We start from the raw sequence: 72,089 nt of genomic DNA, 5'->3' as shown, positions 1-72,089 counted from the left end.
ATAAATGGGGAAAATTCAGAGGCTCCGTTCTCCTCCATTTTTAAAGCTATTGGGATGAAATTTGCCAGAATCGCAGAAAATATTAACCACTCTTTGCCTATCAAGTTTGATAATGTTTGACCCATCCACTGATATTTTTGGAATTTTCAATGTTTTTTAAAACAACATTCTTTAAAAGGCTACAAGAACGATGGCCCCACCTCTCCCTCCCTCTTCTGTCAGCCCTGATTGGCTGAGAGGCATGCCAATATGTTTGGCTTCACTTCTCAGTGGGGCTTGGTCACAACTACATTCAAAGACATTTGAGACAGATGGAAAAAAAAGTGCCTTTTGATTCAAATTCTTAATATTAGGATGGCAGTGAGCAGGTGTGTCAAAACACGCTTCAAAAGTGCTTTAGATCCTTTTTTTGATACAAAATTAAAGAGGAAACGAAAAATTCGCCCAAGCCTAATATTTACATTAAATTTTAAAAGGAGAAGGTGAAGGAGAACCTACAAAGAACAATCTAGGAGGGAGAAGTGGAAATGTAGTGAGGGGTGGGGGGCTGCTGGTATTTATAACCTGCATTTGTCCCAACCTTGAGATTCTAAGTGGCTTAGATTTTTTTTAAAAAATCTAAAATATATCAAGAAGTGAGCATTAAAATGGAATCAAACTATTGAGACTATTAAACAAATCTAAAACTACACTTAAAAGGATAAAATAACATTAGACATGTTAAAAAAAACCATTAAAAGAGTTTAGTTTGAAATAGTACAGAGGTTCTGTTTCTGTGCCTACTTATGAGTATTGAATATGGATCGTGAGGGAGCTGCTCTAACCACCTGCAACAGCTGTGGTATGTTTGTGTTCTTGTCAAAGGACAAAGGAAGTTGATGGCCCTGTTGGAAGAGACTTTCCAGCAAATTGAAGTTTATGTGTCTATTCTTCAGCATATAAGGAATCATGAGGTTTTCTTGGATAGTGTGGAGAGGACCAGATGAGGAACACACACTTACATGACAAATTCTAGTCAGTAATAGCTGATGCACTCTATATTACTGTATCAGTCAATATATTCTATGTTTTACACGTTTTAAAGGAACTATCCAAATTGTTTACACATATTATAAAAATAGGTTCAACATCTTGGATAGTTCTTTTAAATAATAGATTAAAACCAAGTGTGTATCTATTGCCCCACTGACACGGGAGGGCACCAAAACCAAACAATATAAGCTTCATGGCTAAAAGGGGGTGGGGATTTTAAACTAGGTCTGCCCAGTCGTAGCTGGATGATTGAACTACTACATTATTATTTTGGTGAAATAAGATTTTTTTTTTTAACTTTTGCCTTTTCACCGAAGTTGAATTCAATCCATGCATTACTTTCAAATAAATATGGGGATATAAATACTTCCAATATTATTTTTTTTAAAATTATGTAGAAATATACTGGAACTTTTTAAAATGTAAGGGCAGTCCCTTATGATGAACTAGTCCCATGATTAAAATTAAACTGAAAGTTTTTCAATGGATTGAGTTTAGAAGGAGCATGTGCATCACATCAGATTCACATTGAGTTTGTAATTAAGCCTCCTGCCACCTGTTATTCTTTCAAGAGCAATCTAATAAGGTAACCATACAATGAAATACACTTGTGGTTTGCAAAGCAATATGAAAATCATGCATATGCATATTCAATGTATTCCCCAAACTGAAAAATACATTTGTTCATATGCATGGAGAGTAGTCAAAGAAATAAACAATTTGATATTCTTAATGTGTAACAAAGATTGAAAACACAATATGATTCTCGGGTTGAATCTAGAGTAATTCTAATTTGTAGTGATAAAATGTCCAACATTATTTAAGTATAAAAAATAAAATTACATGATAAATTGTGCATTTCCTGTATTTACATTAGGGATGTAAATCTTTCTTAATTTTCTTCTCACAAGGATGAATGAATACATTTGCAATATTTATTCTCACAACAAGAAGGTTACAAAAAATGGTCCAGTAACATTACGTATTTACAGTTCAAGACTTATTCTGAGGGGAAAAATTGCATTGGGGTTTTTACAAACCAAATGGTGTTTTGGACACAGAAAGCAAGTTTCCTGTGCAGGAAAAAGAAAAGCATTTCATACATACTTATGCACAGAACACAAATTTCTTGGAATGATGTGCTATTTTCTGCATAGAAAATGCTCTTTTCTCTGCCAGTGACCTGTTTTCTCTGAAATAATGTTATTTTCTGTGCAAAAAATGCTGTTTTCAGTGCGCACACACGAAATCCCATGTATTGTTTACAAACAGGAAAAATGCAAAGTTTCTCATGTATTGTTATGGTTGAGCCTTATGGCTCCGCTACTGGGAGACGTGGTCGTAAGACTCCTCGGGAGTCAGATACTCTCGAGGAGCGAGAAAGGAAGCGGCTGCGGGATATCTTTGCCGAACCATCTGACGAGGATTCCTTTGAGGGTTTTACTGAGAGAATGGAGGAAGAGATGGTTAGCTCAGAGGAGGATGACATGGAATGGACTCGTGTGAGGGAGGATTTGGGTGCCACTGGCAATGATAGTATGGAAGGCGATTGGGGACCTTCAGGATTAGACCCGTGGACAAGCTGGAGGGATGGGACGGGATCCACAGCTGGGGATGCTGTGGGGCGTAGTCAAAGGTGTTTCAGTTCTGATGAGGAAAGTGATGAGGAAATGCCTGGAATTAGGGTAACAGCTGATAGTGATGAGGAGTTGTAAACTGGCATAAAATGGGGTTTGGACGCAATGGCTAATTGCGTTGGGCAAGGTAATCTGGACGAACGCTTGGGCTCTGTGTGGGAAATTCCTGAAGACGGGTGTGATTCGTTTGCTGACTACGTAAGTTACCAAGGACACTGGGCATAGACGGCGGGAGGAACTGTGTGGGCTTTTGTTGTGCAACCTGTGCTTAATCTTATTAGCTTGGACCTCCGTCGTCTTCTTGACGGACGCCATCTGTTTACTCTGGACTTACGGACTGACTGACTACGGCCTCGGACTCTCCTTCCTGTGATTATCGTTGGACCTGGTGAACTACAAACGTCTGTACCTGCCTTACGACCTTCGGACCGGATTGGAACTTCGCTGACCGCTTCTGCCCTTGAATGCTGTGTTTGTATCGGGAAATTGCTTGCTGTGCGGAGGAGTAACCTCTTAGTTACTCAAACATAGCTTTTGGCAGCAGAGAAGCATCTGCTGCCAGTTTTTTGCATTCCTTTGAATCTTTTGTTCACCAGCTTTTGTTTGTTTAAGTCCCAGGCTGAAGTAAGCTATTTTGGTTTAACCCGGATTAAACTCCGGTTTAATCCGGTTTATCTTTTGAGCGTTTTTCTTGTGTCTTTTTACTTTTAAGGCCAGTGTTTGCCTAGCCCTTGTCTTTTACGGGCATTTTTGGTTCTGTAACTCCAATAAACTTTGTTATATCTTATCTTGTGGCGTTCTGTCCTTGACATGTATTGAGGATTCTTCTCATTAGAGTTCCTTGGCACCTAAGAATTATTTTTTACCATTTTGAAATATTATAAAATATTCTATCCATTCATAGTCTGGGCTGGCACTACAACATCTTTGGTCTTTGAAACAAGGAGCAGAACCATTTAGAAACATACCATCTTATTTGAGCTGTCCAAAGTCAGTCTTTTGGACTAAATTCACAGAATCCACCAGATATGGCCATACTAAGCAAAGAATTCTTGTACTTCTGGTACAAAAAGTAAATTTGAAAAATTCTGCTTTCCATCTTTCAGCATGAATCTTGGCTTCAACAACCAACCAACCCAGACATCTTCAGTGATGAGAAAATGAAGGGTTTAACCCACAAAGGAGTTAGAATTGGCATGTTCCTCCTTCAATGATTCTTTCCAGCAATCTGGAAAAGTTACATTTTGGAGTACATTCTGTCAGGACCCAGACTGCAGAGCACCAATAACCATACGCAGAGGCCAGAATCTATCTAATATCTTTATTAAAGAAATATATAAAGTCAATAAAAACAAGTGTAGGATATAGTTCAGAAGTAGACCTTTCAGGAAAGGTCAAATATAGTCCAGGAAAACAATGTCCAATATGAGATATTAAAGTCCAAAGTTATAATCCAATAACCGAAACACACACTTTGCCAAGCAAAGTGAGGGGAAATAACAAGGTTCTTTAGTCCATGGAACTTGATGCAAGACTGGAGAGCAAACTAGGTTCTTGGCAAATAAGGCTTGATTCAAGGCAGCAAGAAACGAGGAACAAGAACAGGGTCCGTGGCGAATCCGTGGCAAGGTCCGGGGAACAAGGCAGGGCTGGGACGAGAGCAAGGTCCTGGAAACTTGAGTAGCGTAGTCCACACACAATCTACTCCCGTAGTTGACGAATTGACTCCGCAAGGAATCCTTGTGGCCAAACACCTATATAGGATCTTGTTTTCCCGCCAGAGAACACTTTCTCTGGGGAACAAGAAACGAAACCTATTCTGTGTCCAGATGCAGGACTCCTTAAACTTTCTCAAGGGAAACAGACTTAATCATCTAATTGTCTGGCAGCGATCCGGGCACTCCTGCGAGTCGCCTCCCGAGAGCTTCTATCTTGATTATAATAAAGGCGGCGAGAAAAAGGGGGAGATTTCGGCTCAAGGCTTGTTTGACTGTCTTCTTGTGGGCAAACATCCTGCAGCTGCAAGGGCTCTAAATCTGGCAGAAACTGTGGGAAACCCAAATTCTCCTCTTCATCTGCCACAACAGTACTAGGAACGGGACTACATGGCCCATGAGACATCACACATTCAGACTTTCCCCTTTGATACCTTTCTAGTGGCAACTGGTAGCTTCCATTTCAGTGGGGTGCTGAATCTGCTCTGGGCATTACTCTGAACTTTAAAACAGTCATCCAACTTCCTGTACCCTATTCCCATAATACCTTCAGTGATATAGATGGCTATTTTAAAGTTTAGATTGAAACATGGAGGAGATTCACTATTCAGCTGACCTGGAAGTTCTCATACATGTTGTCCACTTTTGTTTTCATCTGTCTGCCTGCCTTGATATTACACTCTCCTTCAAAATTCTTGAAGACAAAAGAAAGGTTTAAAAGACTTTATAACAAATTTTGGATCCTATCATTTTGTTCCCAGCCAAGCCTCTTGTCCAATGAACTCAGAAACAAGAATTCAGGATACATTCTGAGACAGTATAAAGGACACAGCTTTATTACTCTAGATAAGGACATCTAGCATACATAAGCAAACATTAAGGACTTCATCACATGAAGGTCCCAAATGTGGGCAACAGTGGAGGAATTCACCAGGCAGCACGGCAAATCCATGCAGCATTGCCTGTATCACTGCTTTTCCCATTACATAGGGGAAAGTCTCACTGCCCTGCTTCCCCCCCCCACGCTGGCCCCATTCTAACTAATGAGAACACTGGAAGCCTCCCATGTTCTCTGGGCTCCATCCTAGGATGCTTCCAGAATGGAGACCTGCAGGAAGTAGCTCTGCATCATGTGATGGGCTCAGGTGGGCTCCGTCCCTGCAGCGTCATGGCAGTGTCCTAGGACACTGCAAAAAGTAAATGTGACGAGGTCCTAAATCAGCTAGCTAACTCTGCAGCACTGCCAAGTGGACCACTGCAGGATAACCTACCACCATGTATAGTGCTCCTGCTCCTCCCATCAGAAACTGGTGGAAGGAGACTGGCTACAGTTGTCTGGCAGCACCCTGCCCACCCGCACCACAGAACAGAGTCAGTTAATACAGTTGCTGGCTTTCAAGAAGCACTAAGTAGGCCATAGTAGACATAGACAACAGTGAATGTAAATGGGAAACAATTACATGGTTGTAAGTCAAGTTAGACAGTGTTGTAGCTAACTAATACAACACCAGCTATCCACCTCTAATTATTCTTCAACCAATAAGGATACAAAATGTGGAGCAAAAGATTCCTACACAGATGTGTTTATCTAGTTTCTTACTAGGAATGGATCACATCCTTAGTCTGACCTATAGAATCTCTTTCTATTAGTTGTCTAGTTTTATAATGATTTACACAGCCTGTTTGGCAATATTTGTACTCATCCCCTTGCAGAGAGATATTAATCTTGACTTGTTTGGCTTTACTTGCAAGAATGATTCATTTCAGAAGTATTCTCCCAGCTTGCTGAAATTTTATGTGTTTCAAGTATTCTTCATGAATATTTCTAGCCTGTGGGGAAGGGGCATGTTTGTGAAAAAGATACTGATATATAGGGGAGAAACCGTATAATTTTATGCACATAAAACAGTGAATTTTCAACAGAAAGCTGTTTCTGTGTAATTTTTGTATTTGCCACTCTTGTTTTGCAAAAGAAAAAGTTCTGAAAATGCAAAAAGGATTTTTTCCCCCAGAAATTGCATGTTTTGTCAGTTTGAGAATCTTGATGCATTGAAACATCATTTGTCATTGAGGAATAGAGATTGTAAGTATTTTTTTACAGTTTTCTCCTGGCAACAGGTAATCCTACAACATCACTGTTAAATGCCTTTTTATGTTTTTTTCCTTGATTGCTTACAATGTTATATATTTATACGTTTGACTGTTGTTTGATTTTGGAGCGCATGTTTAACATGTTGAAAGCCACTTTGGGTCCCCACTGTGGGAGAAAAGTGGCATATAAATAAAGATTTATTATTATTATTATTATATCACTACAGCTTGTAAAAGAAAGCAGAGAGTGTGCTTTTTGTTCCATCTAATCATGTGTCAGCTTTTCAGTCTGCTCAAGATTGCATCACAGCTGTTCCTATGCCAGAAAAATTCTCTGAGACTCTTTTCATAGAGCTATAACACACATTCATGACATTTTAGCTGATCTATATGTTTTGCAATGGATTTTTTAAACAGTGTTTAGACATTGAAGTATTTCGATTATTGTTTCAAAATGAAAGAAAGATTTTGTCATTATTGTTGCATTGTGAATGTTGCCCAAGGTTTATAGCTTTGTTTTATAGACTTGCTAACTTACATAGAATTTATAGTTAGGCATGGGAAAAGTTTATATAAGGAAAATATATATCATATCCTAAGAGGTGCATAATGAAACATCAGTAATTGCACTGAGGAAATTTTATTGTAGCTCTGTAGCCACAACCTCTTCAGATGTGTGACATCTAGAATACTTAAAGACAGACAACTGGGAAAGGCTGTTCCTTAAAAAATGTAGAACTAACTTTAATTAAATTTGATCTGGCTTTGGCCATGATAACAATGAGAAAATAGCTATCATTTTGGCACCTTGCCAACATTTGTGATACCCATTAACATGTTGTCATCCAAGGTATCAGGTTTCCTACTCAGAGTTTGAGAAAGTAACTTTTGGACTACAGCTTTAAGACACCCCCCCCCCCCCCCAACCAGAGAGTCAGCGGTTATGCTCTCTTGTGGATTTTTGAGCTATTCTACCTCAGGCTTTGTCTCTGCTGCCACTGAAAACCTTGGAAAGAAAAGTGGATTAATTTAACTTTCCAAACCAGGTCTCAATCACACCAGCTAAATTGTATGCCCAAACAGAATCAAGTCTTGTATAATAAAAGCCTTCTCATTTGTTCACATAGTGTTTATTCTGCAATTCGTGGTTTATTTTTGACCTCTGAATTTTTTAATAGGGATGCAGATATTTGTTTTTCTTGTTCTTGTGTGCAAAAATGAGAAACAGCAAAATATTTCTTGTTCCTTTGACCTAAACTCCCCACGTTTGCAAAAATGTTTGGGGGTAAATTGTGCAAATGCACCAAACTACAATAGCTGTGATAGTTAATTGCACAAGATTACAATATTTTTCATCAGTCTTTCCTATCAATCAGCCTTTTCCAAGTCTTTTTCATCAATCAAGTCTTTTTTTTTATTAATCAGCCAGTCCTCCTCTAATGTGTGTGTGTTCCCTCACAAAAGAAAAAGACAGTAGTTTTATACTGATACTGATGTTTGTTTATTTGTTTTTTGAATAAATTATGGAAACCTCATCAAAAAGCAAAGTGCTCCTTGTCTTCTTCTGCTAGAGGCAAGAACTCTTGCAGAGGCTGGCAATTTCTCAGGAGGCTGCATCAGCACGTAGAGATGGCCTCTTTCACCAAGAATAAGAATTTATGTGAATGTCCTTTGCATTCCTAGTTTTTAATGGCTTAACTTATTAGAATCCTGAATGCTTCTCTGTGCTCTTTCTCTGGCATAGAAGAGTTAATCAATGTCATACTATTAGTTTAGATTGGATGGGGGGAGTGGATCAAACTCACTTTCATAGATATTCCCATTCAGAGATCCCCTTATGAAGCAATGATCTGTATGCATGAATTTCCCATCCCCTTCTGCTGAACTCTGATCACTCTTAACATTTACTGCACAAGTGACCATGCAGTAAGATCCGATGTCTGTGCCACACCCTTTTGGACTCTTACATTGTCCCATAGGTTTGCATTACAATATTGCAGCTATTGTACATGAGGTTACTTTTTTGAGGCAGACTTTCTTAAAACTTTATTTAAGTTGGGGAATGTGTGAAATAATAGTGTATCTCACAAACAAGGTAATTACTGTCTGCATGCAGAGGTTGAGTAACCAATCTCATGCCACCACTACACAGATAAAGGCTAGCACATAAATAAAGTAGGTTTTCTCTTCTTTATATGGTCTAGGTTTACTTACAAATGCCAAAAGTTTCATAACATGTTGTCCTCAGAGGTTCCACAACATATGTTGTGCAAAAATGGAGGGAAGAAAAAGAACTATAGTGCAGGATGTTCAAACTGAAAATAACTCCAACCTTCTTGATGCAAAAAGAAGAAAGAGCTTAAGACCAACAAACAGGAAAAGACATGAATACATGCTATGCTTAAATCCTTAAATGGCTATGCAAACAACTGAGTATGAGGAGGTTACTATTTCTAGCAACTTGGAAGTATTATGGCCTAATAGAATGAGTTTTATTCCAAGTAAGATGGGGGGAGGGGTTGACCCCAAAATGGAAGGGGCTCCCTGAAGGTTATGTGAATGAGTTTTCCAGAGGCTACATTGGATCTTGCAATGGTCTGCATTTGGCCTGCTGGTTACATGTTTCCCACTTCGATTTAATGGAAACAAACCAGGTGTATCAGTTCTTCTCACTTCTCTTGATGTTATAATGTTTGGACCTGAAAGGCTCAATCATCTGGTTAATATGCTATGGAATTTATTTAAATTTCTCCCCATGTAACTAACTGTACGGACAAGAGTAATCCATATATAGTCAACTCTTTCTGCTTCTGAATCGGCACAACAATACTGATGGCAGCACTGTAAGGAGAGTTACAACACTTCCTTAGCTGCTCAGCTGATTGGAAAGGTTGGGAGTGTATTCTACATTGCATTCAGCTCCATCTTTCCCATTTTTAAGGTTAATGAAATTTCAAAGAATGCACTGAGGACAGAATCCTGACTCACAATAGGAGCCTCAGTATATAATGAACATTCTACAGCTGTATGGCAAACAGAGCTCATTAGTATTGAAATTGTCTCATGCATAGTTCACTTGCAATTTAGGGTCCAATAAGCTTTCTATTTAGAGCCAGCAATGCTATGAATTTATGTCTTGACTGAAAGCCGGTGTAATACTATTGCATAGACATGCAATTTCGTACAGAGATAAGATACTGATCTGCTGTACTCTGATGATTCAGAACATAATTTGATATGCTTTTACCATCTCTCTAGGATAAAGAAAACACCCTTTAATTCAAAGGAGAAAAACACATTTTCATCCCCCTCCCCTGTAATGGTGCAAATAGGGAAATGGACAGATTATACTAAAGTATAAGAGAAGGAAGGGTGCTCAAAATTTCATTTCTAGAGATATTACATGTCATCCTGGGAGCTGGGCCATCCTAAACTTATTTTCTCTTCTAAAGTTTATGTTCATAAGTTTAAGAAATATGTATAACACTTGTATGAAATCACATTTATCTTAGGGATGGGCAAATTCTTAGGGATGGGCAAATTCCTTAACTTTAGGGCCATAACCACAAGAACCCATGTGATGGGCTACTTTGAACTACCATTAACCTTTGGCGGTGTATTAGTGGCAGCAACAAATTTGCTTTTTCCACACTACTGATTTAAAGCAAGAAGCAGAAAGACCATTGTTTGGGCTTTTGGCTATGCTTTGAAGCAGATTGGTACTTCAGGAATCACTGTTCTTCATACAAATAAGGTTTTAAACCAACAATCCAGAAAAATGGGAATTACTGTACTATGCTACCAAACTGTGGCAGCAACAAAGAAGGTTTTGAGGGTTGCAGGTGAGCACATTGAACTGAAAGCCATATATTTTTCATTTCTGATCAATACTGGCTGGTAAAATCTTTCCAAACTGGGTTGCTTACACACCACATGATCATAGCACACTGACTCCATTTAATATCCATGGTTTCATCCTATGGAACCCTGGGATTTGTAGTTTAAGAAGAAGTACTCAAAATGCTCTCAGAAGGAAGAGGGACCAGACTTGTTATCTGTTGTCCTGGAGACTAAGGGCACTTCCAGACAGGCCCAAAAAGTGGGACCTGTCATGGTTTTACCTGGGGCATCCAAATGATGGCTAAAACCAATTTAATATGGAGAAAACTGGGATTTCCCAGTTTGTTCTGGATTACTTTGCCACCTGGAAAGATCTGACCTTAAACTAAGGTCCGAATCTTTGCAGGTGACAGCCCTGTGGTGATTGACTCCCAGGACCACTTCCACAGCCCCAGGGGACAATCCCCACAGCATTCTTAGTTTTTCTGTCTCTCAGAGCCCAAAGGAGCAGGATGGCACACCCGCCCTCCCCTCCCAGCCCCCCATTTCCCCCCAAAACTTACTGCAGGGATTTGCCGACAGCTGCAGCCCCCTCCAGAGAGTGCTCCTGGCATGCTAGGAGCTCTCTCCAGAGGGGACTGCATCTACTGGCAACTCCTTCAGCTAAGTTTGGGGGACTGGGGGGTGGCTGGATGCCCCCAGAGGTTGACCCGAGAGTTAATGTAGCTGCCACCACCACAGGGAAACCTCAGGGTTGGGTTGGAGATAGGGGCTAAATCCCAGGAGTAAATGAGATTTAATATCCAGTTCCTCCCAAATTTAGTCATGTGTAGAAGGGCCCTAAGGACCTCATTGAGAAGCATGGAAGTCCATATGTCCAGTGAAGGCAATCATCCCTTTTGAGCACCAAACATCCCGTTTCAAGTTCTGTTTTCCTATCACATGTGTTTGCCTCTTCAGTCCTTGTCCCCCATTCCGTCACATCCCCTGTTGTTTCCTGGGTTCAGAATCATCACACAGACTTTTCTCCACCCTCTCCATCTTACTTTTTTTAAAGGGAAAATCTTTTCTTTAAAGAAGATGGAGAACTTACTTACCCCTATCACATAGGAATGTCTCTCAAAACACCACAGTGCAATGTCAAAACAGCAAGGCAAGTTAGACACTTCCCATCCTACATATTTTCCTGCTGGAACTATGGATTTGATTGCTTTTACTGCATGGCAGGCGGTTGGACTGGATGACCAATATGGTCTCTTCCAGCTCTATGATGCTGTGATTCTATTCCAGGAAGCATTTATGCCTTGAAAAATTATAAATTCCAGGGTTTCATATCATGCAATTATGGCAGTTACGCTGAAATTATAGTGCCATGAATACAGAAAGCAAGAGTCCTCGTTAGAGTTGCCAATGATTGAAACTGAGACTTTTGGCATGCAAATCTAGTGAACTATAGCTTTTTTCCAATCCCTTTTTCCCTTTCCCCTCACAGCAGAAATAGACAGCTTCTATGTCTTCTCTCTGTATCTCCTACATCCCCACATAGGGAATAGCCATAGCAGCACACACACACCCAGGACTTGACAGCTGTGAAAGGGTAAGAGAAAGTGCAGAACTGTCTCGGAAAGAGGAGTATACTGTGGACATGCAATCTTGGTGATCATGAGAAAGCTACTGTTGCAGTCATATTTGGTCTTTCTGCTATATTTGAAAGATTATTTTGGCAGAAAATTCAATAGCACTTCTACTTGTTCCAGGCAGGAAGAAATACAATAAACTGAATTAATTAATTGAAAATATGTTGTCCTTTCATGCCACCTAAAATCAGTTGCCTGAAGTGGTCATTCCGATCTGCATAGTGGAAGGATACTTCTTGTGTTTTTGATTCAGTGTATACATTCTGCCACCACAGCTGAGGTGAGAGGGAAACAAAATCTATAGCATTTGGGTGGCAAAAAAACAGTACAGTACAAATTAAATGTTGCCTTGGTAGACTACAGAGTTGCTATAACACCTGACATTGAGGCCCCTTCCACACAGCTGTATAAAATCCACATTGAACTGGATTATATGGCAGTGTGGACTCAGATAATCAAATTCAAAGCAGATATTGTGGATTATCTGCCTTGATATTCTGGACACTCCAGTGGTTTGTTATCCACACTCCAAAGGACTACTGCATGTGGCCATATCTAAAGAAGGCACTGACAATTTCTATTGCCTCGTGGGGTGTTAGTTCCACCCATGAATCCAAACTTTGCTTCAAAACTTCCCAATTTTAGGCCATTAAGCAGATGAGACACATGCATCATGGGATTAATAGATCACCAGCTATTTTTTGAGTTCTTGAACAATTCGCTCCATCCGCTGTGACAACGAGCCCTTGATCATAAACTTTCCTCCTTTTTTGATCGCTGGCATTTCTGGTAGTTCCTTTTATGGTGCCGTAAAATACCTCCCCGCTTAAGCAATGCCTAATTTCACAGCTCACAGCTATTTTTGGACTGCTTTGGTGGACAATGAGCTAGGCTGAAGGTCAGGTGCTTACCCCGATCCAGGCCTCAAACTGCCAACCTTTCAGTCGGTAGAAATCTATTGCTGATGGTGATTAGCCAGCTGTGCTAAAGCCGGCCCTATTTGCTTAAATTGAAACTACACACATGAAAACCATACATAGAATCATAGAATCATAGAGATGGAGGCTCCTTCTTTGGAGGCTTTTAAGCAGAGGCTGGATGGCCGTCTGTCTGTCAGGGGTGCTTTGAATGCGATTTCCTGCTTCTTAGCAGGGGGTTGGACTGGATGGGCCATGAGGTCTCTTCCAACTCTACTATTCTATGATTCTATGATTCTATGATCCCTACAGATAGTAAATAAGGGGTTTGCTGTCTTTGGCTCCTTCCACACAGCCATTTAACCCAGAATATCAAGGCAGATAATCTGAATGTCCCTTGTCATGTCTTCCAACTCTATAATTCTCAATATATGTGGCCCTACTAGTCTTGCCAAACTACATCTTCCAGCATTCATCACCAATAGCTATGCTGCGGGTTAGGATTGGCATACTGAATTTTTGTCTATTTATTGTAAGCCACTTTGAGTCCCCTCAGGGAGAAAGGCGGGGTAAAAGTGATGTAAATAAATAAATAAATATTCCAGTTCCTCAAATCAAGGTGTGTAATTTTCACATTGTATAAATCTGTATAATATGGACATTCTGCACACCCCATCTCTGAAGATATGTTGATTATACTGAAACCCTTCAGAAACAGTAATTCAGTTTCAACAACAACAACAACAACAACAAAACTTTATATACCGCTCTATCTCCCATGGGGACTCAGTGTGGTTTACACATGGTAAACTTTCAATACCAACATACAGCATACAACAGTCAATAATAAAACAACAGCTTAAGTTTAATAAAAAATGTAAACAATATATAAGGGTATAAAAACAGTTTCAGATTACTCCCTTGGGTGATTTAACAACAATGGTCTTAATTTACGAATAGAACAAGATAGCTGTAAAAGCTAAGGGTAAGGGCCAAAGAGTAAAAATAACATAAAGCCAGGAGTGAAGTGTGAGTGGATAGCAGGGAGCATAGGCCAGGATTACACCACTTCAGACCTGCTGAGTAGTTTAACAGGGATTAAACTTATTATTATTATTATTATTATTATTATTATTATTATTATTATTATTATTAAACTTATATACCGCTACTCCCGGTTTGGCTCGGAGCGGTTTACAAAAATAGATTAAAACAATACACTTGGCTTTAAAATAGCAATAAATTAAATAATAATTTAATAATTAAACTAGCACCCATAAACAAAATTGAAGGAAGTGGGTAAAGCGCAGAACAGGGACTGTATGGTGGCCATGCAGCATCTAGGGTTTCAGGTTAGTCATTTCCAAAAGCCTGCTGAAACCACCAGGTTTTCAGGTCCCTACGGAAGGATGCTACTGATGGGGCTTGCCTTAGCTCTTTGGGGAGGATGTTCCAGGGGTGGGGACCACCACCGAGAAGGCCCTCTCCCTCGTCCCCACCAACCGTACCTGGGACAGTGGTGGGAGTGAGAGGAGGGTCTCCGCGGAAGATCTAAGGGTATATAGAGGGCATATAGAGCTAAGGGTAGATAGAGGGAGATGCGATCGCAAAGATAGGTGGGGCCCGAACCGTTTAGGGCTTTATAGGTCATGACCTGCACCTTGAATTGGGCTTGGCAGCTGATTGGCAGCCAGTGGAGCTATTTTCTAAATATGTTGCAGGGTTGCACCTGCATTGCTACACACACACACACAAATACACAATTTTATGAAATATCCCTATATGGGCTCCAACCATTTTTGAGGATTTTTTCCTATTTGTGGCATTTTTGCAAATACCTGCAGCCTTCGGAGGATTCTAGGAATAGAAATGTGGCTCCCAGACCCAACAGAGTTGCCTACCTCTAAAACAAATTAACAAATACACAGATCTTAACCCCCATCTCTCATTATTAGTATATAGAAGAAATTATATGTTTGAAAAATAGAGGAATAACCTACAGACCAAGAATAAAATAAAATAAAATTTAGAATTAGAAAAGCATGATATTTGCCAAGCATGGATTTTGTGGTTTAGCTGACAGAACACAAATCACAAGCAGCTAAGCAGAGCATTCAATTTCTCTGAAAGTAGATGCAAACTCATGGGCTGGCAAAAGAAAAAAGCAAAGGCAGTTCAGATTGCTGTGTGCTGGGCCAGCTCCTGCTGTGCATACTTACAAGATTGCTTCGATGAAGTTTCCACGTCTGCAGCACCTCAAATGTATGCAAATGTGCCAGAATGCCCTTCCGGGCAGTAAAACAATTCTGCTAGTTAGAGAAATTGAAACTCTATTCACTGTTAGAAAACATCATCTCAGGCTCTGATCGACTGAAAAGCTCAGTTTACCTGAGGCACGTTAGGAAGTGGCATGTTGAGCAAAAAAAGAGATGTCAGTGACTATGCGGATACAAAGCAGGAGAATGTCATCTCCCTGGTAGCATTGTTATTAATTCTGTCCTGTCTCTATGATGTGAGATTACTGCTTCTAAAGACAATGTGGCAGAGAATTATTAATGCCACATGGACCTATACTGTGGAAAAAAATGCCTTTATGGACCACATAGTTCTCAGAATCCTCCAGCCAACCTAGCCAATGGCCATGCTGTCTGGGGGATTCTGGGAGTGGCAGTTCCAAAAATAGTTTTATGAAATTTACTTGAACAGTTAGAACACTTTTGACTTTTGACCAGAAATCTGAGGTGTGACATTCACCCTCAGATGTTACTATATTACAACTCCCAACAGGAGCCCCCAGTGGCACGGTGGGTTAAACCCTTGTGCCGACAGGACTGAGGACTTGAAGGTTGGGTCGCTGACCTGAAGGTTGCCAGTTCAAATCCAATCCAGGGAAAGCACAGATGAGCTCCTTCTATCAGCTCCAGCTCCCTATGCAGGGACATGAGCGAAGCCTCCCACAAGGCTGGCAAAAACATCAAAATATCCGGGCTCTCCCCTGAGCAACGTCCTTGCAGACGGCCAATTTTCTCACACCAGAAGCGACTTGCAGTTTCTAAAGTCACTCCTGACATGAAAAAAAAAAAAACCAACAGCCCTAGCTAGCATAACCACTAGTAAGGACTGGGAATTCATAGTTCATCAACCTTTGCGAAGACACACAATGCCCATCCGTGTTTTAATGACACTCCTTTTCTGACATTTACATGGTGAGGCATATTCATTCTCTTTAAAATGGGGCAAAGAAGTGCTGCTGCACTGGGGAACTTACTGTTTATTTTGCTGAATACAGTCCAAGACACCTAACCCAAAATCCTTCCCTGGCTCCAAAATGACTATTAGGTTAATAATGGTTCTGTCTTTTAGACACATCCCATTGCACTTAATTCTACTTCATTTTCTATCTTTGGACACAGCTAGAGATAAACTGGTGGACAAAATGAACCTTTGATTCAGTGAAGAATGTCCTTGGATCCACCCACTGACAGATTTCAACAGCACTCAGTGGGCTTACAACCAGGCATTTAGATTGAACAATATTGTGGATTGTCCTGCTCACTTCAAAGGATCAGTCTGAACGCAGATCAGAGATGGCTGCTCTCAAATCCAATCTTTATTGAAGAACACATGACTTTGGAAAAGTCAGGAATGACCCAATGTTTACATACAACTATTTTTATAACTTTTGATGCTACGTAACACCACACGTAAATATCATCATCAAGTCCCACCCCACAATATCACATTACTACTTTACTATTTTCACACACTAGACCAATTATAATTGTTTATACTTTCGGCCCCAAGTTCCCAGGCATATTCTATCTTCTTCTGCCAGGTGCTCCTGGGATTGTTTATGTTATGACTCCCAGTTACAGGGCTGAATTACCAAAGCCCTGTAACTGGGTTCCATGACAGTATGATGCCCTCCTTTTCTTCGTCCTCCTCTTCGGTTCTTCTTTCATCACAAGCCTGAAACAAAACAATAATTCTATGTGTCCATTTTGTCCAAAGTACCCATATATTTTTTCAGTAAGCTACGATGGAATACAGGGTGTATTTTCCCTAAACTTTTTGGCAATGTCAACTGGAAAGTCACCTCGTTGATAACACCCTGTATTCTAAATGGTCCAATATATTTAGGGCCCAATTTTTTCGAAGGTAGCCCCAGTTTGATGTTTTGGGTACTTAGCCACACTAAATCTCCTTTCTCCAATTTATCACCTTCCACCCTCTTTCTGTCTGCGAATACTTTATACTTTTTATGTGCTTCTTTTAAGGATGCAGTCACTTGACTCCAGCATTCCATCATTTGCGCTTTCCATTTCCCTGCCTCTGTTCCCTCATTCTCTGTCCATCTCGGCAGCTGGGGCAGAGGCTGTATTTCATACCCGTAAACTACCTCAAAGGGGGTTTTATTTGTTGCTGAATGTATAGTCGAATTAAAAGCTAGTTCTGCAAAAGCCAACCACCGAGACCAGTCATTTTGTCTCATGTTAGAGTACATTCGAAGGAACTGCCCAAGTGTCTGCTGAGTACGTTCTACCGCCCCATTTGTCATGGGGTGAAAAGCAGAACTTAAACTCCTTTCTGCTCCTAGCATTTCCAGGAATTTTTCCCAAAATTTTGCTGTGAATTGTACTCCTCTGTCACTGACAATTCTACTGGGACATCCATGCAGTTTGTAAATGTGGTTTATGTACAATTCAGCTAGTTTCTCGGCTGATGGTAGTTTCGTCAGTGCTATGAAGTGGGCCTGTTTAGAAAACAGGTCCAATACTGTCCAAATATAACGATGTCCTTTGCTAACCGGTAGTTCCCCCACAAAGTCCATAGCTACACATTCCCAAGGTCTGGTAGGTTCTGCTACTGTTTGTAATAATCCCATTGGCTTCCCTCCTCTCGATTTATTTCTGGCACAATCATCACATTGAACAACATAATTTTTTATGTCCTTCCTCATCCCTGGCCACCAGCAATGTTTTGCTATTGCTTTTGTTGTTTTTGTAATTCCTGTATGACCAGCGCTCTGGTTGTTGTGAAAACGATGCAAAATCTTGATCCTTAATGTTGCTGGGATATACAGTTTTTTGTTCACAAACCAAAATCCCCCCTTCTGCTCCCCCTGTTCTGCATTGGATGCGATCCACTGGTCTCCTTCATAAGACTGTTTCAGCTCGTTTCCCCAATTATCTTTTCCGTCGAGTTCAACCATAGCAGTGTTCTCTTTTTGGGTTTGTGCTCTTGTCCTGACAGCTAAGCCCCATTGTTTGTCAGAGAATATTGTTCCCTCTTTTGCTGGGGGTATTCCTTCGTGTTGAGGCATGCGTGAAAGAGCATCCGCCAAGACATTCTGCTTCCCTTGAAAAAACTTTAATTGGAAATCGAATCTGCTGAAGTATTGCGCCCATCTAATTTGTTTGGGGGACAATTTTCTAGGAGACTTTAAATACTGTAGGTTCTTATGGTCAGACCAAATTTCAAATGGGATTCCGCTTCCTTCGAGGAAGTGTCGCCAGCATTCTAAGGCTTTTAATATGGCTAGTGCCTCTTTTTCCCATATCGGCCAACATTTTTCAGTTTCGCTGAACTTCCGGGACAAATATCCACAGGGTTTTAAGTTCCCATTTTGATCCTTTTGCAATAGTACTGCCCCATACGCACAGTCTGAGGCATCGCAATGGATTATGAAAGGGCTCCTGATATCGGGGTGTTTTAGAATGGGTCCTTCTGTGAAGCATTCTTTTAGGGTTTCAAATGCCTTTTGGCATTCTGGCGTCCAACTCAGTTTGGCGCCAGGAGCTTTTACTTTTGCTGTCTCTCCTTTCCCTTTTGTTTTTAAAAGCTCAGTAAGGGGTGCAGTTATTTGCGCGAAGCCTTTTATGAAGGATCTATAAAAATTTGCAAACCCCAGAAACGATTGCAATTGCCTCCTTGTTTGAGGCACTCCCCATTCTTTTACATCTGCTACTTTAGCTGGATCCATAGCTAACCCTTCTGGAGATATCCGATACCCCAGAAAGTCAATTTGAGTTTTATTGAATTCACATTTGGACAGTTTTGCGTACAGCTTTGCTTCTCTTAGTCTCTGCAAAACTTCCCGGACCAATTTTACGTGCTTTTCCTTATCTTCAGTTACGATCAAGATATCATCAAGAAATATGAATACCCCTCTGTACAATAACGGGTGTAGTATTTCATTTATAAGCTGCATAAAGCAGCCGCCTCCGTTTTTTAACCCGAAAGGCAAAATTTCGTATTCAAAATGGCCGAATGCGCAGGAAAATGCAGTTTTCCAAGTATCCTCCGGTTTGATCCTTAATTTATGATACGCTTCAATTAAATCCAGTTTAGTAAATATGCTCCCTTTCTTCAATACAGTAATTAAATCCTTGACTAAGGGCATAGGGTATTTATTGTCCTTAGTAATTGCGTTTAAATTTCGATAATCAATGCACAATCTTAGGGAGTTGTCTTTCTTTCTCCTAAATAACACTGGGGCCCCGAGAGGAGAATTGGATGGCTTAATGAAGCCTCGCGCCAGGTTTTTATCAATGTATTTCCTCAATTCCTCCTTCTCCTGCACAGACATGGGATACACTTTTGGTTTGGGTAAGCTTGCTCCTGGGGTTATTTCAATTTCTACTTCTATATTCCTTTTAGGAGGCAATTTACTGGCCTCTTTCTGATTGAAAACATCCACAAAGTCCCTGTATTCAGGTGGCAATAGCTGTGGGTCTATTTCCCCTGCTTCATCTTCCTCGTCCTCCTCTTCTGCAATTTTGCTTATCTCCCATTGCATCTGCTGTTCTTTGAATGCTGGGCTTTTTCCTCTCCAATCTACTTCAGGATTTGCCTGTTCGAGCCATGGTATCCCTAATATTACGTGGTATGTGGCAATAGGGGCTATCACAAAGGATATTCTTCCTTCCCATTTGCCTATTTTACATGGGATTCCTCGTATTTCCTTTGTAGATACTTCCCCAGCAGCGACTGATCCATCTAGCTGCGAAAATGCAATTGGGGAGTCAAGCGCCATCTGCTGGCATTTCAGCGCTCCTGCTAACTCCGGGGTTATGATATTTCTAGAACACCCACAATCCACAAATGCCTTGCAGGTGGCCCGATTTTCTAGCCCTGAGAGGCAGATTGGCACTACTATCATGCGGTTGTCCCGACTCACCAGTTTTTCTGAAGATTCTGGGGCCTGCACCTCCTCTTCCGCGCGCCTCCCGGTTGCTGGCTTGGGCTTTGGGGCTTTTGGCGGCTCCCCCTTCCGGGCCCAGCATTCTGCTGCTCGATGGCCCGTCTTCCCACATACAAAGCATCCCGGTTTAGGTTTGTTGTCATCTCCTCTGGAGGGAATCCCCGGCCTCCCTCCGGGTCTTTCCTGCTTCCTCGTTTCTCCTCGGCCCCTCGCCACCGGTCTTTGCTGGCCGCTGCCGCTCCTGAAGCGCTTTACTTGGGCCAGGGTGGATTCGACGCGCCCCGCTAGTTGAATCCATCCCTGGAGCGTTTCGGGGTCGTCTCTGTGCGCTGCCCAGCTGAAAATCTCGGGGCGCAGTCCCTCTTTAAATAATTCCACTTTGGTCACTTCAGACCATTCTGGTACCCTTTCCGCGAGGTGAAGGAATTCCTCTGCGTACTCGGGCACTGTTTTGTCCCTCTGCTTTATTCCTTTCAGCTGGTCTCGAGCCCTCAATTGCTCTAGCCGGTCTCTGAACCGGTTTTCCAGTGCGGCGAGGAAACGGGGCACTGACCTCAGGCATGGGTCGCGTCTGGCATGAAGCTGCACATACCAGCTGGCTGCTCCTCGCTTTAGTGTGTTGCCGATGGCTCGAACCCTGCTTGCCTCGGAGGGGAATGTGTGTGCATTGTCTTCCATGTATCCTCTGATGCTAATTAGAAAAAAGTTCAGTTCATCTGATTCCCCTCCGTATTCTAGTTTGAGGTCTTCCCTTCTAGGCATCCATTCTGCAGCTCGTTGATGCTGTCTGGGAGGCATGGGGAAGGGTTGCATCAGGTTTCCTCGGGCGGCTCCTTGGAACACGCCGCGCCCCACTCCGGTGGTCATTCTGCGCGGCTCCCGAAAGTCTGCCGCCGCTGTCGGCTCTTCCGCCCATCCGCATACTGGCCTTGCTGTAGCCCCCTCATCTCGCCTTTCCTCGTCGTACGGCACATCCTCCTCCTCTTCCTGGATCCCCCGCTCCTCTCCGCCTTCGTCTGCAAATCCACTGGACCCGATCCCTGGCCCCAGTGGCCTTTCCACCCCGACGCCCATTCGGGGGGTTGGGAGCTCTGTTGGAGATGGCGGCCTCAGAGTTCCCAGGGCTCGCTGACGCTCCACTTCTCGCGCCATTCTGTCCCGGAACTCCAGCTCCCGCCAGTATTCCTCATCTCCCTCGTCCCTTGCCGCCACGGGACTCTGCGTTGAAGCTCCCCTCTGGCTCCAATCGCCTCCTTTGCTTGGCTCTCTCTCGGCGCCATATCGGATGTGCTCTTTTTGGAGATTCTCTTCCAATATTGGCACTATTCTCCCCACGGTATCCGACAGCCTGGATAAGTGAGTTTCCAGGATGGATAACCGCAGGGCCACGGTCTCCGGCATGCTTCCTCCAGATCCCCAACTGGTTTCTGCCGCCGCCGGAACGCCTCTTCCCCCTCTGGGAATCCTCTGGGTCACGCCGTCCGGCTTGGGGTACCCCGTAGAGGAAGCTATGGCTTGCAATGTCTCTTCTGCCAACGGCAGAGCTCCCAGCGGAGGCCCCTTTGCTCCGTCATGGCTTTGATCTCCTTCCCTGCTCATTATCACTTCACTGCAAATTTGCAGGAGGGTGAGAACTGGATTCCTGACTTAATTGTCCTGCTCACTTCAAAGGATCAGTCTGAACGCAGATCAGAGATGGCTGCTCTCAAATCCAATCTTTATTGAAGAACACATGACTTTGGAAAAGTCAGGAATGACCCAATGTTTACATACAACTATTTTTATAACTTTTGATGCTACGTAACACCACACGTAAATATCATCATCAAGTCCCACCCCACAATATCACATTACTACTTTACTATTTTCACACACTAGACCAATTATAATTGTTTATACTTTCGGCCCCAAGTTCCCAGGCATATTCTATCTTCTTCTGCCAGGTGCTCCTGGGATTGTTTATGTTATGACTCCCAGTTACAGGGCTGAATTACCAAAGCCCTGTAACTGGGTTCCATGACAGTGGATTGTGGGCCATGAATATCTTTATGTGAAGATTAACTTGAGTTCAGTTATTTGACACAGCTCTACAGATTTAATTCGATCTATTGTGTCTGACACCTGAGAGTGTGAATCTCTGTATCATTAATCCAATAGAAAAATGAAGATGTGTTTCTCTTTGCTTTCCACCCTCTATCAAAGTAGCATACAATTTTGTTCCCATATATCATCCAAAGAAGCTACCTTTTGTTGAACTAGATAGATCAGAGATATTAAATGGCTCCTTTTAAGAGTGCATTTACTGTTTCAAAGTGTTTAAGAGAGCAGGAGGCAGCTCATTCAGTTATTCATTTGGACTCTGTACTGTTAGACACGGATCTTAATGGATAATATTGATTGAAGGAAGCAAACCACATTCCTCAGTATCTCTCTCTCTCTCTCTCTCTCTCTCACACACACACACACACACACACACACACACACACACACACACACAGAGTTTACAGAGCTAGATATTTGGCATTTCATTCTCATGGTACAAAATAATGTACTACACAATCCACAAAAAGCCGGTCGCATAGAAAGGAATGTGTTAAGTGTTAAGGGAGTGACAAGTCAATACCAAAGACATTAAAGGGAATTTTTGAGCAGAGTCTGGCACTCCTATCCCCATACCAGAAAAACAGCTGAGGAACAGTCCTCCTCAGATGGGAATTATGGTTGCCACAGAAAGCTAATGGATCACCTTTATTATTTGAGAGTGGCTTTGGCTTTATTGAAAATCATTGTGACCTGACTCTTGCCACTCTTTATACTTGGAGCTTCTTGAGGAAGTTTGCTTCATCCTTACAAAATCATGGTTTCTTTAGTACAAGAATTTGCCTACACGTACTTGGGTCCTTGTTTTGGAGGAAGCCATTTATGATTTTGCAAGAGTGTGAAAATCCAGAAAATCCAGAAAATCTTCTATTTTTATACACCAATTCCCATCTGTTCCCCCAACATCTGTTTCCCCAACAGATGTAGGGATGTGAAAGTGTAGATGGGAGACACAAGATCACATCTGCTGACCCAACCCAAAACCAAGTGTACATATGAACTAAAACCTGTGCATGCACAGGCACAGAATATATGATTGGAAAATTGTCTGGAATTTACTCTTGCAAATGCTTTCTGCTCAAGATGGAGTAGAGCCAATGCAATACCCCAAGCTGTATTTTACACTACTATGCAGCTCCATGAAAACGTGGTCCAAAGGATAAATGCTTTTTAATTCTGTCATTTTTTTTTTACTTTGTGGAAGGAAGCAGGAAAAAGAAGGTGTGGCCACCTGACTATACAAAGCCTGGCTGTACCACCCCATTTCCTCTTTATCTTTAGCACTGTTTGAATGTAGAGCCTCTGATCAGGTTCAGAAGATGGAAAGTCATTTAATGATAAGAGCACCAGGTTTGGTACTGATATCTCCTCTCACTAATGTTCCTAAAAGCATAGCCAAAAAATGATGCCAACAGTACTAATTTTCTGCTACATGAGGTTGTCAGGGATTGGTATTAATTTAAGCATTCTCTTAATGGCCCTTCCCATCTCCCTTGCATTCTTTTCTACAGCAGTTACATTTTTGTAAAGAGATTGCATACTCAGGATAAAGAAAGCCTGGCTTCAGCTTCAACTTCAATTCAGCCACCCAAATCCAGACAGGAGGTCATTGAATTTCCAATATATAAAGAGCTGCCTGCTAATTAGGAAGAACCCAAAATTTTGAGCTGTGCCATCACTTTCCCCAGCCATCTTGTCAGCGAGCAAGAGAATTGGAAATTTTCCTGGTTGACGAAAAGACAAAAAGGCATACAGTGCATTGCATTTTTAGCTATTGAACATTCTGGAACAATGCTTTTTATTTCCCAACCAGAAGCTCTTTGACCTGTTACTCCTTTATGTCCTGGAGACTGGAGTGAGGATCATACCCTGAAGTGGGCTTCTAGAACAGTGTGGTCCAACCCGCAACCTGCAGGCCACATGTGGCCCACCAATTAATTTTTGTTGGCCCTTGCCCTCCTTACTGGAAAAATATTTTAATTTAACATTTGGAAAAAAATCGTTTACCCTTCTTACTGCTTTGAGTTTTTAAGAATTCGTTTTCTTTCTGGAATGTCTCTGGCCCTCACATTCCTATCCTAAAGTTTGATTGGCCCTTGGGTATCTAAAGGTTGGACCACACTGTTCTAGAAGACCAGCAAAGGGAAATTATTCAAGTAGCTTTCCCTTGGTGCCAGGATTGTCTTCCCATGGCATCTGTTGGGGGGGGGGGGGGAGGGTTCCCAGTATCCTTTTACACATAGATTGTGATGTCATAGAGTTGTATTCAGAGATATGACTAAATGTATTATATGCATAATAAAATAAAAGCTAAGGAGCTGTTGGGATGAGGGAGAGAAGAGAAGTTTGTAGAGACTGCTGATTAGTAGAATGCTTGTAGAAATTTTCATAAGGCTCTTGAATGACAGTTGCTGAATGACAGCTCAGAGTTCAGTTAAGCTGGGTTTGAGGGAAAGAAAAGAAATTTGGTGGATTTAGTATGGTTGGCCTGGGTTAGTTTGAGAGGAGTGTGTGAGAGTATGTATGGCATTTAAAACGTAATAAATATCAGTCTGCTGTGTTACGCTTAACTTCTATAAATACAGTAGAGTCTCACTTATCCAAGCTAGACGGGCCAGCAGAAGCTTGGATAAGCAAATATTTTGGATAATAAGGATGAATTAAGGAAAAGCCTATTAAACATCAAATTAGGTTATGATTTTACAAATTAAGCACTAAAACATCATGTTTTACAACAAATTTGACAGAAAAGGCAGTTCAATATGCAGTAATGTTATGTTGTAATTACTGTATTTACGAATTTAGCACCAAAATATCACGATATATTGAAAACATTGACTACAAAAATGGCTTGGATAATCCAGAAACTTGGATAAGCAAGGCTTGGATAAGTGAGACTCTACTGTAAATGGTTACTTTTATTTTGGCCTCTTGTAAGCCTATTTGTCTGAGAACATGGATTTGTACAAGTTTCTGTGGTGGTGGCATTGAATATAGAGGGGATATGTCCATTGGGGGGTAGAAATTGCATTGATTTTTACATTACTTGAGGATCTCCACAGTGGGTAAGTTGGTGTGTAAGGGGGCAGATGACTAATAGCAAATTTAGGAACTTTCCAGTTGTTTTTTCTTGTGATGTGCTGAAGTCCAATAAGAACTGGAACTGGGCAGGATCTTAATTTTTCTGTTACAGGGGTATTCAACTCCTGCGAGGCTGGAAATGGCTGAAAGTCACATATTGTTGTTCTTGGTGATGGTAGTGGTGATGAACAATACTGGAGAGCACTACAACCTATGACAAATTGCCCGTTCTAGAGGCTCTAAGGCAGTGGTTTCTCAACCTGTGGGTCCCCAGATGTTTTGGCCTTCAACTTCTAGAAATCCTAACAACTGGAAAACTGGCTGGGATTTCTGGGAGTTGTAGGCCATAACACCTGGGGACCCACAGGTTGAGAATTACTGCTCTAAGGAGAAGCAATTCACCCTCGTGGGTTAAATGGTAGAGATGTGTGCAGCATTTTTCCTTTTGTTTCTATTTTGTACCATCCATTTGAAATGGAAAGGCTTTCCCCGAAACAAAAACCAGCTTGAAACGAAAGGCAGGCAGGAGCCAGTATCAGCTCCAAGCCTGCTTTTTGGCTCAATTGGCTGCGGGCCCTGAGTGGCCTGGGTGTGTAGGCCCAAAGCCTGCACCCATAGGCTCAAAGCTCCCGGGCCTACAGGTGCAGGCTTTGGGCCTACGCACCCAGGTCTCACAGGGCCTGCAGACGATTGCCAAGTAAGGAGCACTCCTTACTCGGCACTTGGCCGCAGGTCCTGCAAGGCTGGGGCACATAGGCACAAAACCTGCACCCATAGGCATGGGTGCTTTCGGGTGAAAGAAAACAGATCTTCCAGCCCGGAAGACAAGACAAAGCAAATGTCTGACCTCCCAATTTTGGGAGGTCAGACGAAAATGGAACAGGGCCCCACCAAAAGCCAGGGCACAAAACGGGACAAGGTAAATCCCAAATGCACACCACTAGTAAATGGTATTCTTGTGATCTGGAGAATTTAAAGCTTGCAAATATGTATAGATAGGTGATGCATCAGCAGGCCTGTAGCCGGGGGGGGGGGCGGTTAAGGGGTTCAAACCACCCCCGAAATTGTTCAGGTTAAAAAAAAACCTGGTTTACTCCTGAATTTTAACTGGTTAACCAAATCCCCATGCTAAGTCTAAGAGATGCAAAAAATTAAGAGTCCCTCCAGGCACTATCTCAAGCAGATATTGACAGGTCTGTATTTTCAAAAACCCCTCTGAAATTTTTTTCTGGCTACGGCCCTGTGCATCAGCCACTTCTATTATGTGATACCGCTTATTTAAAGAAAAGAACAAATCTGTCAAAAACATCTCCTAGAATCAGAACCTGGTCCCAAAAAATCAGGCTAGTTTTTCCAAGTCCTGTAAAGAAAAGAAACCACCAGTTATATAGACCAAACCTCATTCCTTATATATGAGGAATTCTTCTGCTTGGGCCCCCTATCTCTATTAATTAGCAATGCAGTGCCCACAGGCTAGGGTGTAATGATCATTTGCTATTTGGAATTAGGCCAGAAGTTGCCAAGAATGCTGCTCTGACTGACTGGTGTTCAGTTCAGGATGCCAGTACCTCTTTGCATAATAATTATCATAAACAGTCTGTCTCCCAACATTATTTACAGCTATTAAGTTATAATCCAATGATTTTTCTTCTGGTTGTATCCCTGATTATTTCTTACACAATAAAACCAGTCAGACTACATAAGCAAATTGGTTATCTCCATGGAATGAGAAATAAGTATTAGCATCACCACTGTAACACTGTGCATCCATTTTTTCCAGCTGTACAGCTGTATCTCAGCAACAGCCCATGCATGATGATACCGTGTTATATTTATCTCCCTGATTGTGTGTGACAGTCCCAGAGTTAAGAATAAATGCTTCACCAGCTATATTGGTGCTGGAAGGGCAGGCAGAAAAACACCTTCAGTTCATAACCCACAGTGCTCTTGATTTGAAAGCGAGACTTAGTTATAGGTTCTTTCTCTTTAGAGACATTGCTCATAAATCATCTGTATGCTCTAGTAATTTTGCACTGTACTTTTGCTGTAAAAAGCCATTAACCTGGTTTAATAAGCCAGCAATGAGGAGTTCATAAAGTGTGCTTTGTTTTATACATGACATAGCCTTATTGAAGATTTACACTTGGACCCCACAATATGTGTGTGTGTGTTTTATTCACATTTCAAATTCAGTAACTGTTGCAATTACTCTTGCAAAATGACTCCTACAGGATTGTTAGCCATTAACAAAATGGTCATGTCCTGGATAGTAACTTAGTAAAGTTAAGAGACCAAGTGTAGTATAATGGTTTGAGTGTGGGATTATGACGCTGGAGATTAGGGTTCAAATCCATGGCCATGGAAACCCATTGGCTGATCTTGAGCAAGTAATATTCTTTTAGCCACAAGAAAGGCAAAGACACACCTCCTTTGAACAAATTATGACATGAAAACCCCTTGATAAGTTTGCTTTAGGGTCACCGTAAGTCGGAAACAACTTGAAGACACATAACAACAACAACAACAACAACAACAACAACAACAACAACAAAGAAAAGTGGTCTGTCCAAGAATGTACATACAATGGGAGCTGAATTTCAAAACAACAAACCTCGCTTAACAACCTCCATATCTCACCCCTCCAAACCTATTTTCAAAATGACAAGGCTTGGAGACAAGTGATCTAGCCAAAAATCTAAAAGCAAAGCAGAGATGAGCTTTCTTACCCAAATGCTTAATTACATATTTCTGTCCCCTTCCCCAAACAATTAATTATTACCTAATTTCTCCAAAGACAGATGAGTGGTGTTTAAAGAATTGCATATGCCAATACACATGCATATAATCCCAAGCAAAATATACACCACAGCAAAGTTTTAAAAAACCCAAGTTCAAATGCATAAAGACCTCACACTCAAATGAACCAAAAACTCCACTTGCTCTCCATTTTCTCTTCCACCCCCTTCCTTCTTCTGATCTGTATCTTTTCTCTGAACCAGCTCCAAAGCCCTATCCAAAGCGCCTACCATTTATATTCCCTTGGGCCCATATTGGAGGCACTCTTGGAAAATAGAAAAGGTTTGGGAGGAAGATGCTTAACTTTACAGTATGCTGGTTTTCCAGTCAATTTAAAAAATGTGGAAAAATTTATATTAAAAAAAATATCAGAAGGAACAAAGCCCATGGGAAATGTCCACAAACAGCACAGTATGGACAACCGAGCTTTACATACTGAAAAATAAAAGGTCTGATATGCACTGATGGTATCTCCTGTTCAAGTAGTAAGTGGAGATAGTCACTATGTATCAAACAGCCTGTTTTTCCTGCTGCTGATAAAAAAGGACAACTTGTTTTCTCTGTTCTTCTTAGCTTTGGTGCTCATATCCAAACTTAACACCTCTTAATGTGTTGAAACTGCCATCAAAATGGTAACACAGATGGATTTCCCATGCCCTTCAATCTGACATTCAGTATTATACATAGGAATCTCAGAAGCCTATTAAGATTTATTTTTCTTGTGACATGTGAGCACAGATTTAATTGGGATTTTAATTCATTTTTAATACATTCACCCTCATTTAATTGTTTTGTGTCATGTTGCTTTTAGCCCCCCCCCCCCCCCGGGGCCCATATAGTGGAAGAAAGGCAGGATACAAATAAAGTAAATAAATAAATCATACCCTTGGGAAAGCCAGGGGATATCATACTCTACATATTTGGCTGTTTTCAAAGAAATAGCTGTATAACGACCTCATCACAAGAAGAAATGTCAGTGTCCTAAGACACTTCTGCCCCAGTTGAGCCACGGAGCCCTCACTTCCAACAAGGCTCAATGGCTCAACTGGGGTGGGAGTGCCCTATGACACTGCATTGCCTCCACATGTTTCATTAGGAACAACGGGGCTACCACAGGGGAAAAGTCACACAGCAATGCTTTCCCACATGTAATGGGGAAATGTCAGCTGCCAGCAATTTGGGGTGCATGGCCAGGATTACCCCGCTTGCCTCTGATTCTACACTGAGGCTGGTGAATTGATCTAAAGGACCTCATCAATGTCCTTATTCTCTTGCAGCACAAAAAAAGAGGGAGGGAGAGAAAAAGAAATAATTTGGGTAATGTATTTAAAACTAATTAGTTTTTAATTTTTGCATGAGCTTTCATAGATGTAAACCTACTTTTTCAGATGCCGTGTTAAGGAGTATTAAGGCCTAGGATACCAAGCATATACAGTTGTGGGAGTGGAATAGAATGTAATAGAATCCAGAAAGATGCAAATCATGAACCTTGCCCTAAATTTTCAAAGGGCTGGCATTTTAATACAGGTCTTACTGATCTTTATAGTAGTCAGTTAGTGTTGATATGTGCAAGCAATAAATCTTTTTAACAAAAATCAGTTCTCCTGGGTTCAAAATCCTTGCTGAGAAGATTCCTTTTGTTAAATGCACGGTGGCAAAGACTCTTGTATTAATATATGTAGTGTGCCATGAAGCCATTGTCTTTGTTCATACACCTGCTAATGGATTGGTATTTGTGAATATAATTCAGTTCAGCTGTTTCTGTTTTGAGTCTTCTTCTCTTCTCTTCTTCTCTTCTTTTCCTTATTCTAGGACTGTGACCTGTAAATCCATTACTGTGGGTCCATGAACTGTGAAGTGTTCTGCAGCTTTGTTTTTTTGCCATTTCTAATTTCAGATTTGTGTCCATTAATCCATTTGTCCATTGTAGAGTCTAGAGGGGCATTGCTTGCATAGGATGGCATATATCTTATTGCAGGAACAGCAAGTAAATGTACCTCTAATTTTGTGAGTGATGGTATTGGCCCCTGTAAAATTGATCCCAGAGTAGATTTGGGAGAGAGTTAACAGGATCTTGTCCCTGTAATGCCAGCTATGTTATGTATCCTGTTGTAAGTGATTTGGAGGCTATTTGTAGACCAATAAAGAAATGTCCCCTAGAGCTTGTGAGAGGGGTGTATTATTCTCTAGAATCAGTCGTAGCCCATTGGTGATGCATTTGAGTGCTCTCAGCTGGCGATCATAGATGACTACTGGGGTTGTTCTGTCATTTTGTAGTTTTGGTCTATTATTATTATTATTATTATTATTCATTTATTTATTTATATCTTGCTTTTTCTCTGCCATAAGGAGACTCAAAGCGGCTAATATTAAAAGCATTACAATACAATTTAAAATATACAAATATAAAAACATAATTCAACATAGTTGATGGTTCCTGGTTATTAATATTGCCTTATTGACTTGTTTCTTCATCTCCTTGGGTAGTATGTTAGTCTTAGAAATGCCTGTTATAAATCCAAGCATTTTGAGTTGTTGTCTCAAAATTTTGGTTGCATTGCAGCTACATAGCAGTCTTGGCACAGTGGATGAAGACAATGTGTGGGAAGCTTGGCATTTTTACTTTTACTCTCTTAGTCATTTATGCTTGTAACCAAAGTCAACTTGATGGCAGTTAATAACAAATACATCTAGGAGTGGTGAGAGAGTGCTATTCTACTTATTGAACCTTCATGCTATGTTCGGTGACATAGGATCTCAACCAGAGCCGGCCCTAGATATTTTTCAAGTGTAGGCGAACAGAATTTTGGTGCCCCCCCCCCCCCCAAACCAATCACTGAAAAATAAAAGTGTTGGATAAGCGAAAATGTTGGATAATAAGGAAAGATAAAGGAAAAGCCTATTAAACATCAAATTACATTATGATTTTACAAATTAAGCACCAAAACATCATGTTTTACAACAAATCAATAGAAAAAGCAGTTCAATACATGGTAATGTTATGTAGGAATTACTATATTTGCGAATTTAGCACTAAACATTGAACAAGGATATAGGGCAGTGTGGACTTAGATAACCCAGATAGCCCTCAGTATTAAAAAAAACACTCTAAAATCAGGACAATAAATAAAGAACAACACTCTGAAAACAGAAGAAATCTAGACAGTAAACAATCAGGGACAGCTAACTCCTCCCAAAAAAAGATTCTCCCAGGCAAGAAGAAGCCAGGCCTTGAAGCCACAGGGCCATTAAATGCTAATCAAGGTGATTAATTACAACATTCACACCTGCTTCAAAGAAAAGTTCTTTCTCCCACCCTGGACCTTCTACAGATATATAAACCCCACATACCTAGCTTCCAAGTTCCCACAGACCTCACAATTTCTTTTTTTTTTAAATAATTTTTATTAAGTATTTTTGCATACAGGTTTAAAATAGTGGGGTTCCAAAATGGGAGAGGGAAGTAGGGGGTAGGGAGGAGGGGGTGGGGCTGGGAGAGAGGTTATAGAAGAGGGGGGAGGAAAAAGGGGAAAGGAGGAGAAACAAAAGCAAAGGGGGTGGGTTTTAGGAGGGTGGGAGGGGGGAGGGGGCTAGAGAGAGGCCCGGGAGAGTCGGTTGAGTCTTTGGATGTCAGAGAGTAGTCCCCTTGTGGTGTCGGCTAGTCCATGGGTAACTGTCCATTTGGGTGGGGGGGGGGGTCCGTTTGCCTCCTGAAGCGACATGTTGTGTTGCTAGATTTGTATATTTCTGGTTGTTCTTGTGGAATTTCTTCGAGGTATGTCAGTCTTTTCCTTATGTATTCTTCAAATATTGACCAGTCGGTTTCTTTTATTGGTTGTCCATGGTGTTTCTTCATCAGGAAGGTTAGTCTGTCCATGGTCTTTATTTCCCATACTTTTAATAGCCATTGATTGATTGAAGGGATCTGGTTTGTTCTCCATAGTTTGGCGAAGGCAATCCTGGCTCCTATAACCAGATAGTTTAGAATTTTTTCCTCATCTGTGTTCAATTTCAAATTTTTAAGGCCCAATAGGTATAGTTCTGGTCTCATATGTAGTTTCTTTCCCATTATTTTTACACATTCTTCATGGATTTTTTTCCAGTACCTCTTTGTTTCGGGACAGGACCACCACATGTGGTAGAAACTGCCCTCATTCACCTGGCACTTCCAACATTTTATTTGAATATTTTTGTTGTAATGGCTTTTTTTTTTTGGAGTGATGTACCATCTATAAATCATTTTGTATTAATTTTCTTTTAAGTCGGTTGCATATGTGTGTTTTATATTTTTCTTCCAGATTGATTCCCATTCCTCATATCTTATAGGCCTTCCTATGTCTTTGGACCATTGCACCATGCTTCCCTTAATTTGTTCTTCCTCGGTATTCCACTCCAAGAGTTTCTTATATATCTTTGTAATTAATTTGTTTTCAGACTCTAGAATTTTGTCCCATTCCAAGTCTTTCTTCATGAAGCCATCTTGTTTATCCTTAATATATTCTTCCTTTAGTTGCCTGTAGTGGATCCATGATAAGTGACCGAATGATTTCAATACTTCTTCTTGTGATTTTAGTACGTATTCATTTTCTTGACTTGTGAGGACATCTCTGTATGTGGGCCAGTTTATGTTGCTTTGGATACTCTTCTGAGTTATTGCTAGTGGCGATAGCCACATTGGAGTTTTGGTGAACATTCTTATTTTATATTTCTCCCATATGTTGTTTAGTGAAGTTCTTATTATATGGTTTCTGAATATTTTCTTATTGTTTTTGTCTGCTTTGTGCCATATATATAAATGCCAGTCGGCTTTTAGGTCGAAACCTTCTAGATTTAAGATTTTCTTGTTCCTTAGAAATAGCCAATCTTTGATCCAAGTTAAGGCACAAGATTCGTAGACCTCACGATTTCTGAAGGCCCCGAAGGTGGGCTCCCGTGGTGCAAAGGTGGGTCTGCGCCGGCCGGAAAGCCCAGCACGGGCACCGGGAGGCCCAGTGTGGCTACAGGAAGGCCCAAAAGAGAAGAAGGTGGAGAGTGGTGCCCTCCTCCCAGGACGATGGCGCCCCTGGGACGATGGCGCCACAGGCAAGTGCCTAGTTCGCCTTATGGTTGGACCGCCTCTGATCTCAACTAACTTGGAAGTGCCTCTGGCAGCAGTATTCCCAGCGATATTTCCAACCCACATGTTCAAAGTGTGTGGCAGGGTTTCTACATACACTTTGCCATAACCTGTGACAGAATATGCCTTCATAATTTAAATAGTGAACGGGAGAACATTTGAATCTCTGAACATCTTGAATACTGGAAGATACCCTTTAATCTGAAAATTACCTTTCATTTGCACATCTCTTATTCTCTTTCTTGATCTTTGGGAATGTTTAAATCAGTGGTTCTCAACCTGTTGGACCCCAGGTGTTTTGGCCTACAACTCCCAGAAATCCCAGCCAGTTTACCAGCTGTTAGGATTTCTGGGAGTTGAAGGTCAAAACATCTGGGGACCCACAGGTTGTGAACCACTGGTTTAAACCCTCCCACTCTTCAAATAAGGCAAGTACCCACCTACAGTATGAGGTGATATAGCTTAGTAAAAAAATTCTCCAACTCCAATAGATCCAATAATAATAATAATAATAATAATAATAATAATAATAATAATAATAATAATAATAATAATTTTATAATAATAATAATTTTATTCTTATACCCCGCCCCATCTCCCCGAAGGGACTTGGGGCGGCTTACATGGGGCGGCTTACACCATAGTTACCATGTTTATTCCTAAATTAACACTGAAGAATTTTCAATTCACTCTAGTAACTATTGTAGCTACCCTTAGACACAAGCATGCACACACACACACACAAGAAGGAGAGAAATCCAGCCCAGGAAGAGAAGAGGCGAAATGTCCAGGGTATGAATATATCAATATAATGATGAACCTGATGAAAAGTTAATTTTCTGAAATTCTTCATGTTTCTGAGTGATAGAAAAGAGGAAGGCATTTCCATACAAAATTTAGAATATGCCAAACAAAGTGTTTTTTGAAACAGCTTTGCCATCTAGTGGTGCAAAAAGTCACAGCAACCCCAGTGAAATAAATACACACATCAGGGGAGCAGTGCTAAGGTACGAAGATGGGGTTTTACCAGTCCCATATTTTTTTGCTTATTTATTTATCCACCAGTATTGAGAAGTGCATCAACATCTGCAAAATGCACATGTTCTTTTGTATAGCAAACAGCATATTCTGCACATGAAACTGCCTTTTCTGCTGTTGAAGACAGTTTGCAAAGACTTTTGAAGTTTCACAATGAAAAGAAAATAACTGAAACTCCTCTTTGCTTCATTCAAGAAGAAAATTTATGAAAAAGTTACATCTCGAATGCTCTGTCTCAACTATAATAGATCTACAGAAATAATGAGAACTTGGTAAGTCAATACCCCTAGAACTAGCAATTCAGTTTAGGTTGATTTTTTTTAAATGCATAAATTACTTAACAATAAAAAGAAAGGTTTGAAACCTGATAAGAAACAATGATGGAATACACAGGTATGGTTTGGAAGAAACTCAGCTCAATAAATTGTGACAGAGGTTTTTACATCTTTCAGCATCTGGACTAGATTCACAGGATTTTGCTAACCTGACTGTGTGTGCTTGCCTATACAATCTGCCACAAAAACTTGGCCCAGAAAATTACATTGTCACGCTTCCAAGATATATGAATTGACATACTACCTTAGATGCTTAAATACCTAGTTTGTTAGATCTGATGAAAAACATTGTTTCCATCCACACATTCAAGATGACTACTAATAATGGAAATTATAATGCATGAGATAGACTAAGTTCAGCCAACCCTCTATATCCATGGATTCTTTATCCAAAATCTAACCATCCATGGCTTGAAAACATTAAATAAAAAATTCCAAAAAGCAATTTTTTTGCCATTTTATAAGGAACATCATTTTACTATGTTGATATATATAATGGGATCTGAGCATCCATGAATTTTGGTATCTTTGCATGGTCCTAGAATCAAACCCCAACAAATACCAAGGGCTTACTGTACCTCTGAGAAAGATCAGTCCAAATGCATTAGCTATAAGAATGGTCTTAAACGCAGTGGGAAAAGAAGCCAGACTGGAGATGAAGAACCTTCATTTTTAAAGGTTTTTCACCTTCCATTATGCCTATATAAAGCCATCTAGCATTAATTTTGTCCTTATTGTGCCTTAATAATTCAGTGTTCTCTTTGTATTTTTGATGATTTTACAACATAAACTACAGGCAAAATCAAAAACACATATCTCTTATTCTTGTAAAGAAAATGGAATAAACAGACATGTGCAGTTATTTTTCTCTTAGGAGACTGCCAAGCCCTTTATGACCTCAGTGGTTACAGTGGTACTAGATACAAGGAGGGACATAGAGACACACAACATAGTTTATTTGTACATGGACTCAGCCAATCTACAGAAGAATCAAATTAGGCATATTTGAATATATTTCTTGACAAAGAATGCCATGAGTGAAACAAAGGTAATATTGGGAATTCTGAACCGTAAATTCTTTACGGTTGTTTTTAATTCAAAGATTCCATAACCATTGTTATGAGTAGAAACTGAGTTGCTGCAGTAAAAATGTTGTAATTCAGTAGGATCTTGATGATTTATCCCTTCTTGTCTTCACAGGTCTAGTAGCACGACCACCACCACAAAGACTGTATAATTCTTAGGTCTTGCTGAAATTCAAAGTGGGACCACTGGGAATACATGACCTATTCACATGATAATAATTAGCTTCAAAAGAAACAATCCTTATTCTAAGGAACATACAAACTAAACAAACAAAATGTGGGAGGAGCAAGCATAGAATGGGTTATCAACAGCTCAGTAGTGAAAGTGAAAGTAAATGAGGCAGCTAGTTTTATGGGCATTATCCCATGAGGCTGGCAAACTGGAAATGCAGCAGAATAATCACATCGGCTGCTACTAAGGTAACTATAGCACCCCTTTTAAAGATGGATAAATGCCTTCCAATCCCACCATCTTCCTCAGGTGATAAGTCCCTTCCTCTTTTGTGTCAATCTGCAAGTGCACATTATTTTCATCCTCTAACTCTCTTCTTTCTCTCTCACAATTCTCAAGACAGCTTTCTATTCCATATACTAATGCAAGTATTGTGAGACAATTGGCTGGTGTGACTACTATCTAATTATCAAAATATGTCTAAGTAGACCAATATTGTCAGCTCTGATTGGCAGTAAATCTCTAGCAGGAGTGAGAACTGAAGAGATTACACGGGGATTTTTTTTTTTTTTTTTGTCCCCAGTGTGGACTGTCTCCCAAATTGAAACTTGGAGTAATCTCCAGTTTTGATTTCTGTACATGCTTGACTGGTGAAAAGGGGATATTTGGCGTATGTTTTGCCTATTTTCCACTCCTGGAATCTTGAGGGAAAGATGGCACTCCTGATAACCAGAAAATACAGAATATTGTTTTTTTTAAAACATTTTTATTGGGTTTTACATTCATAATTCATAATTCATAACAACACTACTTCCCTTTTATCCAATATTTTTCCCTCCCTACCACCCACACCCTCCCTCCTCAACCACAGTATGTTTATATTAATCTTGCAGATCCAGCCACAGGTAAAGTCTTTGTATTTTTTCTTTAATGTAATCGTTGGCTCCTCCATTTTTCACCCAGTTGAAGTAGTCTTTCCATCTGTTTGTAAATGTCCTTTTGTTTATTCATTCTTGTTACTTGGTTAGTCATAATTCCTGTAATATCTAACAACACTTGATCATACAAATAATCGTTCCAATTATTTAACGTCCATTTCGATTTGTCTCTCCATCCTCTAGCAATCACAGCATGTGCTGCTCTTATTGTTACTTTCAATAACTCTTGGCACTCAGTTTTTATACTTGGATGATCCAGCACTCCCCATTATTAATTTGTATTGTTATCTGTAATAAGTCCTGGATTTTCCCTTGTATCATTAGCCAAAATTTTTTTAATTCAGAACACTCCCACCACATATGTGAATAAGTGCCCTTTTCTTTATTACAATGCCAGCACTTTGAATTCTTCCCTTTTATCATATAAGACAGTTGTTCAGGAGTTCTATACCATCTTAATACCATCTTTTTTTCTAATTCATTATATTTTTCTGTTTTTATTTTATTTATGTTCCTAATTATTTCATCTACTTCTTGTGTGCTTAATATTTTAACCCCATTCCATTTGTTACGTATTGCTCGGATCATAAATTCCTTATCTTCTACCATTAAATTGTATATTTTTGCCACTGTTCCTTTACTTGTTTTTTCTCTTGCATTTAGCAATTTATCTACCTTCAGTTCTTCAGTGGGCTGTGCACCCTCTTTTTTTACTTTTTCCCAGATCCCTCTTAATTTTAACCAATATTCTTTCCCCCCTTTTTCCAAAAGGTCTAGCCAGTTAATTATCCCTCCATCTTGTTTCCACATATCTTTTACCCTCCTTAATCCTTTTTCTTCTAAGGTATTTACCAACCTTTCAGGGAGTCCCATGCTCTTAATTGGGGTCTTTCTAGAAATTTTATTTGCCCATAGTTTTTGCCATTTTTGCCAACATTCAAACTCAATCTTTCTTGGACCTGTTAGTTTTTCTTTTATTTCTTTAATATCTCTAGTATATAGCCCATATTTTCCCCGCCCTTCATTTATTTCGTTCTCTACTTTTATCCATTTATCTTCTCCCTTTAAACTTATTTCTAGTAAAGATCTTAGTTGGAAGGCCTCATAATAGTTTTGTAGGTTTGGAAATCCCCATCCAAGTAATCTTCTTGGGGTATATTGAATCTTTTTCATTATTCTGTTTCTCTTTTTTCCATATATCCATTCTCTCAAGGTATTATCCCATTCTTTTATTTGTCTATAGTCTATTTTTATTGATAGGGTTTGGAACAGGTAAAGTAATTTGGGTATTATGCACATTTTGAGTGCTAATATTTTTCGTGGGATACTTAATTGTTTATCTCCCCAGGCTTTTAATTTTTCCTGGATTTTTTTCCATATTGCCCCATAATTGGCTGCTTTTAACTTAGTTATTTCTTTTGTAATGGTTATACCTAAATATTTTATTTTATTTCTTATTATTTTTATGTCTCCCATTTTTGTCTGCAGCTCCTTCTGCTCCTTTTTCCCCATATTGTATATCATCATTTCAGTTTTGCTCATATTCACTTTCAATCCTGAATACCTTTCAAAATCTTTTAATATTATTTGTATTTCATGAATAGCTTCTGCTGGGTTTTCCATTATTAGTAAAATATCGTCCGCATAAAGATTTATCTTCACTTCTTCGTTCCTAATTTGATATCCCTTTATCCTGCCGTTGTTTCTTATTCTATCTGCTAGAGGTTCCATTGCTAATGCAAATAGGAGCGGAGACAGAGGACAACCTTGTTTTACACCTCTTTCTGTTTTGAAATATTTTGTTAAGCCTTCATTTACTCTTATTCTTGCTCTTGAATTACTATATAACTCTTTTACTATTTTAATAAATGAAATGTCAAATCCGTAATTACCCATTAGTTGTAACCGATATTTGTGGTTTAGTGAATCAAAGGCTTTATAAATGTCTAACTTTAATAGTGCAAACTTTCTTTTTTTGTTATGATTAAGGATGTTTAATACATTTCTTATAGGGTGCGCAATATTCCTGCCTTTTATAAAACCCTATTGATCTTCCTTTACTATTTTGGATATAATCTCTTCTATTCTATTTACTAATATTTTCGTGAATATTTTATAATCCTGATTTAGGAGGCTAATGGGTCTGTATGAATTGGGATCTTCTGGATCTTTCCCACTTTTTCTTACTGTTATTATCTCTGATTCTCTCCATGTGTCAGGGATTTTCCCTCCCTTCATTATGTTATTAAATAGAATCTTCAATTTTGCAATTATTATTTCTTTCATTTCTTTGTAAAATTCTGCAGTGTATCCATCCCCTCCCGGAGATTTTCTATTTTTCAGTTTGTCGATAACCTGTTCTATTTCTTGATACGATATTTCTGTTCCTAGTTTCCTATTGTCTTCTCTATCTATTATTTTCTGTATTTTTTCGTCAAATTCTCCATGTATTTGTTTTTTATACAATTCCTGATAGAAGTCTACAAATGCCTCCCTTATTTCCTTGGTCGAGTTTACTTTTTTATTATATTTATTTTTTAACTGAATGACTCTTCCTTTCTCTTTCATGTTCTTCAAATAGTTAGCCAATTTTTTCGTTGTATTCGTATTTTGTCTTTGGAAATTATTTTTAATAAATATATCTTTTTTCCATAAATCCAAATTATCCATTTCTTCTAACTGTTTCTTTAAATTTTCCAACTTTGCTTTCACCTGCACTTGATATTTATTTTGTAGTAATTTTTGTGTTTGCTCTATTTCTCTAAACACCCTTTTCCTTTCTCTATCTTGCTGTTTCTTTACTGCCACTTCTTTTGCTATACAGTAACCCCTAATTACTGCTTTTGCTGTGTCCCAGACTGTTTCTGTACTTGCTGAACCCCTATTCTCTTTGAAGTAATTTTTTATTTCTTCTGATAGTTCATTCTTAAGTTTTTCTGTCTTAATTATAAAATTTTTATATCTCCAAGTTTTTATTGCCTCCGTTTCATCAGGCTCCTCTATCCTTAACTCCACTATAATAGGTGCATGATCTGAAATCCAGATCGGTTGTGTTTCCATATTTAAAATTCTAGACCTATTAGTATTTTTTATTAATATATAATCTATCCACGAAAAAGATTTATGACTTTGTGAGAAGTATGTTGGCTTTTGGTTTTTGAGATTTGCTTCAAATATGTCCTCCATTTTCCATTTTTTTACAAGGTCTTTGTTTTTTCTAAGGTCCATATTAAAATCCCCTCCAATTATTAGCTCCCCTTGATAAATTTCCTGTACTTTCCTAAACCACTTTCTAAAATATTTCTTTTGTCCTTTATTTGGGCCATATACATTTCCTATTGTATATTTCTTGCCATTTATTTTGCATATTAGTACTATGTACCTCCCTTCCTTATCTATTATTGTTTCTAATATTTCCAGTTTCAATGAGTTTTTCATTATAATCGCTACCCCTCTAGCTTTATTCGTACCTCTCGCTTCAGCTATCACGCTCCAACCTGGAATATTTATTAATTGTTTGTTATCTTTCTGATGTTTGTGGGTTTCCTGTAAACAAAGCACATTGCAATACGATTTCTTTGCTAGTTGTATTATTCTTGACCGCTTGAGATCTGAAGCCAACCCGTTTGTATTTAAAAAACACATTTTTAACTTGTCACCCATTATCTATGTATATTTGTGTATATTTGTGGCTCCTCATCTGCAATGTTCCCTTCCCTTATTACTGTGGTTACCCCTCCCCCCTTCTCAAATGTTATTTTAAGGAAATGAATCTTTCCTTTCATTTGAGATTTCTTGCGGCACTGCGCCCCCTGTTCCCTCTCCTATTCGTTCTTTGTTATTACTATTCCAGGCCATACAGTTACTTCACTGTTTTTGCCCATTATATGCCTGCTTTCAACCCTCTACCCGCCATACATATTAGTTTTGTTGTACATAAGCTTAAACATAATGTCCATTCAATCCTGCATCCATCTTCCACAGAGATTCTAAGGTAGAGTCCCTACTTATTATGATGTTGTAGTCCTTGTTCATTTTAATGGTCTTGTTAATCCACTAATCTTCATCTTTGTCACCTTCCTCTGACTCACTTTCTTCTCCTTTTTTCTCTGTAGAGTCTTTTGTTTCTGATGTCAGCGGAAGGCCCAATTTATCCAGCATTGAGTGAGCTTGTTCTGGTGTTCTTGCAGTATATTTTTCCTTGTCTTTGTAAACCAGAATAGCCATTGGTAACACCCAGGAAAACTTTATCCCGTGAGCAGTCAGTCTGTCTGCATACGTCTTTAAAAGAGCTTTTGTCTTCAGAGATTCCGGAGACAGGTCGTGTTTTGGAATTATTTTTTTCCCTTTATATGTTAAGTCTCTGTTTGCTTTAAGGAGTTTAAACACTTCATCTCGTTTACTTTCTGTGGTGAAGGCCATTATGATATCTCTTACGCCTCCCTTTTTTGCATAGTGAAAGGTTCTGTGAACTCTTTCAATTTGAGTTTGCACTATTTCCATGTTTAAACCTTGAAGCCATAATATTATTTCCACTTGTAAATTCTCTGCAGAAATTTCTTCTGGGAAACCGGACAGTCTCAAGTTTTTTCTTCTTTGTCTATCTGATAGCTCAGCCACTTTATATCTTAAAGCTGCAATTTCGTTCTGGTTTTGCTGCGTTCTTTTCTCAGTCTGTTTAAGTTTTTTAAAATTAATTTATTATCTTGTTGTATGGTCTTCATTTGTTTCAGCAGCATGTCAACTTTTGGATTCAAGGTTTCCGACAGCTCTGTAATCATTTGTTGAATATTTTGTAGTTCCCGTTTGAACGCCATTTTTGGCCGTCTTCCCGATTTGATTCTTGCTTATCTTACTTAATAAAGTCTCTTTCCCCCAATTATTTTACTGTAGAGAAAGTTTGTTGGCTGCAGGGGTCTCCCACAAATAATTATCCATTAACTGACTGCTAAATTAATATTTATCTCCGGCTCTGGACTTTATTTCATTTGTATCTCCGGAGAGTCAGGAACAGAGCTGCTTCCTCTTACCCAGGCATGCGCAGAGCCTCCAGAAAATACAGAATATTGCAAGATATTTGGCAGCCTGGTTCTTGGGACTTCAAGGACAGCATGTGTCACACAAGCTGCTATTTTGCCACCCAAGAGAAAGTTTGTGTGGTGTTTCCCCAGCCTTCGTGTTCCATGTATTTTAGACTTCAGCCTCCAAATTTTCTGTCTGTTTGAAGTTCAAAACAGCTGGAGGACCAAAGTTTGGGAAACATGATATTGGCTGATCAGCCCAGGAACCCAAGGACTGCACATCTACAAACATAGAAAATGTATTCACTTTTCAAGGCAGAATTCTCACTCTGAGATTCCTAATGACTGATGAAGGTCCAAGCCCTGAGACTCAGGACAAGGCCCTAGGATCTACTTCTTCTATGCCTAGTAAATACTGGTAATTGTAGAAATACAAAAAGTACAGAGGTATAAAAGAAATCACATATGACAAAGCTAATCCTACCCTATGAGATAACCATCTCAGTAGTAGATTTTATGTGTCATGAAGGGTGTACAGAACTGAGGGTGACAGGGAATTGAATCCTTTTGATCCCCTCCGCTTGCCACCAATATGTGCAGAGGTGAGGTGTCTGACAGGAATGTGTGACAGAGATGGAATCCCTCTGATCCTACACACACACACAGATACCACCAATTAATAAAGATGTTTTATGAGAGATGATGTTAATTAATTATTTATTTGACTATCTTCTTCGCTGCCACCAATGGAGGAGACGTCAGGCAGATGGCACTGGTTCTTTTAAGCTTTCTCTATTTGTTCCACTTCAGATGTTGATGTTGCTTAACTTAATATAAGAGTATGACAGAGGCTTGATTTGAATAAAATCAAAACAAGTTTATTGCAGGTACAGAGCTTGATGGTTTCATATAACTTGTTAAAGGCACTTTGCTTAATGGTTACAAACGGATATGAGGTGGTCAAACTTTCAAAATATTTCTTTCTCTGGATTACACTAAACCCTGATCCTCCTGGATCCCCTGGGATTAATTTTCCCTAATCCACAGGCTCTATAAATGACCCTAGACAAGTCACCTAACTTGCTTAGTCTGGTCCAACTTAGATCTGACTCAAATCCTTCTATTTGAGCCAACCTGATTCTCCTCACAAGAATCAGATCCTCCACTGTGACTAGAAAATCACAGACTGCCTGGGTTTTTAAAACATTCCCCCTTTTCCTTTCCAAACGGCGGTTGGCTCCGCCCCTGTTGCTATGGTAACCTGCCTTAAGATGGCTACCTTCCCCCATACATCATCAACTCAAATACTCACTATTTTAAACTTAGCCAAACCTGACTGTTCAAACAAAATCAAATACACATGTCATCTATAAACAAAATATAATTATACACTTCTTCACAAAGGGATAGTTAAAATGTTATTTCATTTGACGTCTTTAGAGTTCTACTGCCAGAAGCTGAAAGACACAATTGCAGAATTTTCTATATCATATTACAAATGTTAGCTATTTGGGGGAACTTAGCTTGCATTGAAAAGGTATGCAGAAGCTGCCATTTGATTTTTCATCTCAGACAGCAAAATGTCATGGACCAGCCCTGTTATCATAAATTATGTTACATTAGTATGCAGATAATTTTCCTTCTGATTTACCTTACCCTAAAGCCAGCCATGTTATATATAATCCTCTCTGTTTTTTTAAAAAAATCATTTAACAGCAATTAAAATTTTAAAATAAAAAGCAGGTTTCTTAGAGAGTAAATATACTTCTTGACAGATAGATAAGGGCCACTTGACATATTATATTGCAAAGTAACTTTCTCCCTACATTCAAGTGGGAACTCTGTAGGGGGGCTTAACTGTAGTGTATCCAATTTAGAAAAGGGAAAATGCTTTGTAACTCAAACATTTGCATGTGTTGCATAGCATGGATACATTACATATACTCCTCTGAAATCACTCAAACCTTTGTTGCGAGACTTCTTTCAAACTGGAAGCTATAGACTGGAAACCTTAGTTTTCATTTACAGTCATCCCTCTATACCCACAGATTCTGTGCCCCTGGATTCAACCACCCATGGCTTCAAAATATTTTAAAAACTCATAAAAGAAACCTTAATTCTGCCATTTTGTATAAGAGATGCCATTTTACTGCTCCATTGCATATAGCACAGGGAGTCCTGGAACCAAACTCCAGTTTATTTCAAGGGCCCACTATACAGCTATAAGGCAGCTACTAATAGATGAATAGTGCAAGCGTGTTGACACAATACTATGGAATCTGAAAATATTCAAATCTGAGTGGAGAAAAGTGTGGTGCTCATAATCATTCTCACAATTAATGCTTAAGGCTGGAAATCCTATGCAGACTGATCCGGAATAAAGTCCTATTGAACACAGAAGGGCAAGCTTGGTATGAAGGATCAGCACCATTAAGAAATTGTCAACAGCTCAAGACCTGAGAAAGTCCAAGTTCCAATCCTCTAGCTAGCAGAAAATGCTAGATCTCAATACCCCAATTGCTGAGCAAATGAAAATTAGATGATAGGTGTGGGAACCCAAGTACTAAGTTACCATTTTAACTTTTCCATAGCATCTTTGAGGTTACTGCTCCAGACTGATTTTGCACTGGGATCCCAGAAGCATTGCATTGGGAATTATATTTGTGAGCAACCATAGTTGCTAATTAGACCAGGTTTTGTTATTTTTGCTGCCACATCTATCTCCTAACCCACCATGCCAAATATGGCAGGTAATCAGATATGGGCTCACTTTGAAAGCATGGAGAGGGGTGCACACTAGGGACAATACAAAACACATATACTGGTCCTATAGTGGAACTCAGTCTCAGGAAAACATGAACTGTGCAGCACAGACACTGCATTTGCTCAGCACACCCCTTGTAGCCATTGCCTCTCGTTTCTTCCAACTCCTCTGTTGTATTCTACTTTCTCCAGATTAAAATTGTATGTTGTCTGAAGCCGGGGGGGGGGGGGGGTTCAAACCACCCCCAAAATTTTTCAGGTTAAAAAAAAAACCTGGTTTACTCATGAATTTTAACTGGTTAACCAAATCCCCATGCTAAGTCTATGAGACACAAAAAATTAAGAGCCACTCCAGGCACTATCTCAAGCAGATATTGACAGGTCTGTAGCCGGGAGGGGGGGGGTGTTAGGGGTTCAAACCCCCCCTCCCCAAAATTTTCAAAACCCCCTCCGAATTTTTTTTCTGGCTACGGCCCTGGTCTGAAGACAATTCATAAAATACCATATATTTGTGATAAAATCTGTTGGTAATGGTGACATATGGAAATAACTATTTTTTTTTACATGAACTAAGCAGTTGAATGAATCATAAGTGTTTCACTTGCAAAAAAAATAAAACAATTAATAGCCTATTATTATTGCCCATAGATTTCTGAAACTTGCGTAGCTGTTGCTACAGGAACCAAGAGTACCCGGTAAGTATCCTTATGCTAGGAGAACAGGGACAAAATTGGCAAGCCTGTGATGGTAGGAACAGGAAGATCATAGAATGAATCTTGGGGCTTGTCTTGGGTTTTCTGTTCCCAACCCAACATTGCCCAGCTTTAGACAAAATTGATGGATACTCCAGAGTTTTCAGAAAATTCTAGCATTCTGAATATTGTGGCCATCTGGACCATTGGATTGGATGCCCTGTCAAGACAAACACAATTGCCATCACCTTATGCCTGTGCTAATCTGAGCAGAGGAAGGATGTGATTTGTCCTTGTATCCCCACCACCTTTCCTTGCCAACCACAGAACTCCAAGTCAAATCAGGACACTCATGTGACCAGAAAGAAGCAGGGAGTTGTTCTAGCCCCTCTTTGCTGTTTGTGTGGGAACCTTATTCTGACATCAGTAGATATCAGCAGGGAGTAGCAATGGTGACACAGACAAGATGATGGCCCAATAGGGTCAATGTAATCTTGGTCTGGCTGGTTGGTCTGATGCCACCATGGCACTACAGTGGTTTTGGCTAGATGTCTCTGGCTACCATCACAGTAGCTCCAAGCCAGTCTGGAGCATAATCAAAATCTTCATTGTGGTCATAGACCAACATAAGTGGGGTAAAGTTTCATAGAAGCATGTACATAAAATCTAAAAGGCTAAAAAAACAAAGGTGTGTTGAAGGGTAAAACACAAAACTCTTTAATGCTCCAGAACAGCCCTGACTTAAGCAGCCAGCCTAGATGTGACCTTATTGTAACTTTCAAATAGCTAACATTAGTTCCAGGCATATCAATCTAACTAGCCCTCAAATCACAGACCTATTTGATATTTTAAAAGATTAGCCACTGCAGTTATCATCAGCAGATACCCACTATATATTTTCTTCCCAGGTACCATATCAGCAGTTAGTAAGTTAGGTCTTTTTTGTCTTATTTAAGGGAAACATGGATAGCAGCAAAAGGAGCCTCCGTCTTCCAGTCTAGGCATATGAATATATGGCTTAGAAAGCAAATCAACTGTCTCATTAATGAAGGGAACAACATCAAGGCAAATGTTTGGGATCTGCAAGTGACTATGAGGAACATGAAAGCTGAGCTCAAAAGGTATATAGCAATAATCATGGCACTGGGTAACTAACTGATTGATTCTTCACTAGGAATGGAAGATTAGTTCATCACATGTAGTTATTTGTACAAACATTGGCTGGAATTCTGTATCAACTTAGGCTTAACTAAGTATTTATTTGAGTAATTTCTTATCATCCAATCCCTCAAAACTTGACAAGGGCATAGGACAGAAATCAGTTCAGTGGCATTCCAGTTAAGGTAAGCATGTGCCATATTTTTCAGAAGACTGCGATTTTTTCTTTATGAGAGCTTTCAGGAGACAGTACTTTGTTTGAAGTTTCCCTTAATTTAAGAGGTTGTTCAACCCAACTTGGTTAGCAAATGAACAATAGGAAGCAACACCAAACACCTTAATATTTCATCCCACATGTAGCATTTGAACAGTTGAGTGATCAGGTGCATAAACCATCTGGCCATAGTCTTCCCCTGCTGTGATGATAGGTACAATATTTTTTCTTTAAATTGCAGTAATTAATTCAATAATAAAACGTTTCAATAATAATAAGAAGAAAACTGTTGCTGTTATTGCTGCCATTATTATTGTTATTGCTATTCTGACCTTATACAGGATAAAGCACACTGAAGAGAAAATAACTTATTTAGAAAAAGAGATTGAAACAGCAAGGAAAAATCATGAAGAAGAGAACATAACCACATCTTCAGAGGAGCAGTATCTTAAAAAGCTGGTATGTCATAAAGAAAATAAATATTCTAAATAAAACTGAATTTTTACACACATTATGTGGGACCCTCAAAACACACCCCAAAATATATTTTGGATATTTCTGTGATGTTTGGAGATAATATTGGTCATTTTTATATGGAGTCTTCCTCAAGCTGAAAGTCCTCCAGGTGTACTGGGCTACAATGCTCATTATCACTGTGGTCCAACATATCTAGAGGTAGCAGGTTGGAAATTATGCCTTGACATGTTGAGACATTTCAGTATCAAATAAAAGACCAATTGCTATGAGATTTTACTCTTTCCAAAATATTTTATGGGTTTTTTTTTGCATGTACACTTTCTTTCTTTTAGAAAAAAAACTGATGTTAAATTCAGTTTAATTGGGGGAGTACTTGGTGACCCCCCCCCCCCCTTCAAGTACTAACCATGGCTGACTGAAACAAGAACCAAATGAAGTCTGGAGCCTTTCGGGACTTCAAAAATCTTTTCTGGAGAAAGTCCTAACATAATCCAAGAGAATTGATCTATGTGTGTGACTTTTCTATGAAATGTATGATGGTAATGTCCTTTTCTAAATTCTTTCGAGGGGATCAGTGCAGTCCCTTTAATTTCCTGCCTAGGTCTACATATGATTTAAGAGAAAGATGGGCAGCCCTTGTCTCTAGAGATGCTTGACTTCAGCTCCCCTAATCCCTTCTGCTGACCGTGCTAGGGCAGATTGATAGAAGTTGACACCTAAGACATCTGAAGTGCAAAGTACCTTTCAAGCATAGTTTACAGACTTCACGTTTATCAAAAGTATTGTTTAGTTTGCAAGGAATTGCTCTAGTCTTTCCGCCTGCAGTCCTCAGTGGGATGTAAAGTCTTGGTATCCATGGACTGGCAAGATGTCTTTTAAGCTTGGGAAGACTGGGAAACTGAGGGGCCATGTCAGCTATGGGCATGGCTGTATTTACAAATATCAAACAGGATTAGCTCCAGTGATCAATGTTATGTACTCACCTTATTACAAATTCCAATGCAAGGAGAAACTGCCAATCCAGACTATAATGGCAAAAGCCTTTTTTTTCTCAAACTGAAAGGCTGAAGGGAAAATCAACATAGTTGGTAGAACTTATGCATTAGTGTCATAAGAGAGTGCTTTCTTTTATTTTGAAAGTTGTATGTAAAATTTAATGACTATTTGTGATAATTTTCTCCCATAGGAGAAAGACAAGGAAAATTTGCATTTGAGAATCTTCATGCTTTCTGAGAAGGTATGAGGTGGCTCACATTTCTTCATAGAATATGATGGTAAAATGTCAACATGCATTTTTTAGAGTGTACTGCTAAAATGTTACGGTGATATTTTGAAGGTATCACCTAAGATATATTGTGTTTCCTAGAAAACCAACAAATGGAAAAGGCTAGTGATCCTATGCCATTTTCTGAATATATCAAACTTGGAGATCTCATGCAGTTTCCCAAATATATAAGCATTCATTTCAAACAGAAATGGGAAGCCAGTGACTCTTGAACATCCTGTATATATTACTTTACACAGCATTTTGTTATAATTTTAAGAAACTTAGCTTTCCTTTTAAAAACAAGTCTAGTAATTAGTTATCATAGTTGTAAACGCGTTTACTTGAAGTCAGGCACACTGAGAACTTTATAGTCTTACTGTAGACCAGAACAGAATAATGTCAGAATCTACCTGGTATTTTTCTTCCTTTTTTCTCCCATCTTCCTTCAAGAAAAAAGGGCCAATGTGCAGATTTTTCCTGACTAATTCCAATTAAAAAGAAATGAGAAAGAGTTTTGTGTCAATTTAAAACCTAACAAGTTTTAGCATAAGCTTTTATGGTTTACAGACCACTTCACAGTCCATGAAAGTTTATACCAAATAAAACCTGCTATTCTCTGAGGTGACAGAAGACTCTTCATTGTCTTTTTCTTACTAAAGAACAGAGCTGTAACTCTGTGGCCAGGTGCCTCTTTTGCATGCAGATAATTTGAGGTTCAATTTCCAGCATTCCTAAATAGACAAGGCGAAAATCCTGCCTGAATTTCTTGAAAATTGCTGCTAGCTATTACCGACACTTTGGAGCTAGAAGGATTGATACTGTAAGTCAGTGGAAGACAGCTTCCTGTGCTCCTTCCAACCCTGCCCAGTAATGCCTTCAACTACCTGCAGTTTTGTGGCATTGCAGAGAATGCAAAATGGACACTTCCACACCCAAACAGCAGCAGCAACAAAATTAAAACATAGGCAAAAGAGGAGACTGCCATTGCACATGATGAACCCCACTGTATGAACGTACATACAGGTTGAGCATCCCTTATCTGTTATTCTGAAACCTGAAATACCTCAACATCCACATGGGTTGCTGGAATACTGACACCTTCATTTTCTGATGGTTCTGTGTACACAAACTTTGTTTCATGCACAAAATTATTTTAAAAGTTATATAAAATTGTCTTCAGGCTATGTGTATATGATGTATTTGAAATATACATGAATTTGAAATTTAGACTTAGGTTCCATCTCCAAGATATGTTGAGATGTATGCATAGACATATACAGGTATTCCAGAATCCTGGGAGGAAATCCCATTTCTAGTCTCAAACATTTTGGATAAAGGATAATTAACTCAGTTAAGGCCAACTTACATAAATCATGGTTGATGAAATCCATGTAAAGCAGAGACAGGGAATGTGCAGCCTCCAAAAAATGTTGTATTTCAGCCCCCATTGACCCTCACCATTAGCTTCGCTGACTAAGGATGATGGAAGTTGCTATCCAATAGCCTTTGGAGAGAACACACAGCTCTCAGTGGTGGTTATTAGTTGCATAATGTCTTGTGGTTGCTTGCTTCTAAATCACAATGAGCCCCTCTAATCCTAATGCTGCAGTTTTACCCTATGCTGGGCAAGAGCAGTTATGCTAAGTTTCCAGACTGAAAGCAAATGGGAGCTGATACTGGCTCATTAGTGTTTGTTCAGTCCTGAAAAAAGAATGTTTTTCAAAATGACAATGTAATGCTCAACTTTTATTGAATAGCTGTGGGCAGGAAACAGCATTTGTATCTGAATTTCTCAATTGTGAGCTCACTTGACATAGAAGTCAATGGTCTGCCTGAAAGACTTCAGTTTGACAGATTGTGGTGCTTTCTCACTACCTTGTTTTGCAGTTATTCTCTAATCTAATTTCTATTGGAAATAATATTAGTATTATTTAATAGAGAGTGTTTAGGTGACTCGTTATGAAATTTAGACCTCTAAATTTCAGCAGGACACACTGCTGAGCTAAAGCCAAAAGCATTTCTTGCTTTTTCCCTTCATAGCCTCAAGTCAAGAGATGTGTATAATTCTACAGTTATTCTGATCGGTAGAAAATCCTAGTAGCATCCCACTCCATCCTTTTTTTTTTTTTTGTGGGTAAACAGTTTATTAATGAAACGTTACATAACAAAACAGCAAATTATCGCAAATATAGTCAGATAACAATCATTTTGAAATGTACATGCTTATCTACATTAGTCAACCAGCCTGCCAATTCTAACACAGTACATATTATTATCTGTTACTCAAAACATATAGAACTGCTCTTTCCACATGTCATCCACCACTCTCAATCCAGGTTTCTATTCATTTTTATTTTTTTTTTAGAAATTAAATATAAGAGTTTACCCTAATATTCAAACAAAACAAAAACATACAACGTATTACACACAACAAACCCTGCACGCACCCAAAACCCCTATCCCACATAAAATAAAACCCCTTCCCCACACCCGTGCACCCTTCACCATGACTTCCAACCCTGAAGCACTATGAAGCCTTTAAGCCAATTTATATATCCTTGTTAATAGTAACCCTAAATTCCTAATGGAACTCCTCTATGTTACTGACTCCTTATTCAGATATGCTATGGCCAGCTTCCATGTTTCTAAAAAGTCCTCATTACTTTTGTTCTTCCTATTGTTGGTAAGTTTGGCCATTAGCATATATTCCCGCATTCTTTCTCTCCAATCCTTTTTAGTTAAACCTTTTTCCCCTTTCCAGTCTTTGGCTATTGCCAATCTTGCTGCCGCAAAGCTATATTGGTATATTTCTTGGTCCTTTTGGTTATTGTTTTCTCTATGTAGACCTAATAGACACAATCCTGGGCTTTTTTTAATCTTATTATGTAGCATTTTATTAGTCTCTTTAATTACCTTGTCCCAAAATGCCTGTATGGTCATACACGTCCACCACTTTCTGTTTCCTACACCTCCAGCAAATACCTTGTTGTGATTTATCTATTTTTGCCAATGTTGCTGGGGTGATATAGCATCTATAAAACATTTTATATTGATTCTCCCTAATTGATCCAGATATTGTGAATTTGAATTCTTTGTTCCATAGGTACTCCCAGTTATCCAATTCTATTGGCCTACCTAGGTCCTTGGCCCAGGATATCATTACTGTCTTGACTGTATTATCCTCCATATTATAACTTAATATGTATTTGTATAATCTGGATATTAACCCTTTATTTCCCTTTTCCCATATTCTTTCCAGTTCTGATTTTTTAGTTGCGAAACCAACCCTCATATCTTTTTTATATCTTTCATGCAATTGGTGATATCGAAACCAATCATTAATCTCCAATTCTTCCCGCCCTTTTAATTTCCATTCTTCATTTTCTCTAATAAGGTATTCTTTATATGTTCTTGTTTCTACACTTAAGGCTGGTCTTATAACTGCTTCTAATGGCCTCAACCAAAGGGGTGTTTTCGGTTCCATACCTTTTCTATATTTTTTCCAAATGTCTAATAGTCCCCCTCTAATTATATGTTTATTAAAGTCTTTATTTAATTTGTCTCCATCGTACCATACATATGCATGCCAGCCGAATCTTAATTCATATCCTTCCAAATTTAATAGGGTCTTATTTTCTAATTTTATCCATTCCTTCATCCAGGACAGAGCTGCAGCCTCGTAATAGGTCCTTAGATCGGGTAAGCTTAGCCCCCCTCTTCCTTTATCATCAATTAAATTCCGGTATGCTATCCTCGCTCTTTTTCCAGCCCAAATAAAATCTGTAATCTTTCTTTTCAATTTCTCAAAAAAATTTATTCCTTTGATAATGGGTATATTTTGAAACAGGAATAGCATTTTGGGGAGTACCATCATCTTTATTACTGCAATTCTGCCCATCCATGTTAGTGGGATTATTTGCCATCTAGTAAGATCTTTTTTAATGTCTTCCCATACTTTGACGTAATTATCCTGGAATAAATTGATATTTTTGTTTGTGACCCATATACCTAAATATTTTACTTTTGGGATCACCTCGCAGTCTGCTGCGGCCTCCAGTTTCTTACAGCTTTTAGCATCTATATTTTTTACTAAAAACTTAGATTTTTCCTTGTTTATAATAAATCCTGATATGTCACCATGTCTTTGAATAATGTCCAATACTTTTTTAATACTTTGTAGTGGGTTAGTTAGAATACAGACTATATCGTCTGCATAAGCCCTAATTTTTAGTTCTTGGTCACTGATCTTTAAACCCGTAATTTCCTTCTCTTCTCTTATTCTGACATTTAAGATTTCCAGACCCATAATAAATAATAGTGGGGACAGCGGGCAACCTTGTCTGGTCCCTTTTTGTATGTCGATGTAATCTGATAGTTGACCATTGATGTTTAACCTTGCTCTTTGATTAGTGTATATAGCCCCTACTGCCCTTTTGAATTGGTGGCCAACTTCAAATTTTTCTAACACTTTTTCCAAATAATCCCATCTAACATGGTCAAAGGCTTTTTCTGCATCAATAAAGAACAATGCCAAATCTCTATTTGGGTCTTTTTCTGCTACTTCCAGGGTGTTCAATATCAGTCTGATGTTTTGATTTACTTGTCTTCCTGGGAGAAACCCCACCTGGTCTTTATGAATGATCTGTGCTAGAGCTTGCTTAATTCTATTTGCCAATATAGTGGCAAATATTTTGTAATCGCAGTTCAGCAATGATATTGGTCTATAATTTTTAATTAAGTCTAAATCTTTATCCTGTTTAGGGACTAAAACAATTATGGATTCCTTCCAAGATTCTGGAAGTTCCCCCTTTTTCAAGACCACATTCATCACTGACACCAACTGTGGTACTAGCTCTTCCTTAAACGTTTTATAGTATAGGGTCGAAAGTCCATCTGCCCCAGGGGACTTATTTACTTTAGCCATATTTATTGTCCTGATTACTTCCTCTGGTGTAATTTGTTTGTCTAAGTCAGCTTTCATTGCTTCTGAAATTTGTTCTAAGTTTGTCTCCTCCACATACTTGGAGATTGTCTTAATCTCCCCCTGAGTTTTTTTGTATAAGTTGGCATAATATTCTTCGAATAGTTTTTGTATCTGTTGTGAATCGGTGACAGTTTCTCCTTTATTTTTTAACCTCATTATCAATGGTTTTTTCTTTGCATCTTTTATTTGCCAAGCTAATAATTTCCCTGGTTTGTTTGCATTTTCAAAAAAGTTGTATCTATTATACATAACTTTCCTTTCTATTTCACTAGCAATTAGCTGTTCGTATTGTTGGTGCAATTTTTTTAGTTCACCTTGTAGTCTTGTCTTTGTACCTTTTTCTTTTTCTATTTCTAATTCCTTTGTCCTGATTTTTGATAACAACTCCAGTTGGGCCTTATTTTTTCCTTTGTACCAGATCGAGTTTTGTTGTATCAATAACCCTCTAATTACTGCTTTACCAGCGTCCCAGACTATTCCCTCCTTCATTTCTTCTTTAGCATTGTCCTTAAAGTAATTATTAATCCCCATTCTAATTTTTTCCCTATGTGACTTAATTTTCAAAATATAATCATTCATTCTCCAGCCTCTGTTTCTTTTATATCCCACTCTTAATTTCATTAATATCGGATTATGGTCGGCTAATACTCTTGGTAATAATTCAATCTTCTCTGTTTTACCCACTAGTTCCTTAGTGCCAAATATCAGATCAATTCTTGAGGATGTGCCATGTCTATGTGAATAGTATGAATACTCTTTCCTTGTTGGATTGTGGACTCTCCAGATATCATAAAGTTCCCAATACTGAATTTCCCTTAGGAAGGATCCTGGGAGTCGGCCTTCCTTCCTGTCCTTTTTAACTTTACTATCTCTGTCCTCTTTAGGCACCATGACTCCATTAAAATCCCCCATCCATAACATTTCCTTTTCCCCATATTCTGCTAATATACGTGTCAATTTTTTATAGAACAGTTTTTGTTTGTTGTTTGGTGCGTAGACTCCAACTAATAGTACCGGGGCTTTTTGTATATATACTTTAATTATTAATATTCTGCCATCCTCATCACAGAATATTTTCTCTGGTGCCAGCTCTTTTTTTATATAAAAGAGTACTCCATTGGTCTTTTTACTGTTACATGCTGTGAATAAATGGCCCAGCCTTTCTCTTTTTAACAGTTGACTATCCTTGTATATCAGATGTGTCTCAACCAAACACACTATGTCTGATTTGATTTTCTGCAAGAAATGAACCACTTTCTTACGTTTATAGCCATTATTCAAACCGTTAATGTTACAAGACATGATTTTTAAATTTTGTACAGACATTTGAATCTACTCAATCCCATCCCCCCACCTATTCCCCATCCCAGTCAGCAAAAGAAACATATTGTATTTCCCAATAATCAGTTCATTACTCTTAATGTCCCTTTATTTGTTAGTCTGTTCCCCCACTTTTTTCATCTTCTTCCACTTCTTCAACTTCATCTTCCTCTTCTTTTTCTTCATCTGTCTGGGTGCCCTCCTTCTCATTTTCCTCCTGCTCCTTCTGCTTTCGCTCTTTCCTTTCCTGTGGCACCCCTTTACCCCTTCTGTGCCCCTGGCTCTCATCGCCTGCAAGCTGTTGTTCTCCCCCCGGAAAGTCCTGGGCATATTTCCTTAGGAACTGTTCAACCTTCCCTGCATCTGTAATATAGTGTCTCTTTGACTTATGGTAGAAGGAGACACCCTTTGGGAAGAGCCAACGAAAGGGGGTGCCTTTGTTCTTCAGTTTAACCACCAGTGCATTGAATTCTTTCCTTTTTCTAAGAAGCCTTCCCGGGATCTCCTTCATCATTAATATTTTCTTTCCCTCAATCACAATTGGGGTTTCATATTGTTTTTTCAGCACTATCTCCTTAAATGTTTTGGCAACAAATTGTACTATACAGTCCCTAGGTACTTTTTTTTTTTTGTCTTGCGAAGGCTGAGTTGATTCTGAAACAAGACGAAATTGAAGCATGAATAATGTCCAGATCTTGCTCTTTCAGCAGCCCTGCCAACATATTAGCAATGAAAGAGATGAGACTTTCTCTTTCCAGGCCCTCCTTAAGACCTCGTATCCTCAAAGAGCACTCACAGGCTTTCAATTCTTGCATCGCTATGGCATCTAAGACCTGTTCATGGTGGTCTTCATAGGTTTGACTCTGCTCTTCCAGTCTTTCCACTCTTTTTTTAACAGATTTTTGGTCTTTGTCCAGTTTTGCAAGTTTATTGTCCATTTGGTCTTGCCTATTAGCAATTTTTTGTAAGTCCTGCTGCACTGCTCCTATTGCTTGTGTCAGATTTTCAAACATTGATCTAATCTCCAGGAGGGTTTGGTCAGGTGCTGCTGCTGCTGCTGCTGTGGAGACTTGTTTTTTTATTTTTTCAGATGCTGCAGGGACTGTGGCATAAGATGATATCAGGCCTTTCATCCCTGGCCCCGTCACTTTGGGGGAACGTTTATCCATTTTTTCCCCCACTCCTTTTTGTATCTAGATCTTGACTTTTTTTTTCCTTTTCCTCTCCTTCTCTCTCCTCCTTCTTGCTCAAGGCCGTTCAAGGCCATTCAGTTCTGTAGACAAAACAACTATTCCGGAGAGTGCTGCTTATAGGAATCTGCCAAGATGGGTGGTGGTGGGGATAGGTATAGTTAAACCTCAAACATAAGAGGAAAACAGTGTCTTTTAATCCAATTATTATTCTTCTGAATCTTAGTTCAATTAAAGTCCTTGCAACTATACATCTTCTGGATTGGAGACATCTGGATCAAGCCTCCTATCAGGCATGGTCAGTAGCATGCATATTCATAGTCTTTTGTTACGACCTGCCTCTTTCAGCACAGTATTACAGTGCAGCTTTTAAACTTTGGAATACAATACTTTTAGGCTCTTGTCTCTCAAGGAGTTAGCTTAGCAAATTATCTTATCTCCAGCAGGAAAAGTCCAAGCTTTTAATTGTCAAAGGAACTTATTTATAGCTTCAGTGCTCAGTGCTAAATCAAATAAACGTAAATCATGTGCTTACTTAAGAGAAGAAGAGTTGGAGCCTTATGCGGAGAGATCGTGGAGACGGGAGGATTTCTCTGTGCCTTCGAGCTTTCCATTTGAGATGCTCTTTGCCGGCAGACACTCTCCTCTCTTTGTCTCGCCCAAAGATGAGGAATTTGAGGGGTGAAGATAACCTTTCCCCTCACCGTCTATCTCCGATGCACGGAGCTGAGGCTCCATGCGGCTTTCTCTCCTCAGCTCCAACCGGAAGTCCTCCACTCCATCCTTGATAGTAAAAATATAAAATAAACTAAAGAACAGTCCATGAAAGTTTGCTGTTTTCCCCAAAATTTGAGGTTTGAAGCAACCACCTCACTCTGCCTAATGGTCATGTCAAACTTGGTAAAACTTAATGATATGTAAAGTCGAACCAAATGTATGGTAAATCAATGGTTAAGATAGCCTACAGATTTTTATAAACATCCCAGCTTGGGTACGGAATGGTCCCCCTTATCTATGGACTCAATATCCATGATTTCACTTAGTCATGCTACAAAAATATTTTCTTACCAGGAACATGTCTGTGCTTCTCTAAGTCTTCCAGTGCTATTCTGTGGTATACAGTCTGCCAAAATATAGTTAAAATATGGGATTCACTATCAGCTGTGGTTTCAGGCATCAACAGAGATGGGGATACTGGTCTTGAAACATGTTCCTGTGTACAGGAGGAAGTGGTCATACTGTATACCTGAAGCTGAGAGATGTAGTCTCTTGAAGAGGATAAACATGCCTTTTCTATTAATTTTTTCCAATGGTAAATCACCCAATTGCAATTGCTATTGATTGATTGCATAGAGAAAATTAGAAATTAGAATAATATCTGACTTGGGCCCTAAGCCACTGAATATGTAAGAAATATATTGGGCTGCATGTTACATATTGGAGAGCTGAATCTTGAGTATTTCTGCACCTTTGTGCCCAACACTAGAGTTCAGCTTTGATAGCATCCAAAGAGATCAACCAGCAAAGTTACCTGCAGCTCTACTGTAATGTCAATAAACTACAGGTGAGTAAATGTAGAAACAGGTTTGATTAAAAAAAACTTAGAACAAAGTAAGATATATGTCCATGGAGTCATGTTCCAGGGCTCTTCCCAGTAATGCGGGTAGAGTTTAACCAAAGCAACATTCAGTTTGTATAAAAACCCATTTTACTGAAAGAAATAACTTAAACACTTAGTCTCTTCAATATCTGACTACAAAACATAAAGATAGTCCATGGCTGAATTTATCAAACAAAGTCCCAAGATCCATGACAAACAAAGTTCTCAAAATAGTATTAAGTACTTCATGTAAGCCAATGTCCATTACCCAGTAGCTCAACTGTATTCCAATCTGGAAATCAGTCCACATTCTAACACAAGGTTTCAGTTTAATGAGCACACAGCCACAACAGGGTTCATCAAGGCAAAAAACAATATATCAGGATCCACACAACCTAGGGGAAAACAGCCAGAATCCACATCATAATACAATGGATACTTTTCTGAAGAGCAGTCTCTTGCAAAGCTCTTTATTTAGCTGATTCCATTTCAACAGATCTCCCAAATGATTACTGTGAATCCTTTCTGGGAAGATCAATCAGACCTCTTACAAACAGGAGGGAGGTTAACCCCTTCCAAACATTCCACAGCAGCTATACTACAACCACCAAACTGCTGATCATGACACATGGCAGGTGTAATTGTAAAAAAAAAAAGTGTTCCCTGATTTTACTACAGAATAAGCTGTTAATTAACTATCCATGAAAATTGTTTTAAATATATGATGTGGTATTTCTGAAAACAAGGAAACCTTTCCTGAGAAAAGTCACACGTCTCTACTTTGGCCACTAAAAGAAAATAGTAGTGTCTGCATTATAGTTTAAATTCTAAAGCACTATCCAAGGCATTGGACCATATTCCCAGAACAGGTTCAGTACCTTGGATTCAAGGATTGGACCCAGAATGGATTTATGCCAGTGATTCTCAACCTGTGGGTCCCCAGGTTCTTTGGCCTAAAACTCCCAGAAATCCCAGCCAGTTTATCAGCTGTTAGGATTTCTGGGAGTAAAAGGCCAAAACATCTGAGAACCCACAAGTTGAGAACCACTTTTTTATGCTGTCACTGCATGAATCCGTGCAGTATATTTGCACTGAAGAATGAATGCAGCTTGATACCACTTTAATTGCATGACTAAACGCTTTAGTTTTACAAGGATTTTAGCCTTCTCTGCCAAAGTGCTGGTGCCTCACCATAGTATGGCAGTTAGAGTGGTGTCAAACTGCATTCATTCTACAGTGTAGATACACCCACCAATCATCATAGGTTATCACTCGTGGCTGAGTATGACAGCCTTCTAAGTGCAGGGTCTTGGCATTGGGTCTGTAGGTGACTGTAGAGACCTGTTCTTGATCTGCATGTTCTTTTGTAGTGAAGACATTGATTTTCATATAGAAGGCATTCCCGACAAGGGTTGGCTTGATGTGCCTTCCTCTTGACATGTTTCTCCATTTCTCCCTCCATTTGTGCCTCTTTGAATTCCACAGTACTGTTGGTAATAGCTGCCCACTAATAAGGATGCCAAATTCTACCTTTTGCTACATCACTGTCACCTCATTATATGGGATTCCAGAGAAATTATTCCTTTCTAATCTAACTCTTTACTAAACTCTGCCTGATCTAGCACCTGTGTTTGCCATGTGTACAACACTCCTTTCATCCTGAGAGAATTTAGAATTTAATTCATATTTTCAAAATACTGTCACATTGTTTTAGAAACTTCATCTATTATTCAATCCAGTTTCTTATAATTTTACACTGCTTTGTCCAGGTTTCTCCAAGGAGATGTGGATATAAATAATTTATATATGACTGCCATACCTTTTGATGCCAGTAATATGGATGAAGGGCAAGTCTATTTGGAATGATTTTTTCCCCATACCAACATTCCAGTACATTCGAGTACAACTATTATGAAATTATTCCACCTTTCCTTCCTTGTTGCAGTTTCTGCAGTTATAAAAAAAGTGGAAAATTAAAATGAAAATACTTCCAGTTGAAGAGAATTGTGAAATTAAATTAAACGAGGCAGAATATTAGAATGATAACAGCCTCATATGGAAGAAGCAGCATTTCTAGCAAAAGACCTATCAAAATGAAGAATAATTTTATTACAAAGCAACAATTTTAAATTCATTATGTTAAAGATCTTGGTTCAATCATATCATGTATGGGACTCTTTCTCCTATCAAGAGTGGATAAGAAAACTATGATTGCCACTTGCTTTTGAGATATCCCAAGTGTTGGTTTTCTTTTAATTAGAGGGAACTTCAGGAATGCAAACTGATCTGTGTGGAGGAAGATGACGTTTTCACAAAGGTAAATTTAATTATTGTATATGTTGAACACAGTACAGCTAATGTCAATCAGGTCTGGGTTCCTCTGATTTCAATTAACATTCCCTTTGAAATCAATTAGATTTTAATATGCATAGCTTTAATCTTGGAGTGCATAGAAACTTCTGCTTAGTCCACCACTTCTTCCTCCTTATGGGAGAAAACACAAAATGTGTTATTTTTGATGCTCAATCTCCACTTCCCAAGGATGATCAAGAAATGTTTCAAAAACTTGATCAAACCTTGGAGCAAGCATGAAGCTGTTTGGAGATCACTTGTTGGCTGTGCTTTGCCTTTTGACATTGTCTCAAGTGATGACTTTTAAATGTGCTTTTTATATGGATATAAATTCTGGCTTGGTTTGTCCTTGCCTCAGAAATGAGTCAACTATTCTTCTCCCTCATTTATCCTTGCCCTGGAATGTTGAGGAATTTTCTCATGTATTTCATGGATCATGGATAAATTTTGATTGTTTTCTGTAAAATGCACAAAATGTAAATACAATCGTGATTGCTCTGTTGAGTAGACTTGTAAAAGTTGTAGTATTGGATGACTTGGTTATATGTTTTGGTTACATCTTTGCAATTAATCAGATAGCCTTTTCCTGTTTGTTCACTGTCTGTGACTAGCTTTAGAAGCTGAGGGGACAGAAGTTTGCACAGAGAAAAATGAAAAATGTCACCAAAAACTGCTTAGTGTCTCAATCTCGTGTTCAAAGCCAAACTGATGGAGGGGGGGAGTTAACAGGACAAGTAATCATTTCAAGCAACCTTTTTAAAAACCAAAATTGAGACATTGGTGAGATTGTTTTTCAATATCCCTAGCTTCCCCACAGTAAGGATACATGTGGAATATGCTAGTGATTACACCAAGGAGCAGGAGCTGCCAATTTTGCAAAACAGCAATTGAAAGCATGGGGCATTAGAAGGATGTGGAACAAATATGTTTCTTTTTCAGATGAAGCACCAAATCAGAGAGCTAGAAGAGTATATACAAGAATACCAAGGGAAAATACAGGTACCTGTGTGAAATGCTAACCTGTTGAAGGATTCAATGTAAACACCAGCAGGTGCATAATTTAGACTGCAGTCCTAAACACGCTTGCTAGAAAGTAAACCAAATTAAACACAGTCTAATTAAATATGCACAAGATTCATTGTTTAATAAGCCCAAATGATGGTTTTATGAGATTTTCCAATTCAGGATATTTAGATTTAATTTTACTCAAGGGTAGCAACAGAGGAATTGTGGTATATTGGGTGCCTTTTCATACTGAACAAAAACACCAAAGCAAATACTAAAAAGAGGACAACCTGGGAATAAAAATCCATACTGGTGATGGGAATGGATAAGCTTTTACAAGTACTATAATATTTGGTGGTGCAAAAACCCAACAAAACTTAATTAATTTTAAAAATTAAAATCATAGCCATCAAGGCATGACATCAAGGTGTCTGACTGTATTATCTCTGTTATGCTCAACAGAAAGACTTAGTAATCAGTGTAAATAAGGGTAAATTAATAGAGCAGCTGTATAGCCAGATCCAATACCGGATTGTTCAGTAGTAATTTCCTACAATGTTCAAGCATATATTATAGCTCTGATGATTAAAAATGATATAAAAGTATACATTATTCTGTTGGACGGAATCTTGAAAGCCTTATACAGCTTATGAAAAAGAAAAGAAAAAGAACAAGCAAGAAGAATTCATTTTTCTTCCGTTGTTGAATGTTTGTAGTACTCCATGTTACAATAGATTCGTGACAGTGATTCTTAAATATCTGAAAAGAAACTAGTGCTCCTGGTTGAGTTGATTGGAATCAATGAATGATCTTGACAGCATAGCTGCTTCTCTGTGGGCCCGCTGGGAAAGGGTCTGCCATGTTTGTTGCTATGTCCATAAATGACCCAGTTACTAACTTACACCTCATTTTAAGCACTTCCCTTTGGTGATATAGCAATTATAGCAATTAAATTCAGATTATTGCATGCAAACACACACAAAAGCCATTCATAATAGTCCTATATTATAGAACATAACACTATAAGCAGTTATGCCTATGAAGGTCTACTGACTACTTGAATCAGCTTGCTTACAAGAGAGGCCATAAATGCAAAGGTCCTGCATCAGAAGACAATCTGACCAGGCAGAACTATGATATATCACTCTCCTGTAAGAACCATTGTCCTCCAGAAGATCTGAGAATACCTTTGTCATCCAGCATCTACTTATATGCACACAAATGTTTTTTCCAAGGCCTTCCAATCTGCACTGGCCAGCAAATGTGAGTGAGGTATGGAGAACAGCAGGTGTTTTAATTGTTGCAGGGTGAAAACAGTGAAGTCCTCCCTCTACAGCAGTGGTTTTAAACTTGTGAGTCCCCAGGTGTTTTGGCCTACAACTCCCAGAAATCCAAGCCAGTTTACTAGCTGTTAGAATTTCCGGGAAGTTGAAGGCCAAAACATCTGGGGACCCACAGGTTGAGAACCACTGCTCTACAAGGACCAAAAACATTGAAAATGCAGGTGTCACTTTCAGTTAAGCCTGCATATGTCACTGAAAGGATGCCATCATATATCACAAAACTGCCCTAGGCTTTAAATTGCATGTAGTATATTGCTCAAGGGGGGATGAAAAAAGTTATTGAAGGGAACTTGCTGGATGTTTTGCTTTCAGGTTCTTGAAGACAGAGAGAAAAACCTGAAGAAGGAGCTGTCAGCAATTGTGAAAGACAAGACTCAGTAAGACTCTCTATGAGTGAAATTCCCCCTGTAGCCATAGTCAGATCTTGAAACATGTCAGCTGAATGGAAGCAATAGTAATTCTGCTAGTAAGAATTACAGATTTGACTGCAACACATGTAATGTTACTGAAGGAAAAAGATAGGTGGGAATACCTGAGATGGCTTGTTTTTTTTATTCTGCCAGTGATCAAGAAAATGGTGGATTCATAAAATTTTCTTAAGGCACACCTAATAAACCTGTGTTGAGGCTGACTCAGGTGTAAGTCCAACATCCAGTAGTCAAAAGCAGAATAGACCTTTAAAATGCAAGCCTATTGCTGGGATGACAATTTTTGCCTAGCCTTGGACCACTTCCTGTCTCCAGAGTCCCAATCTCATTCTACTTCCCCTCCCCAATCAACACATTTCCCTCACAACTTCCTGAATTTATAGACTGGTGTATCTGCTATGCCAAATCCTCCTGCCATATTTATAATTTCACAGACATGTAATAGCTGCTAGAGTTATGTTACATCTGGGTAGGCCATGGCCCAGATGTAGTTACATCTGGTCAAATAGTTGTTAGGTCTGCTTTTCCTTTATCATGAACACCATTTTTCACATGTATTAAAATATGGATTTAATAAAAGAAATAAACTACAGCAATAACTTTCTACAATCTCTCAAAGTGAAAGAAAAATCATTATTTACCAGTGCATATTTCTGTTAGTTCTACATCTATCATGCCTGGCAGGCGTGAGGGACATGTGAATCCACAAATGATTTTGGACTACATTTCCTCTCTGCCCTAATTAGCATATCCTAGGTTGTGGGGTGATTGGGATTATAGATCAGCAACATGGAGCATAATTTCTTATCCCTCATGTATAGTCTGACATGTCAAAATAATGTTACCTTATATTATCGGGCTTAGCCATTCAATGTTGATACAGAGGCTATTCTTTTTGGAAAAATCCAGAATCAGCCTATATATATATAAAAGAGTGATGGCATCGCGGCACCGAGCAAAACAACTAAACTACGGGGCCCCCAACCTTGAAATTGGACAACACAGCCCATCATCCACGCCGCTAGGTTGATACAATAAAAAATCCCGTCCAAAACCTCCATGGGACCTTAAACCCCCAGCCGTCAGCCTGGCTGGAAGGCCCCATGGTGGTCGGAGGAGGAGGGGCCTCCACGCGGTTGGGCCGCGGAGGAAACATTCTCAGGCCAGGGCCCCAGCAGGTGTGGAACAACCCCCCCCCCAAGCGCCCCCTCCTCCATGCGCCACAGGCCGGAGCGAGCCCCCGCCCGACCCACCTCAGCCTCCCGAGGCCGTGAAGCCCCAAGGTTTCTTTTCTTTCTTTTCTTTTTTTTTGGGATGTGGAGGCCTGCAGAGCCGAAGGCGGGGGGGGGGGGTTCCAGAAAGGCACCCCCTCTCCATGAAGACCATCGCAGGCTCCTCCGTGCCCCGCTGGCCTCAGGGCGGCCCCGGCCACGAGAGAGCCGGAGCCCAAACCTTCCCCCCCAAGATGCACCTCCGCCTCCCACCAGGCCGGAGGGAGGCTGCAAGGACCAAGGTTTCCTTTCTTTTAACTTTTCTTTGGGAGATAAACGCCTCAAGGCCGGGAAGCGCCCTGGCCCCAAGGAGGGAGGCCCCCAGGCCCCAATGTTTGGGTTTAGGTTTTTTTTAGATGGAGGCCTCTAAATTCCAGAAAGGAAACAACTGGGCCAGCTAACACCTCCCAACAAAGGATTCCCCCAGGCAGGAAGCAACAATATAATCTCTAAAATCAGGACATTACATAAAGAACAACACTCTGAAAATGGGCATTCCAGAAAGGAAACCAACAGGGCCAGCTAACACCTCCCAACGAAGGATTCCCCCAGGCAGGAAACAACCAGGCTTCCAAATAGCAAGGCTATTCAGTGCTGTTCAGCCTAACCAAGCAAGATTTCCCCTTCATAGTACACCCTCAGGGTTTCAAGCCATGAGGCTACTTCGTCTCATTCTCCCTGCCCAAGAAAGGATGCCCCTATGTAGAAAGCAGTCAGTCTTTGAAACAGCGAGGCTATTCAGTGCCATTCAAATTGGCTAAAAAACCATTTCCCTACAACGCAAATACCCAGCCTTCCAAACAGGAAACCTATTCCATTGTATTCCAGCTCACAAAACAACGATTCACGTAAGGAGAAAACACCCAGACTTTAAGACTGCAAGGCTATTCACTGCTATTCCAACTGGTCAACAAATGATTCCCATCAGCCACAGCAACACGTGGCCGGGCACAGCTAGTATATATATATAGATTGAAGTACAATTATTTGAAGTACTTTATTTGTATGTCGCCTTTCCAAAAAGTGCTAATAATCCAGTCTTTTCTTATTCTTGCAGACATCGTATCAAGTTTCAAGGCAAGTTTTTGAACCTACATCCAAAGAGCTTGATGTATGAAATAGCCAGGGCTGAACTGGTCAGTAACCTTGTTTTACCCATACAGAGAAATCTATCTGGTCAGTCTTCTGAGCACAAAATTTAGTTCATCAATCAGAAGATTGGTTTTGTTTTTGTGTTTTGTTAAAAAAAAATCAACATAATTATTACAAATGAGCCCAGCAACACTAGATGACAGCAAGAGCTGCTTGGTCGCACTTTGTGCACATGTGGGATGGACAGGATATTATTGAACCCTTTTTGAAGAGAAGGAGATGGAAAAGGATCAGGTGTGATAAATGGCTGATTTAAAGAGTTGAAATATCACTTCCACCCCATGGTCTATTCTTTCAAAGCAGAAGAGCGAAATGTACTTGTTGTCTCCTCGCTCTTGTGCCAGGACAGAGCTTGAGCATTTTTGCTTGTGCAAATATTACAAGAAAGTTCCTCCAAGCCAGAGGTATGTCACACAATAGATATTCAACATAGTTATATATTACCTTCAGGATCAGCATGCCACTTCCAGTTGTTGATGAAAACTAACAGAAGAGGACTTTATCCATATACCTTGCTTGAAACAGAGGTACCTGTTTAGAGGCTGAAGCAAACAGGATGCAAGAATAAATAGAGTTTTGATTGGCCCAGCAGGGCTTGTCTTATTTTCCCATGACATTGTGTGCTTAAAACAGTCACAGATATTCCTGAAGCTGATATGGTATGTTTATATCACAACAATTAAGGAATGGCACAAGTCCATGCTATAGTTTGCCAGCATAAACACTCTAGCATTTCATTGGGAAATAAATTGCATTATACACAACTAACACAATCTGCTCACTTCATTATGGAGTCGCACAGAGAAGTAGTTCTGAAATATTTGCAATGGCATGCAAACAAATTTACACATACAAATTTCTTTTTTTCTACAGGAAGAAAAAATACGGAAAGAAGAAAATTCTGTGAAGAAGCAGCTTTGTGGTGGTAGGTTAGTGAAGAATATGTTTACTGCTTGTTAACATTTATGATTGCCATCTTTACAAAATATCCCATAAACCTCTACCTGTGAAAGCATCTGCAGAAATAACAACTAGATTCATATGAACAAAAAGTCTTTTTAAAACCATCAAATTACTATTTCAGGAGACTGGCTGAAATCTTACATTCAATTTTTAAACTTTTTCTCTTATGGTTAACTAGAAAGTACACAATTGGTGGATTTACAGTTGCATCTATGTTGCCAGAATTATTCCCAACAACGTCATGGTCTACTACATCGAGGAAAAATGATATGCAGAACTGAAAGCTTCATCAACATTGTAGAACTTTCCACACATGCCTGACAAGATAACAACCTATCACCCCAGAAAACATTATATGGCCTATAGTATGAAATTTCAGATGCCAATGGCATCAGTTCAAAATGTTTTCTAACAGGTTTTGTTGTAGAGCCGTCACTGGAATCAAAGTGCCAAAATTGGCATTGATTGAAAAATGCAGCTAGTAGTGATGTATTTTTCTTGTTTTACTCTATAGGAAATGCAAATACTCTATAAGAAAAGCCTCCCGTGTTCTCTGGGAAGCATCCTAGCATGCTACCAGGATGCTTCCTCAATGAAGCCCCACCAGAAGTAGACTTACATCATATGATTCCATCTGATGGGCTCCATCGAGGAAGCATCCTAGAAGCATCCTAGGATGCTTCTCTTTCTATGTGTGATAAACTGGTATGAGTGAACACATATTATTAGCAAGATCTAATGAATGGGATACCATTACTGTTGGAAGTAATAAAGAGAGGATATAAAAAAATGTAGCAAGTGTCAAGGAAGGACACATAGCAGAGGGAAGGTGATGTTAGTTTTAAATAGGTTTTTTTAAAGCCTGCATTGGTCCTACTAAGCAGAAAACACTGATGGCTGAATATGAGTGTATTAACATTACTAATTAAGAATAACATTGATATTTAGATATAGAGCAGGATATACATATTTTATCAAGGACCAGTGAAGAGCTCTTGCCATGCAAGTTTTTAACAATTTTCCAGTTTTGAAACATTTGCTGTTTTAATATAGTATAGTTGAATTAGCATGTGCAGATGAGAAAAGATGGAGTATCTTCTTTCAGTTAAGGTACGCATGCAAGAATTAATAATGAAATTAGGAAGGTTAGGAAAGATATTGCTCATTTAAATTCTTTTTCACCCTTCAGGGCTTTTTCTTGAGAAGTTCATTTATTCAAAACCCAAACTCTCTTGACTCTTGAACACATATACAGCGTTTTTGTACATAAGCTATATCTGGTACTAAATAATACACCATTTTGTTCACAAATGGTCAAAAACCATTTTATCAAGGCCAGCAAAGGTGTCCTTCTGGACAGCTATACCAGGCAATCCCAACTGGATGGCCCCCCACAAGGGTCTGCCTCCAGCGGCAAACCAAGAATGGGGCAACTTGGAAGTCCCTAAATAGACTGAGAAGTGGAGTGGTCAGATCAAAAGACAACCTGGCAAGATAGCACTACCTGGAGGAATCCTCCACTTTGTGTGACTGTGGAACAGAACAAACAACAACTCATATGTATGCTTGCCCACAATGCCCTGCCTCATGCACAGAGGAGAAGTTGTTTAAAGCTATGGACAATTCGATTGCTATTGCCCACCTTTAGCTGTTTGTGATTCCTTTATTTTATCGCTTTTAAACTTATTTATTATGCAATGCTTTTGACATAAAATAAATAAATAAGTAGGAAGTGACTAAGGTTGGACAGAGCAAGGCATCAGGTTTTTACAAGTGATTTCACAGCATTTCACAGAAGAAACACACATGACCAAGCAACATCAGTGTGTGGTCAAGATGGCAAAGGTTATTAATGAGGAAGAGCTAGGAGAGGCTGAGTCATTTGGTTTTTCTCAGCCTATTGGGAAAGGCAAGAGTCTTTCAAATTAAAATGAGTGAGTAGGTGGTTAGACATAATTCCACCTGAGATCTTAGCAAACAACTGATGCCAGTTAGAAATGACAATTCTGACCTAGGTGGACTAGAGCATTGATGCCTGCTTTTCCCAGGCATGCTACTTCTCATATTTTAACATATTAATCCAATTTAGGCTTGTGTGTAACATGGCTTTTATACCACCTTAACCATTGAGACACACAAAAATTAGTATCTGATCACTGAACAGGCATGGAAGGGACAGCACAAAGAGGCATTTTGTTGTATTATTACTCTTTACTGGTGTGTTCTTTCAAAGTGTTTATTATTCTGACACATTTCCATAGTAGTCTGCTGAAGTATATTTGGGTAAAATTATGCATAAGCCATTTTCTACTGAGCATCATTGTTGTAAAGATAGATGTATGATTTGAAATTTCAGCCTGCATCAAACCAAAGAATTGGATATCCTCCCTTGCTTTGTGCATTATAAGCTATTTTGACAATTGATGCTTAAACAAATTTTCTTCCCCACTATAATTGGAATGCTATTCCTAATTAGATTGAATGTAGATTCCTATTCAGGCAAAAGTGATTTATTGCATTTTTGTACATTAGCAAAAACAATCCTACCAATTTTAATACATTCAGACATTTTGAAGCAGGCTCCCAAATGTGCTTTTAGTGTCATCTGCTAAATACCCTTGACATTGCTTGTCCTTTATTCAAAGACAGAAATATTCATGAGTCTGCAAGGTTTTGCAAGCCACTGAGGCCTGCATTTTAGCCTATCAACAAACTAGGATGTCTAAAAAAGAGGAGGCTTTTTCACCTGCTTTCCTCTTTGTGCAATGATTTATACATTTACTTTTTTTATTTATTTATTCTTTCATAGGGTAAGGATAGCCTGGATCTTCAAAGTGTTGTGGCACTTTGTTGGCTTCCTGCTTGTGATCCTCCTGCTGGTGTTTCTAGTCACCCTCTTCATTCTCCATTTCTGCCTTTCAAATCAAACTATGACAGAGGCATATCACCACTCTACATGGCAGATCATGGGCTATTATATCCAGCCGTATATGGAGATGCACAGTTCTGGAATCTTACCAAACTGATCTCCAAACTGAAAGAAGATGCTGAATAGAGAAAGCCTGTCATTATAATGCATCAGAGTTTGTGGATAAAGCTGATATCCTATCAACTTTCCTACATTTGAGCTACATTTTTTCATACTATTAACCATCATTGTTGGATGCCTCAATTTGTGATCCATGAAACAGGAAGCATACACTAAGGGTGTCCTGTACAACTCAGGTCTAGGTTTACTTGAAATACCTTACCTGCCTGTATGAGCCTCCCTGAGCTGTAAGGAATTCAGGGGAAGCACTTCACAGGTAAATTAGCTGGAAACATGGCACAGGGCTCCTACCTGCGTTTTTGATGACAGGCTAAGATCTTTGTATTCCAGAAAGCATTAGGGAATTGATCATTAACGAGAGAGAGGTTTTTAATGACACTATAAAGGTGACTTGTTAATAATGCTTGCTTTAAAGTAATATTTCAAATGGTTTTAATTTTGCTGTTAGTTTAATACTGTTTTAATCTTTACTTTTGGATAAGAAGATAAATATTTTTAATGTTTTTAACTACATGGGTTTATTATCATTTGTAAGTTTAATTCCTGTCTAGAATACACATGACCTAAAGTGATGAGGATAATGGTGACAGATAGTAAACCACAAGGATCCCAAGAAATATCCTGATTTTTCTGCCTGCTGGACTACAATGTAACATAAAAACAGTCCTATCTTGTCTAGTAATGTCAAATCTTAGTAAAAAAAATATTTCAACTTAAAAATGTTAAAAACCATAATTGTCAGAGATTATTCGTAATGTGCGAATTATTTTATGCAAAATTCACACAAATTATTTTTGTGCACAAAATAGCTTTTTTCTACAATAAATATTTTCTGCTTAGAAAATTCTACAGTTGATTATTTATTCTGCACAGAATTAACTTTTTTAACAAAGAGAAAAGTAGCTGGTAACTGTTTTCTGTTCAGGGATAATTTTCAGCACAGAAAATATTGTTTTCTACACAGTAAATGATATTTTTGTGAAAGAGTACAAAAATTATGCATAAAGGAAGTACCAAACTGCATAAAATATTGTCAGTCAATTATTGTTCTTGATTGCTGTTACTCAAAAAACATTTTGATATATATATATATATATATATATTTGTGGATATTCTCTTTATCTCTAAACTTTCCAGTATCCTGTTTGCCACATTGTTCAGTTAAATGGCTGTGAGAAGTGTACAAGCATACTAGTACAATCCTTTGCAACTGCTGTTCCTTAGTAACAAGTCTTCAGTGGCATATTGTCTGATACTGGAAGTAACAGGTAGCTTTTATGACTCATAGCTACTGATAGGATTACCACCACTGAATTTACAAATCCTCCCTTAAACCTAACTACAGGATACCTTCCTCTGCATCCTGTAGTAGAAAATGCCACAGTTTAATTATTTGGTTCTTTAAGTACTTATTTTTGTCTCTCTTGAACCCTCCACTTTCCACATTGATTAGAAGATGTCAGCCCAATTAGATGATGTCACCCCAAATTAGAGAGAGGAGGAAAACAAGATTCTTTCTATTAATGTTCTATAAGCAAATTAATTTCAAGCCACTTTGAGTCTCCTTGTAGGGAGAAAAAGAGATGTATAAATAACAACAACAGCAACAACAACAACAACAGTTTGTGGCCGGTGCAGATTCTTTGGTTCTGGACACAATACAGTCTGAAGATGGATGGTGAAAAACTGCATTTCACTTTGGATGGAGGCCCAGGGTTTGCCAAGGAGCACAACTTAGTTTTTGCTCCATTCAAGGAATTAATATCAGTGTTTTACATCCTAATTTGGGCTTCGTTTAAGGGGCACCAAGTCAGAACCAAGGGGTTTTTTTATTATGAGGTAGTTCTCCCAAGGAACACAACAACTGGCATTAAAGGCAAGTTCCTCCTAGAACTCCCAATTATTCCATCAGACTTAAATCATGGTTATATCTTGACTGAGCTAATAGGTGGAATATTCCAATGTGTCATACAGTGAGCCAAATGCATTCTGGCCTGTGCCAAGCTATAGTAGCAATAGTAATGTTATGCCTTCAGGTCTACTCCAATTAATGACAATGCTATCATAGGGTTTTCATATTCAGATGAAGTTTGTCATTGTCTTCTTCTTAGGTTCAAAGACTGACTTGATAGAAGTCACCAACTGGGTTTCCCTGGTTTAATACAGATTCAGAGTAAGGTTTCCTGAAGCTTATCTACACTGTAGAAAAAAATCATTCACCTCGTAGGCACAGTAATCCTGACACATGCATGACATTGACTATTCACTTGCAATGCAGTTCTTTGGCTTTGATCCAGTTTAAAAAAATCTTGCCTTTTACCTCGCGGTCTCATTCAAAATCCATTTTTTTACATCACTTCTCTGTGGCAGCATCACTTCATTGTAGAATAGAGGGAGGAATCAGTAGTGGGTGGAACTGGTTGATAAGAGGTGACCATTCCAGTCAGGAAGTTGTTCTTTCCTGGGTTTAATTTTTTTTTTAAAGGTGAATGACCATGATATACTAATATTTACAGGTCAGTTTATCAATTTTAGTGAATCCCCACTTAATAGAAAAGAAGTTCATGGTGAAAAAAGTGGTATCTTTCTGGGTCGGCTCTCCAGAATGAGGATTGGGGGCATTGCTCTGCAATGGCTCCACTCCTTCCTGGAGGGCCATTCCCAGTTTGGTGAAGCTGAGAGACTCCTGCTCGGACCCCTGGTCATTGACTTGTGGGGTCCCGCAAGGCTCCATTCTGTCTCCCATGCTTTTTAACATCTACATGAAAACTGCTGGGTGAGGTCATCTGGAGTTTTGGAGTTTGGTGCCATCTCTACACAGATGACATTCAACTCTACTACTATTTTCCACTGAATTCCAAGGAAGCCCCCTGGATCCTGAACCAGTGTCTGGCCACTATGATGGACTGGATGGGAGCTAACAAGCTGAAGCTTAATCCTGACAAGACAGAGGTCCTCCAGGTCAGTCATATGGCCGATCGGGCATAGGGTGGCAACCTGTGCTCAATGGAGTCACACTCCCACTGAGAAGACAGGTCCGCAGTCTGGGGGTGGTCCTGGACTCATCGCTGACGCTTGATGCTCAGGTGTCGGTGGTGGCCGGGAG

General features: G+C 39.3%; 1 protein-coding gene across 7 annotated transcripts; it reads left to right on the top strand.

Annotated features, from left to right (window-relative positions):
* The first annotated feature begins 35,456 nt into the window (after positions 1–35,456).
* Positions 35,457–69,046, top strand: LOC100562938 (structural maintenance of chromosomes protein 6). 7 transcript variants are annotated; one of them, XM_062976490.1, is made up of 13 exons: positions 35,460–35,587; positions 35,740–36,044; positions 45,167–45,213; positions 46,167–46,331; positions 46,924–47,041; positions 48,246–48,296; positions 57,307–57,384; positions 59,681–59,737; positions 60,712–60,771; positions 62,433–62,497; positions 64,877–64,955; positions 65,845–65,900; positions 68,744–69,046. In XM_062976490.1, exons 2-13 carry the CDS (start codon positions 35,991–35,993, stop codon positions 68,958–68,960), a joined length of 1,047 nt encoding a protein of 348 aa, XP_062832560.1. In that variant the 5' UTR covers positions 35,460–35,587; positions 35,740–35,990; the 3' UTR covers positions 68,961–69,046. The 7 variants fall into 7 exon arrangements, with proteins under 7 accessions (XP_062832561.1, XP_062832563.1, XP_062832560.1 ...); XM_062976495.1 differs by having other exon boundaries at positions 35,461–35,587; positions 65,845–65,896; XM_062976492.1 differs by having other exon boundaries at positions 35,462–35,587; positions 64,877–64,896; positions 65,845–65,896.
* The last annotated feature ends 3,043 nt before the right edge of the window (positions 69,047–72,089 follow it).

The sequence above is a fragment of the Anolis carolinensis genome, chromosome 3, assembly GCF_035594765.1.
Source record: "Anolis carolinensis isolate JA03-04 chromosome 3, rAnoCar3.1.pri, whole genome shotgun sequence".
NCBI classification, from domain to species: Eukaryota; Metazoa; Chordata; class Lepidosauria; order Squamata; family Dactyloidae; genus Anolis; species Anolis carolinensis.
Note: the sequence above shows the minus strand (reverse complement) of the source record. Positions and strands in the feature narration are given on the sequence as shown.

Coding starts and splice junctions, on each gene's coding strand:
- LOC100562938 (XM_062976490.1), top strand. CDS start 35,991: ATGAGGCTGGCAAACTGGAAATGCAGCAGAATAATCACATCGGCTGCT. Junction 36,045..45,166: donor TCACATCGGCTGCTACTAAG/GTAACTATAGCA, acceptor TATTGCCCATAG/ATTTCTGAAACTTGCGTAGC. Junction 47,042..48,245: donor AGCAGTATCTTAAAAAGCTG/GTATGTCATAAA, acceptor TTTCTCCCATAG/GAGAAAGACAAGGAAAATTT.